The sequence below is a fragment of the Necator americanus genome, chromosome V (assembly GCF_031761385.1).
Source record: "Necator americanus strain Aroian chromosome V, whole genome shotgun sequence".
Taxonomy (NCBI): Eukaryota; Metazoa; Nematoda; class Chromadorea; order Rhabditida; family Ancylostomatidae; genus Necator; species Necator americanus.
Genome location: NC_087375.1, coordinates 1470712 through 1531659, shown reverse-complemented (window position 1 = coordinate 1531659; position 60948 = coordinate 1470712). Strand labels below are relative to the sequence as shown.

General features: G+C 35.9%; 4 protein-coding genes across 5 annotated transcripts in view; 2 read left to right on the top strand and 2 right to left on the bottom strand.

The window, feature by feature from the left end:
- Positions 1–909: 909 nt before the first annotated feature.
- Positions 910–20862, top strand: RB195_012647 (uncharacterized protein; the record flags this gene model as incomplete). The annotated part of the gene is made up of 19 exons (XM_064202112.1): positions 910–1047; positions 1152–1246; positions 1796–1940; positions 4102–4191; positions 4329–4442; positions 11878–12129; positions 13392–13526; positions 13591–13740; positions 13863–13989; positions 15140–15255; positions 16199–16375; positions 17190–17348; positions 18025–18129; positions 18196–18347; positions 19019–19093; positions 19315–19414; positions 19901–20056; positions 20122–20181; positions 20773–20862. The coding sequence occupies 19 exons, from the start codon at positions 910–912 to the stop codon at positions 20860–20862; spliced, it is 2436 nt and encodes an 811-aa protein (XP_064057993.1).
- A 511-nt stretch (positions 20863–21373) lies between these two features.
- RB195_012646 (uncharacterized protein) lies at positions 21374–34847 on the bottom strand (the record flags this gene model as incomplete). The annotated part of the gene is made up of 23 exons (XM_064202111.1): positions 21374–21512; positions 21598–21681; positions 22658–22757; positions 22891–22947; positions 23053–23199; positions 23956–24057; positions 24732–24909; positions 25432–25537; positions 25592–25719; positions 25790–25951; positions 26125–26200; positions 26314–26394; positions 27747–27857; positions 28286–28495; positions 28559–28648; positions 29561–29671; positions 31089–31180; positions 31248–31376; positions 31522–31595; positions 31663–31725; positions 32354–32487; positions 32945–33039; positions 34719–34847. 23 exons carry the CDS (start codon positions 34845–34847, stop codon positions 21374–21376), a joined length of 2598 nt encoding a protein of 865 aa, XP_064057992.1.
- Positions 34848–49449: 14602 nt separating this feature from the next.
- On the top strand, positions 49450–51965 carry RB195_012645 (uncharacterized protein; the record flags this gene model as incomplete). Its single annotated transcript, XM_064202110.1, has 3 exons — positions 49450–49529; positions 49651–49756; positions 51798–51965. The coding sequence occupies 3 exons, from the start codon at positions 49450–49452 to the stop codon at positions 51963–51965; spliced, it is 354 nt and encodes a 117-aa protein (XP_064057991.1).
- A 7479-nt stretch (positions 51966–59444) lies between these two features.
- Positions 59445–60948, bottom strand: part of RB195_012644 (uncharacterized protein) — a gene marked incomplete at both ends in the record, with an annotated part of 13400 nt that continues 11896 nt past the window's right edge. Inside the window, 3 exons of one of the 2 annotated variants that reach the window (XM_064202109.1) lie at positions 59445–59475; positions 60761–60769; positions 60884–60948. The exon at positions 60884–60948 is cut by the window's right edge and continues 15 nt beyond it. In XM_064202109.1, the coding sequence (XP_064057990.1) occupies positions 59445–59475; positions 60761–60769; positions 60884–60948 (105 nt within the window). Of the gene's footprint in view, positions 59476–60760; positions 60770–60834 lie in introns of those variants that run through there. The other variant, XM_064202108.1, reaches the window with a different exon arrangement.

The window sequence follows — 60948 nt, the reverse complement described above, 5'->3', positions numbered from 1 at the left end:
AACAATTTCGGAGACGTGGACGATCTAACTGCTCACAAATCTTTTGCTCGAGATTTAACTCGGTGTGAATGTGCGCTCACCAGCGAGCAAACTCGTCCGAGAAAATCCTTGCACCCCAGCAAAATCCTCTCCTATTTATTGGAAAATTCCATAGAATGAATGACTTATAAGCAGCAACAGTGAATGTTTTCTAAAATTCTGGGAAAATTTCAGAAGAAACTGTTTGGTACGTTGCAAATGATGAGCCCCTGCCGGGGTTCTTGTGCTTCGTGTTCACGTGCCGCGCGCGGTCGTATTCCGCCGCGTTCCGGTCGGACACGTATGCGCGTACTACGTGGTCTTGTCTCTCAGCAAATTTATTTATTTATTTTCTATTCCTCAATTGATCCTGGGTTGTCTTCTGATGAAAGAAAGTGGTCCTCTACTCAGATTCCTAGAATTTCAGGATCTGGTTCTTCAATTCTGCTTTATTTCTCTCATAACTCATTGGAACTGTCGCCGACTTGATCATTTTTTCGTGATTATCTTCACCTTCAGTTGTGTAAAAGTATAGATTCGATGAAATACCTTGAAGGATCTTTCGCTTTGCGACTGTATTCATTTTGGGAGAAATGTAGTTTGAGGAGGCACTCAACTCCGCTCTTATTTCTGGAAGCTCTATTTTCCTTTTTTTTCTGTTTAGTAACTTTGGCTTACACATAGATCCTCTAAGACTAGCGCTTAAATTTTAGGGATTTTAGGGAGTCATAGATTCTCTAAGACTAGCGCTTAGATTTTAGGGATTTTAGGGATTTAATTATTCACTTCCACAAATATGAGCGCAACCGAGTGCCTCCCACCTCCAAACTACATTTTTCCTTTTGTTTTGTTTGTCTGAAAAGTTAAGCGTCACATTTGCTTTGCAGACTTATGGCCACTTGGGAGGAGTATCTGGCGACGCAACAGTCCATTGATGGGGTGCAGTTCACATGGAATTTATGGCCACACAGTCGTGTAGATGCCCAAAGACTTGTTGTTCCTGTGTCGTGCTTCTTTACTCCTTTGAAAGTTAGTTGCCTGTGTTTTTATGTTTGTTCCTTGATTTATGGAACAATTGCAATTCTAGAATTCCTTTTCTTAAACGCTGTGTAGATAAAAGCTTTTTTTTACAGGAGAGACCAACTGACCAACCGCAACAACCTCCATTGGAGTATGATCCTGTTTTGTGTCAAAAAGCAACTTGTAAAGCTATTTTGAATCCATTATGGTAAGAGATTGGAGTTTCTACTGTGAAGTAGTTCTTTCCTTTCCTATCTTGGGGCAAACTGATTCTTCTACACCAATAAACTTTTTAATCTATTAATTATCTATCTATTCATTATTTGAATCCAGTACCACTTTTTTTGTACCAGTAAGCCTGTAGATTCTTTGATTTTCGTAGGTTCTTTTTGGCTTTTTTTCAAGATAAAAGAGATTCGCTATAACGTGTGAACAGGTAGAAACAAAACTAGTGCTCTTCAAATTCACTGAACATTTACAGTCTAAATTGTCAGGAAACTAGTTAATTAACTGTTGAAATGTTTGATGGATGTCCACCTTTTGAAAATGGTTGAGTTAGTTCCATTTGTATTGCCGTACCGTACACATTACTGATTATTTCATTGTCAGTGATGAGGTTTCGATTCCTTATGATACAGAACGTCCCAGCAATACCTATTGATGTCGACTTCCCAAATTTTTCTTTTAAAATGGAAACTTCTAATAATTATCGTACTTGCGATAGCTGTAGAACTTTGGTTATTGTAAATATTTTCAGTTACGTAGATTTTCGAGCGAAAACGTGGGTATGTCCTTTCTGTAATCAAAGGAATCCTTTTCCTGCTCACTATGCTGCAATCGCCGAAGATAATCGTCCGCCGGAGTTGTACCCGCAATTTACCACAATCGAATACACATTGAAGGTACTGTCGCTTCTTGAATCTTACTGAACTATTCCTTTTTAGTTTTGTTCTTGGGTTTGATCGGCTTTCTTATTTTTCGCCGAGACAGTATGCTTTCTTTCTTTTTTGTATACAGCTTTGGATCTTTAGCAGTTTATTTACGGTATTGCTGAGTAGTCAGTTTGCAGTTTTTCAATATAACGCTTAGGAATATATATTCACAATCAGCGTATGCGGTTTTTTAATTTCATATCTTGACAATGATGGATTTCTTATTACTTTACAAAATATAACGCGAGAAATCCCTTGAAATTAGAAATACCGAGGTCCGAACCCAAACTGAACCATTCCGGAACTTTTTCACGACCTACTTCTTTCTTAGGCACATCTCTCGTGAATGAACTTCGAAAAATCTTTTACACATTAAATATATTATTCCTTCAGGTATTATTATTAATTATATTGATTTAGTCTTACTCTTCTTAGGTAAATAACACGTTAAGTAGCCAGACAGCACCAGAAACATTTTCGTATTTCATTGTCTTCATTCCAAAAAGAAAAGTGCGAAAAAAAATCTTCGAAATGATTGTAGTTGCAGTATATTGTCGCATCGATGCACTCCTATGTTTGAAAAAAGCTTGTGTAAACCATTTGGTGTCTTCGTCATGAGTACTATTGATAATGGTATCTTTTACGAGAACACCTCTGTCGGCTCATATATTTGTTCCAAGTAGTACGCGGGTAGTCGATATCTATTACATCGCATTTTTTTTTTCGCGGACGGCCTTCAGCAGTTACAAATCGGGATGGCTAGTCAAAGTTTTCACTTCAATTAGCAGCCCTACTGATGAAATTAGAAGGTGGAGTGTGTTAGGTTGTGGCGAAAACAATCCTTAGTGAATCCTTGGTGAACTACCATTGCTTGCGTGCGTGCGAGTGCACCTATAAGATGTGCCTAAAATTCATTTTGTCAGTTGGTTTGAAGTATTTTTCTCCCTTTTGATATCGTATTCTTCAGAAATTGACTTTAAGTTCTAAATTCTTCTGTACATTCGATTATAGTTTCTTGTAGAAGCCCCAACGAAGATCGATTTTTCTGTAACCTTCTCAGCTTGCACTTCTTGAGGTTACTTTGAGCAAAGTGAGAAGAATGAACAGTAAGATTACCAGTACCAGCATGATACATAAAATGCATTTTTAAAGAAGCAGAGGGATTGTGTTCGAGCTGTAGTGGATCGATGGTTAACTGATACTGAGAATGAGTTTTACTGAACTTATTAGTGGCACCAGCTCGAGCAAATCGGTGAAGAACGGGAGTTAAGGTGACCAAAGTGATTGAGAATGAGTACACGAAATAATTAAGCTCTCCAGATTCAGACTTAATGTTGATGATTGGTCGATTTTTATATAAGCATGGTAAAATGCAGAACTTTGTGTCTCTCTAATTTTGACGCATCCCTATACGACTCCAGTCAGTGCAACCCTTCAACATCAAACCTCATGTTTTACAGATGGCGTTCTCGAAATTGAATAGGTAGAGCTATCCGGTTATCCTTTTTGTTATTTTTGTATTACATTGGAATTGTTATAATTAGTTTTATTATTGTATTACATCTAGCTCATCAGTTGCCACTTTCTTCTTGCAACCGGTCTAAGGTATGCCTTTAAAATAACAAATTAGTTTGTCAGATTAAGCTGCATCCAGGATGCAAGAATTGTTCGCAAGAATTCTTTAAAGAGATGGCATTATATTTTGCTTATTAATACTTTTTGGTTTCGATAATTCGAATATTTAATGTCAAGTTATTCTCACATTAGTCAGTTAATTTTACGGTTACGTCGAATTAATACTGATATTTGTGTGCTAATTTTGATAATGTTTCGATTCTGCTAGCATCTTATGTTTAAAGTAGAAATCAGACAAAACGTTCGTTCATACCACTTTTTTCTATTATCTGTGCATCATATGAAAATTGCAGTTCTTTCTTACAAGAACAAATTCCTCTTTCTCGAGCAAGCAAATATATACTCAACCTCAACCGCAATGCCTGAATTAGTAATGTAATGTCGGTTAGTAATGTCAGTAAGTAATGAGTATTTTGTAAGTAATCATATCTATAATGTTTGTTTTGTTGGTCATGCAATCTCTGGAGTTTTTAATGCTCGTGTCATTTTTTTCCAGAAAGCCACCACAATGCCTCCCATTTTTGTGTTTGTTGTCGACACTTGCATGACTTCTGAAGAACTGAAAGCGCTCAAGGAGAGCTTGCAGGTGACATGCATTTTCCTATAGATTTTCCTCTCATTTTTGATGGATGCCACATTATGAAGCGTCCAGCTGCACGTTTTACAAGCTAGTTTCACCAACTTGTCTTCTGCCACTTTCGTTGGCTACTTCGTAGTGTTTAGACAGCTCTCTCACTACTTCCTGCTGATGCATTGGTTGGAATTATCACATACGGTCGCATGGTTCAGCTACACGAACTTAACGTGCAAGGAATTAGCCGCAGTTTCGTGTTCAAGGTATTTTTTGTTTTTGAGGTGTCGGTTGATTTGCTCAATACATTTCCTCTGGACGGCTTTGTTTGGATATGTATGTGCCGTGAGTATAATATCCAGACATATGGTGTTCTAGGAATTCAGTAGTTTTCTATCACCGAGTGAAAAACTTTGTGTTCCATTCACACACTTTTTGTTACCTACTAAATTGTGGTGTGGCAGTACAACGGATATTTGCAAATGTGCAGTTCCGAAAATAAGCGATCTTCATGAGACCCCTCCCTGAGATTGTTTTTTAGACTACTGGCGACGAAAAAGTGATTTTGAAAACATCCGTTAAGTGTCTAAGCTTCGAAAATCTGGTTCCTACGTGCACGAGTCCTTTTTTCGTGCGAATTTTTGACCTTGAATTTGAATCCTCTTAACTTTTGCATTGGCGTTGTGAGGATTATTCACTTCTCTGATCTCCGTCACTCTATGTGGAATTCTAAATGTCAGTGATATTCTCGGATTTCAGAATTCATATCCTTACTAGTTAGGAGTCTTCATCTAACTCTCTATATTCAACTTTCGAGAGAATCTTGTAGATCCATTCTGGAATTTCTTTTGCTAGGTTTTCTGATCCAACTTACAGTTTTATCAATTTTTCAATTCAATTTTTTCCAGGATCTAAGGGTGTGATTTTCACTGACTTAAATTTTGTGGAGGCTATAGGATTTTTGGGAAGCTGAATCGTATTCTGATTTTCTTAAGAAGATATTCGTTGTAAAATTAGTGCATCTTTTTTCCATGCTTTTATGAGTTTTTGCTTACTATTATTATTTAATTTATTTATTTATTATTATTATTTTTTATTTTTGTCATCTCGTAAAAATAGCGAAGGAATTTGTGTTTATGCGCATTTTAAACATTATTCTCAACAACAACAATCTTAGTGAAACCGTTGACTGAAGGTATTTTTCGCAGGGCAGTATTTTCATCCTTATATTATCACTCAAGAAAACTGCATCGCAAAAAGACATCTACGTCCATTGGTAAATAATTTGTTTATGATGCTGATTAATAACGCTGGTTCTCATGGACACAATTTTGCGAAATTGCTCAATTTCAGCTGAATCAATTCCTCAATTTCTGCAACAGAACGAAAACCGTAATTGCTAAAAGCTAATTTTATTTCTACATAGAAAATGTTTACATCGATGAAGGATTTTGCAGTCTTTTTTTTCGAAAATCTCAGTATCAAAAATTGAAAAAAAAAGAAATTTGATTTCACACCTATTTTCCTTTGATTCAGATTCCTTTGATATCTTCCTTTGATATCATCAGGGATTGGGAACGTTCGAGCTCTGGTGAGGTCCTCGTCTTATTTTTCGGATTGTTCTGACATACATAGAACGAGGTTAACATTACCATTGTGGTAATAAAGAATTAGAATCTTAACATTTCACAGATCAGAATAAGACGTTAAGATCATGTTTGATCTGTTTTGTGTACATGAGAATCCATTTTATTATGAAGTACAAGATTTAATTAAAATAAAAGATCGAAATATAATATCTTTTTGTCGAAAATGATCTCTAGATTTGAAAACATTCTCCGAAGTAACACATTTTTCCTTGCACTAGATATTATATTTCGATCTTTTATTTTAATTCTTGTACTTCTAAATCTTGTACTTTATAATAAAATGGGATCTCATGTAGACAAAACAGATCATTTTCGACCCCGTTCGCTTTTTTCATCTTATCGAGGATTCAAGATCCCCTGAGCTTGTCAGTAGGGAGGTTATAGAGCGAAAATGATTGGAAGTGAAAAGAAGAATGAGTTTTTTTTACACCTGTTCCCACCTTTCACGTGTAAAATAACTCAACGCATAGATTACTGGCTTGACTAGTTAGGTGACTAGTAATGAATGCAAATGTTTTGCTCTGCTTAATTTTTAGAGGATCTTTAGAGATTCCATGAAGGTTTCGCAGCCATTTTGTCCACCTTCTTTTGCCTGTTGATGCCATCCAATCATGTTTCATTCGTCTATGTACGACCATTTTTTAAACGAAATAGCAGTTATCGAGACGGTTGTAAATCTCTCCAGCATAATTAGGGCCGCAGTCATTCTTGAATAGCCAGTTAAGTCAGAGTTTTGAACGTACATGCGATAGTCGGAGCTGGAGCTCCAGCCTCCTTCACTTTTGGACGGCTGGAAAAAGGACCCGCTTCACTTTTGGACGGTTGGCGAAGGGATCCTCATAATTTGAGTTGAATCCCATGAGCTAGATCCTCATCAATTGAGGAAGGTTCGGCTCCTCCTTATCGTAACTCTGGTTTCAGATTAGAAATCGCCAACCAGTCATTATTTACAACATTACTCATCCACAAGGATTTGGATATTCCATGGTCAACAACAGCAGGGAAGAGCGACAGCGTCCTTTTTCATTGAACTTATTCTGGTATAAGTACTGATGTTCGTAGCTGGTGTACGATTGTGACTCGAGTCAGGTGGAATCCTTCTGCCTCCATGAGTCAACATGACCCACCTAATCTAGATAAGCTCCATAAGTCCTGATCCAGCTTCGCTTTTAGATCACTTTGACTCAGAGTTATTATCCATTTCGACGGCAATGCGGAGGTCTTCACATTTGTCATGCAGGGTGCACCCAAGTTAAAAACAAGTAAACAATCAACAAAACTTGTTTTTAGCCTACATATTATCCTTGCGTTTTATTTTTGGATCTCATTTTCTGAAAAAGGTGGACGAATTAGCTTAGCTACGAGATTTTGTGTTTTTTTTTTTAGGAAATTTATATCAGCTCAGATAATGAGAGATCATTGACGAATCGGATCGGAAATAATCCAGGAGTAATGTTCATTTTCTTGGTGCTTAATGGGTTCATTCTACCATCTCATCTTCTTTTAGATTCGAAGTTTCTTGAAACAGTATGTGACGGATGCAGCGATTTGCTAAAAACATCCTGTTTTCGATGTCATCTGTCAACTTTTGCTTACCGGAGACTTCATACCTATCTTGTACGGAAGTTCTCGGATGGAATTTAAATTTATGGTATCTAAATTTAATTGTTTGGAAAATACTGCACCGTTTTTAAGCAAGTGTTCATACTGCAGATTTCATCGCGCTAGCAGAAAAAAAAGAGAAAATATTTGCAAAGCGTTCACTGCACGATCGAACGGAGGTTCGAATCCGCCCTAGTGCTCACCAAGCCTTTCATTACTCCGGGGCTCGATAAATTGGTACCAGACTTGTCTGGGAGGATAAAAACACTGACTTGACACATCGGCTAGCCATCGCAGGTCATTGCACGGACCAGTTACACGTTCGTAAATCTCAAACGATTTTGAATTGAAGTGAACGTGAAAAGGATTGGTTAAGGCCAGAAACTTTATCCGTTATGCGATAAATTCATGGACATCGAACGTAGATCACCCACAAATATATGTCTGCGTGTCTGACTGACGTCTCATCGCTTGAAACGATAAAGGGTCGCATCTTGCTGTGTACTGATGCGGAAGTTGACTCTCTATGGATTCGTTTCTTCAAGAGTCTCATCGCTAGATAATGCATGTGAAATGTTGATTGAGGAAGGTCTTCGCGAAATGTCAGCATCCTCAGTACACATACATACGATTCATATACATTCCAAACGTCTCAAAACTAGTAGTCGTCCTGGAAAGGTAGAGAGCGTTTTGATGTCTGAGTTCATCTTCGGAGGAAGGATTTTCGGAGATGGGATGGATTTATTCCGATACTAGTAACTTTCCTCTAAATTTTCTTTGAATTTTCATTGTGTTTTCTCAACAGTAACATTATTGGATGATCCGTAACATAGCAAATGCTTTAAAAGAGTTATTATAAAACTTTAATTGCAATAAAAATTGAAGGAACCAAAGCCCATAGACATAGTTGCTTGTGAAAGCCAAACATTAGAGCAATGCCCATGGGCCATTTGGTCAATTAGTGTGGCTGCGTAGTTTAGAGCCCGAACCATTTGTTTCGGAAGTTGTTTGTAAATAGGCAACAATGTTTCCGAATTGTAACATTAATGTTTGATCACAATTCCAGTGTACCTAACATGAATCCGCTTCTAATTTCTTATTACGTTAACGGATTGTGGACCCACAGTTGTGGATCCGCAATCCGTTACCGTTTTAAGAATTAAAAGAAATAATACTTTTAAGATAGAATTTTTTGTGGATCTGTCTCATCAGTGGTGCTGACTTCATTTAGCTATCTCTTTTGAGAAATATTAAATAATTGTTAAATTAATATTAAACTTATACTCATACCTTTCGCCGCTTCTTTGTTACTTTGGTGTTTTCCCTCTTTTCTCAAAATTTAAGCATAGATAACTAAGGAATGCTGTAGCTCCAAGAGTGCACATTCTGTCATTTGACGCTCTATTATGTATTAATCACATCTTTAAAACATTGATCGATGTTTTTATTTTTAGTTTACTGTAGCAAGTTTGGAATTTTTCATCAAGAGACCCGGAGAAAATGCATTAGATTTGCATCTGTTTTGTATAGCATCGCTAAATCTTGTTCAAACATTTATAGCTGACTAGATAAGTCTGTACTATCTTATTATGGATGAAAGTAGAATCCATTCATGTAAATTAAACCATGCAGCATAGGGTGTTTTGCTGTCAAAATTTATTCTACGGTAGGAATAAGCCGATTAATGTTACCACTAAGTAAAGATCGATGCTTTTAGCTAACTTATCACACACGCACACACATATATTTACTGAAGAATTTCACTTTGACACCGTTTTAACACCGTTGAAACATTCAATATATCGATCAATATATCGAGTAAAAAAAAAGTACAGATCGAAGAGCTAACGATCTGAAAGCTAAAATCCGTAAAATCCGCCAACATGAAGTGTAATCGTAATAGCACTAGTATTACTTGTAAGATTAGTGGCACGATATTCTTGTCGTAGAATTATTTAATTTTCTTGATTGGGTCTTAATCGGCTCTACGTTAGCTTAGATGGATGAGCAAGAGTGATAAAGCTATGATCAGCGTTCTAGTCTGGAGATCTTCCCTCGAGAATTAGAAGAATTACTGGCATTGATTTCGCGGATAGAGTGTGGAATGTAACTGATATGAATCAGGAAGAGTACAGAAATACGAGATGCTATTATTTCATTTTACCGAATCACTTATTTTTTGTATAAAGGCAGCTATGATGAAAAAAAAAAATTCTTGTGCAACAATTATTCAGGATCATTTCTCGCTAAAACGTTAATTATACAAATCTGGTCTCAACAATAGAGCGTATGGCACCTTTTATTGCCAGGTTTTAGCGAGCAGATGATGTTGGCGGACTTTTTGTGTTAGTCGACTACTACGACGACCTGTTCACTTCTTTCGTCCCATCACAATGTTCCCGCCAATCCTTGTTATCCTCTTGATTGGGATCTCCATGGAATTGATCTGTAAAGTTCATCATTTTTCGTTCAATTATTTATCCATTATATAAATCCAGTATATGAATATTTATGTATTATTATGTATTATATTATATTATTTATATATATTATTGTGTATTATATTACTTATGTATTATATTATTTACTTAATATTATTTATTTTATTTATTTTTATTTATATTTTTATTTATTTTTTTATTATGCTGAACAGCATACCCAAGAAAATGCTTCAAGGACAAATACAAAACAAATGTCGTAAATACACTGCGAAAAAAACAGAAAAAAAGAAAACAACGAGCAGGGATCAGTTTCTTTTTTGTATGATTCCGGTGATTGCAGTAATAAAAGGCGCCATACTACTTTTTTTTCGCATTTCTTTGATTGTATCATTATATTATAATATTATTATTATATTATATTATATGATTCGTAAACCACCTTTTGCTCTACTGCATGGATAAATTACTATCGTTGAAATTTGAAGGCTTTTCAATTTGTTCAAACTGGTACGCCTATGAATCAAATATGGAAAGAAATAATATTTTTAAGATAGAATTTTTCCGTGGATCTGTCTCTTCAGTGATGCACACTTTATTCAACTATCTTTTTTTGAGAAATATTAAATTATTATTAAATTAATATTAAACTTATATTCATACCTTTCGCCGTAATCGTGGCTTCGCTCCTCCGCTGAGTCTTCGATAAATTTCTCGTTCAATCTCATGATTCAGCCGCAAGGTGTCTTCCAGAATTTTATAATCGGCTGGTACAAAAAATTGAACTTCTGTCGATGATCGAGCGACAGCGCTGCAGATTCCTAGCAAGAGAACTAGGAAGACGTGCTGCATCTTGGACAAAATACCCAGCGGCTGAAACGAATAGCATTTATACTTTAAAAATTTAAAAAAAAACTGAAATGAATGACCTGTGAAATGAGCCGTGTATTGATAAAAAAAATGAGAATAAATGTTTAAGACGATTGGATTGAATGTAGATTTTTTTTTCGGGTGTAGGTTCCGTGAGAAGTGCTTCTCCTTAAGTGAGGAGAAAGTTTGGCCATTGTGAATGAAAAATTCCCGCTTACACCCCGTTTCTAGGCACGAGCTAGTAGTTTGTTATTAACTTATGATTTCAAAGGCGTTTCCCCATAAACTGTGACGTATGACTCCATCTGGTATCATGCTTATGTGATTTTTGATGTGTCGACTAATGCAAGATGGAAATTTGCGCATATGATTTTGTATAGAATAGGTTTCCAAAGCGGAAGAATTTTTTTCTTTGTAATTCAGTATTTTTTCCAAAGTTGTCATGAAGTTTCCCTTTTTGTGGTTCTATAGTATGTGAGAAATATGTGAAGCTATTAATCTGAGCGCGTGGGATCTGGATGAATAGAGTTGGTCTGAAAATGACAAGACAATTCATTAGAACACGAGGGACAACTTGACGAAGACGGCCAAGACCCGTAATCAAGCAGATGTGGGTCGGGAGGCGGCCGCTGCCCGCTCCGCCTGTACAAGAAACACTGAAATAATTCAGCACTGAAGCGATAAATAGGGCGGTGCCGATCCGTAAGACTCTCCTACTTCATCGTTTCATTTCTCTAAGTCCTATCTGCTAGAGGATGATCTGTGGGAGGTGCATAATCCTTACAAGGAAATGTAATATCCTAGGCAACAGAGTCGAATGAATATGGGCCACAGAAAATGAAGATGGTGTTGAAATGATCGACAGGCTATGAGGCTTTGTAGATGTATACTTAATGTTTCCGGAATCGGCTTATTTTCCGGGAGTAATAATCAAACTAAGAGTAGGTTTTACTGGACCTCGTAAATCTTCGACGTATTCAGCACATAAATCAGAAGCTGAATAGAGACGTAAATAAGCGTTATGTCTAATTACTCAACATTTCGTCGTTTTAGTGGTAGTTTGATTAAGAAACGCGAATAAATTATGAAGCATTGCTCACGTTTGCGAAAAAAAAACCTCGTTATTTTGTTACTATTTTTAGGGTACGAAAGAAGTCGCTCAAAAACAGTTGAAGGATATTCTGGCGATGAACGTTGGCGGATGTGTGCGATCGGCTCACGCTTCAACTCAACCGAATGCAGTTCCAACACCCGGTGCCGGTCCGATGGGTGCTCCGATTCGGCCAGGGCCAGGTCCCATGCCTGGTCCACAAAATGCATCGTTTCCTGGTGGTGCTGCACCACTTGGTGCTCCAGCCGCTCCTCAACATACAACATTCAACAAATTCTTGCAGGTTCGAATTCTTTACTTTTTTCTTTTTGTAAAACAGTATACACACTCAAATTAGTTTTGTTACAGTATAGTACTTTTGTTACAGTAGCATACTACATATGCATGTATACTGTGGTTTCTTTATAGAACGTTCGTATAATACTATACATATGTACAAACCTCAAGGTGATTTCACTTCCTTACAAAAATCGGAATCTGATTTCCCACTTGTTTCTTTACTCCCGTAACGATTCCCTTAAATGTGATACGACTTCATCCAGTATACAGCTAATCCATCCAAATCTTTTGCTATTGGCCTGCATCGCTTTTGTGGACTCATTTTAAAAATATAGAAAATATTTTTTAAGTTTGCTGATGTACCAAGTATTCCCCTGGGAAAATTTTCTTTATTTTTTGATATAATCTCCATCGAGGGCCGTACTAGGCACTTACTAGGTTTGGTAGCAATGTATAGCCGTACCAAGTTGACAATTTTTTTCTTCCCATCGAAGAAGTAGGCTCGTTCAAATCCTCCAAAATACTCCCTGATGACACGAAGATCTCTCCTCGTTTGTCAAGGATTTCTACTCGCCGAGCCGAAGTTTTGGAAGTAGTCAGTATCCAGAGCAATTGAGCCGTTCGGATAACATCGTTATCCTGACGGTTAAGGAGTGATGCTGTAAAACAAGCCAGGCTATCAAAATTCTCTGTTTATTCAGTTATTCGCATGCGATATGTGCATACTAGAACGTAACAACTCGCTTATGGTCAGCAGTTGCTGGGTTTTTCATAGAAATATTAAAAAAAAACCTTCGGAAAACCATGAGCCGAACTATTTCTGACAGAGATGCTCTGCAATACTTCTCTAGGTCTCTACTGGATTAGCTGCTCAACTTTAAAGCGAGTCAACGAAGAATTAGCTCCTTCGCATATCGCATCGAATTTACTAGGACCTCTAATATACTGTATCTGATGTACCTTCATACGGGTCGCTTCGATTTCTTCCTACGAAGTTCCCATATTTCTTTTGTTGCTTGTTCCTTGAGCGGAAAACTTCGGAAAACTACTATCATCTCCTGACTGTGTCTTAGCTGTAATTCGTAATTTTCCGAACAAACCGTCATTGCTTTTTGCGACTTTTCTGAAAATTATTGAAAACCTGGATGTAGTTGCTATTTAGTGAATCTGATTTTACCATGATTAGTCGTTTGCTTAGGGAATAAGTCAGTCTTCAAAGAATATAAAAAGGGTTATCCGGTAGAAAAAAAAATGCGGATATTTTAGCCAATCAGCGAATGTGACGAATCAATTAACGACATAATTGATCAAATAAGTGTGGATCGTTGGCCGGTACCCCAGGGACATAGGCCTCTTCGTGCCACTGGCGCTGCATTAGCTGTGGCTGTCACATTGCTTGAGGTGGACCCATTTTGACTTATTTTTACGTCAACACAAATCATACTTAAATTCTTCATTATTTAAGCAATGCTTTCCGAATACTGGCGCTCGTATTATGGCATTTGTTGGAGGTGCTTGTACTTATGGACCAGGTGCTGTGGTCGGAGAAGAATTGAAAACACCAATTCGCTCATGGCATACTATCAAGGAAGACAACGCTGTTTTTATGAAGAAGGTTTGTTCTGAAGAAATTGAGCCACGGTCTGAGCAAGAGCATAATTTTGGCGACGATGACGTTGAGCTGGCCTGGATTCGCTAGTTGCTATCCACAAGATCCGCCCGAAAAATCTTGTTCAGGCCACTAAGTTCTACGATTCGCTTGCATCTCGAGCCGTTAAAAATGGACACGCCATTGATATCTACTCTTGCGCTCTTGATCAGACTGGACTCTTGGAAATGAAGAACTGTTTCAACTCAACAGGAGGTAGGTAGCTTGGTTCTACCTCATATTATGAATATCTTCCAGATTTTTTTGGGATTATTTCTCATAGTTCGAAAGAAGCAATAAGAAGTATGGATTTGGGTAGAACTCGTCCAGTTGGTGACACATTTTCAGAATCCACACATTTGAAATCCTTGGATTAAACTCTATTAGTAACAATAACGGGTTTCCCCAGAAGCCGTTCAGCTACAGTTTTTCTTCCGTTATAAGCCTCTTCAATAACAAAAAAAAAATGTTTTCCGTTTCATTGGTTTTTGTCGTTGGGAAGGGGAAGTCCAGAGGAAAAATTTTCAAAGATGGCTGAATAAAGTTTTTTCGAGTGGATTTAATATTTGGTTCGAATATTATTTGGTTTAAAAGATGCCATTCTGCTTTTTGTTTTCGAGAATTAACTGTGATCTATCTATGCAAGGCTTGGATACCTTCATTTACTACTCTTTGACAGATTATTTTTTGATCAATCCTGACTAATTTTTGATGGAGTGCACGGTATTGATTAGTCCCTATGGGGACGCACCTTATAGTGATTTGCGGGGGCGAGGAAATGTGTCAAAGTCAGTGTTTTTATCCTCCTGGTAGGATCGGATAGCTTCCGCAAGTCATTCTGCAGACTAGACTGTATGGGCGTTCGTAAACCTCAAACGATTCTGAATCAAAGTCAATGCAACACGGATCCCAAGCGGATTAATTAAAGCCAGACACTTTATTCTTTGGCCTGACTCATCCAACAGATTGTTATTTGTGAAAAATTCACGTTTTGCGATTAATAAACTTTTATGAGGGAATCATGACGAGATGTCATTACGTAAGCGCTCGCTTTTGTCTCTATTCTTCGGATTGCAGTGCACTGAGAGCGTATGCCGCTGCCGTGGATTAATCCACCAAAGATTTCCGTTTCCTAATCGCATAAAAGTCATATTTGACGTTATTCGTGTTCCTGTTTGGGGTTATATATATATATATGGAAATATGTAAACGGGCATATTTTTCCAGATTTACTACTAACCAAAAATTACTACTGTCCAAATCTCTCAATGTTACAGGTTACCAGGTTACAGGGACCAGATACCCGGTTCTGTCAATTAATTGAGAGCATGAGGGAATTTTCGAACGTTTCACCTGTTTATTTTAGGTCATGTCGTCATGGGTGATTCATTTAACTCATCCCTATTCAAGCAAACTTATCAGAGAGCGTTCGATAAAGATGCTCATGGACAACTGAAAATGGGCTTCAATGCGACTATGGAGGTAAAAATAATTCGATTTACATTTTCATTTACCTCATTTTGAAATTCGAGGAACAAAATCTGAGCTGTCTTGATGTTTTTGATGTGTATACTTCCTAGTCTCATAATCGGATTAACCTAGATTATGTCTCAACCCTTGTCATGTGGTATTTAAGACGGTTTCAAGAGCTAGTGGCGAGTTCATTTTTCCTCTAATGTCCACGATTCTAAAATCTAAAGATTCTTGAATGATTCGAACGAAATATCCAGGAGTTATCTCTTTTCCATCCGCACATAATTTTTTGTAAAGAATAGCCCTGGAGCATTTTTTCTTGTCTTGTTTCCTGTTAGAGCAAAGTATAGCGCAGTCAAAAGCTTCAGTATTAGAAATATGGTTGGAAATTAATATTCTTTAAATATAATAAATTTAAATATAAAATATAAATTTCTCTTGATATTGCATGGTTTGCAATGGATCGAACTTTTATTTCAATGCCATGTTTTGTCCAGAAACGTCCTTCTTAGGATACGTCCGTACGCATGGTTCTTCGAGAAGGACCATTACTGCCTCTGTTTTTTTTTACTCGCATTAGCCGTTCTTCTAGGCATTCGAAATAGGGAGAGACATCACCAATCCGATTTGAGCACTAGCCATAGCCATCGCCTTGTACGCTTTATAGAATTCTAGTCCGAAAAAAGCAAATATTTTTGTACATAATTTTTCATTTTCTCCACTGGTAAGCTCAGATGATATTGAAAAAAAAAAAGATTTACTCTTTTCGTTCTTGACCTAAATATAGAATGGTTCGTGATTGTGTTTCCCCATTTAACCAGTAATGTCATGAAATCGTATTTCTTATCTTTGAAAAATATTATCCTATAAAAGGAACTCCTCTTGGAATTGTTGAAAATTTGTCTTCAACCTCAAACTGGTTACTTTTTTTATATTCTGCTTTCATTTTCAGGTAAAAACTGGTAATGGGATACGCATCGAAGGAGTTCTTGGATGTTGTGCGAGTGGAAATGTGCGTAACGCATGTGTTTCCGACACAGAGATGGGAATTGGTGGGACATGCCAGTGGAAATTCTGTTCACTCACGCCGAGGACCACTCTTTGCGTGTTATTTGAAATTTCTGCACAGGTGTGTATGATTTTCTTCTCCGAAAATGAATATGAAATCGATGTGGAATGACAGAAATTTATTTGAGATTACTAGGTTTGCCATGATTTTACGTAATAGTAATCACCTATTTGCGTGTGCAGCGTTATGCGTGGTCAAAAAAAATTAGCGAAATTCCAAAGCCGACTTGAGACAATTCATTGTCCATGGTAATTCATAGATGTCATGCAAAATTCCACAAAATCTCTTGATTTTTCGTCTTATTGTTGGAATGGTTCATTTGCTTTGAAATGACGAGACCTAAAAAGGGAAAAAAATATTGGGCGTTTAGTACAGTCAGTACGGAAGAACCCCTTAAAATAAAAGTTAAAAAATGAAAAATTAAAAAAATGAGTGAAATCATGTCATTCGTGGTAAGGATTTAAGGATTTTATCCTACAGTAAAGTTATCCTCTATACATGTATGCACTGTTTTTTGTGCTCTTCCAGAAATTTCTCAACTTTTTTTTTTGCTGTGCATGTGATTTGAAAAAGAAGAAGTTTTTTTTTTCAAAAAAAAAAAATATGAGTCATCTAAAGAATAAAAAAGGTAAAATATAAAAATTATGAGTTATAGTGATAAAAAGCTGTTTATATTGATGCACCAATCTTAAGAATTGTTGCTCTTCTTTTTTTGTAGATGTAGTTATTCGTAAAATCTGGTTGTTCTTGAACATTTCGTTTTTTTTTTCTCTTTTTTCACTTCATTCGTTTTTTTTAAACAGGATTTGTAAGTCTAGAGCTCAAATCTAGAATCTAGAGGTTCTAGAGCTAACTTAAATGATTTTTTTTACAGCATGGATCAGCTATTGCTCAAGGTGCTCGTGGAATGGTTCAATTCGTCACACAATACCAACATGCAGATGGTAGAAAGAGAATTCGTGTCACTACAACGTGTAGATCATGGGCTGATATGGCTACGCAACAGCCAAATATCGCTTATGGATTCGATCAGGTGAGATCATCTCAACTCACACTTAATTCGTCAGCTTAATTAGTTCTTACGACTTATTTTACTAATTAGTTTTTTTTTTAAATTCTTTAATGAATGGTTCTATCGTAACATTTACGTTACTTAAATTACTAAAAATAATGTTTTTTTTTATGTATAAGGAATCACCAAAGACATTAAGTGATTATGATGTTACTCTTCACAGCGTGGAATTCTGAAATCTTCTTCCATGTATGCTCTAGAACCATTTGTTCTGGAAATGGTGACATTTACTGGAAGATTGCTGTGTTTTCTGTTTCTCTATGTATAAGTAGTAATTTAGTAATATAATAATAAGTAATAAGTAGTAATAGTAATATATAAATGGGATCGCTTAACAAAAAGAAAAAAGAAAAAAAAAGAAATAGGAAAAGAAATAGAAAGAAATAAGATGTATTGGATTTCATATTTATTTATTTATTTTATTTGATAATTTATTATTTAATTATTTATTTATTTATTATTTATTTTATATTTATTTTATTTATGACATGTAATTTCTAATTTCCTTTACAATAAACTATGGATTACGTAGAAATAGGAACTAAACAGCGATTAACATATAGATTATGAATCATTTTTGTTTATTTCGTTTTGCATACTCTATCCAGAAGCTGTGGCTTATTTCTGCTCATTCCAGGAAGCCGGGGCTGTTGCCATTGCTCGTTTAGCATCATGGCGAGCAACGAATGAGAATGACACTCCTGAAGCACTTAGATGGCTTGATCGAACACTCATTAGGCTGGTTAGTATAGATGCTATGGAATAGCCTTGTCATTAATTCTATAGCGTCCGTTAATTCTTATTTCAGTGTCAAAAGTTTGGTGAATACGCGAAAGACGATCCGAACTCATTCCGATTATCGGATAAATTTTCACTTTTCCCACAATTCATGTTCCACTTAAGGAGATCACAATTCCTGCAAGTTTTCAACAATTCTCCGGATGAAACTGCGTACTACAGGTACTTTTCTATGCATTTAGAATAGAATTATTTAGCCAAATATCACTCAAAAGTAGCGGATCATGAAACTGGAGACGATATGAAGGTCTCTGTGGACAAATATAGAGTCCAGAGAGTATGGGGGTGGTCGCTTTCCCGAAATCAATTCATCCTTCCGTCTATCAATCCTCAATTTCCTAGAATCGTCTTGAAAACGGTGTGAGAAACGGCGTTTGTCTCCTTCTACGAGTTTTACGAGGTGCGGGAGAGCGCGCCACCTCTACTCTAGCGAGCGGTCGGGAATCAACGAGATCTCATCGGTGGGATATTTGAGTGAAACCAACCAGAAAGCTGTAGGAACCGGGGTATGTTCAAGGATGAGACATTCTAAGGTACCTCGTGGGAGCAAACCCCCCGTTTTTCCTCGTCATTCTCAGTTCGTTTAAGGGGAATTGAGGGGGGCCACACTCATACTCCAAATCTACACTCGGAACTCTAAATTTGTCCAGAGAGACAATAAATCGTCAGCTTCGTGATACCACTGGCTTTATTTTTTGAATTTGAAATGCAGACAAATAATCTAAACCACCCCTTTCACTACCTTGATTTTTAAGGATGTTTTAAAATCCAAGATGGCCTATGCATTGTGTTTATAGAATTAACAAACGGTTGCCCAGTTTGTTTATTTCCAGGCATATTCTCTTCTCAGAAAACGTTCTCGAGAGTACAACGATGATTCAACCTGTGCTGTTCAGCTACTCGTTCAGGTCAGATGTGTGACTGTTAAAAAAAAAAGAGAAATGGCATCAAATCCTTAGAACTAGATATTTTTCTGAAGTTTTTGATACATATAGACGTCAGGAATTTGATGGACAACCATGCATGTGGTTTTGAGTTAAATTAGTTTAACGTCTTTTTGCTGTATAGCGTGAATTTTTGTGCTTCTTAACAAATATTATTTATCTACTTTTAAAAATTTTGTTTTAAGTGGTCCACCGGAACCTGTCCTGCTTGATACGTCATCGATTCTTCCAGACAGAATCCTTCTTATGGATGACTATTTCCATGTGTTGATCTATCATGGACAAGTAAGCATTGTTATCCTTATTTTCTATTGAAAACATAACGAATAGGCTACCATTCTGAGTTCGTATCCAATAGAATTTTTCCATTTAGATAAAGGGGCTCCAGCGGGAAAAAAATGTGCTTTGGTTGTATACATTGCTATCCAGTAAGAATTTGTCCGCGGACAAACGCTTCGCACAGCGGAAATACATTTTCACTCGATTTAACACTGGAAATTTTAACATTGGAAATTTTTTTGAAAAAACGGCTGGGTCCCGCGGCGAAGCACCGTTGCACCGAATTTGCGTCAAGGAAATAACCAAATAATAGTATACGGCACGATTGAAAAATAAAAGTCATTAGCGATTTCCTACCCATCATGTTTATCTTCCCAAAGGCAAATATACTGGATACGGGGTCTAGTAACGTGGAAGATGATTGACCGCTTGGATATCCACTTCATTTTCTATTTTATAACGCTAAATTAAACTGACTACCAATTTTCGTAGACGATAGCCGCATGGCGAAAGATGAACTATCATGAAGATCCACAGTACGCGACATTTAAACAGTTGCTGGAAGCTCCTGTTAGTGATGCGACCGCAATCCTCCAAGAACGATGGCCGATGCCACGATATATCGTTACAGAGTATGAAGGATCTCAAGTAAGTCATAGAGTTTAGAAAATTGTTCTCAAATACAACTCACTTGCAATTTATTTTTTTTACAGGCCCGTTTTTTGCTGTCGAAGGTTAACCCGTCACTGACTCATAACAATCCGTATGCATCGGTAAGTGATGTTTTCTTGTTGGTCTGTTCATTGAGTTAATAGTAATAGTTAAATGTTCCATACACATACAAGCAATGTAGTTTCACGATCTATTTGAAATTCTTTTTTTTTTTCTTCTTGGAAACTACCTTAAATATCGATTGGCAATGCTAAAGATCGTTCAAGGTCGACTGCGATAAGTTCGCGCACTGGGAAGTGTCACCAAAGTCTAAGCTTACGCTTGAGTATAAACGTATGCTTTGGAGTTTTCTCAATGCGAGCAGTTACAACTGGCTAAAAAAAAATAAAGAAATCATTCCTACTTGCCCAAAAAAAAATCAGTTAAAAATTATAAGAAATTCAGAAGTTAAGAAAGTTCTCTGTGCTTTGTTAGCGTTGATTCATAGAAAACTTTGAAATGCATCATCTATTTCATATATTCTCATCCAAAACAATCTTTTTTCCCGAACATTCTTTTTGCATGAAAGAGGAAGAGAAAGTGCATCAACGTTTTTTTTTTTAATTAATGGTCTAAGAGCTGCTTTTTCTGATATTGCATGAATTGTATATGTTGTGGATCTGAAGACGTCGCTGAAATTATTTTCTTTTCAGGAAGGTGGTGCTCCAGTGTTTACAGACGACGTATCGTTGCAAGTATTCATGGAACATCTGAAGAAACTTGCATCATCGTCCTCCACGTAGCTCTCGGAGGGAAATTTATCAGCTAGCACCATCCTTAAAATTCTTATCACAAAGAAATGTGGACGTAGCTGTTCTCAACAGCTACAGTATCCCTACAGAGATTCTATTCGCTCTTTGTGAATTGTTGTCAATCCAGCGTTTTTTCTTTTTTTTTTTTAGCTTTTCTTCAGTTTGACATCAATAAGCTGGAGTGTTATTGTGATATGAAAACTATTGCATGAACGATTATTTGTTTTTTTTTTTCCTGGAGTTGTTATAGGGGTCAAAATGAGTAACTTATTGAACATATGCCTTTGTTAGTCTCGTTTTTTTTTTCCTGTAATGAAACAATGTCCAATATTTATTCATTTCATTAGTATTATAAAACTTATTATGCATTTGGTAACAATGAACTGAGGGTTGAAAGGAGATAGCAATAGAAAATGAAACAATCATTAGTTGATTTTTTTTTGCGTGTGGTGCGTGTGTGTTCCATGAAAAGACGATTATTTTAATCACGTAATGATAAAATCTAAAATCCGGGAATAATACAGTATGCCTCCAATGTGCTAAGTGTAAGATATGAAATCCATACGAGCAGGAATATCGCTGAGCAGAGGTATTTTGTGGATAGTGGACCACCTAACTCTCCAGCGATCTTTTTATTATATCTAAAAAAAATGTGAAAATTATGAGAACATTTCGTCTTGAGAGTGAATGGACCACATTTTTTTTTCAAGAAAAAAAAAAACAAACCTTCGGAATTGCATAACAGCAATACAGATTACCGATCCTATTATGAACATTGTAACAGAAAATGCCAATGAACCGGCATTAACTCTGAAAAATTAGGTTATTTTTGCGTTTGTTCCTCAAAATCAGGATACTAGTTTTAATTGTAGTTAGTTTAGTTAATTTTTCAATTTTTTCTTAAATTTTTAAATTGTTTTTAGTGAAAAAAGAACCTCTGCAGAGAACTCCAAAGTTGCTGTAGGGAGTATTATTCGAGATGTAATTTGGAAATATTGCAGTATTAAATGATTGCAATATTAAACGTAATTAAATTAATTTAATTATTAATTGCCCTACATATATATTAAAAATAAATTATTTATATCCGATATTAAATGTATTATATATACATACATATGTATGTTAAATTAATTAAATCACAATTCTAAATGCGATGCACTTCTTAGAATTCCAGAAATGCTAGGGAGTATAAGTACCAAACTGATCAATTATCACAACGAAGTAACTCTTTACACCCATTTAAGTGATGAAATATATTTTATGTGTTTTTATTCCATCACTCGTACAGATATGACGTGAGTTGCCCCGAAGAGTCAACTGACCAGTAAGGTACTTCTAGTTCAAATGTCTTCCGGCTTTGTAAAGGCTTTTTGGATTTGAAATGTAATTTTCCTAAAAAATATGCTTGCGAATAAAATTTCTCAAAATATTAATAGTCGCATAATGAATACTCGAACACCATAGGAAATTTCCTCAAACGATAAATTTAAGCTTTTTCTGAAGTCGCGGTCAGAGCGCAATACTATGCCGTTAGAGAAGAAATCTAAGACATTAGGGTTAAAACGAAATCAATCACCGTACAGTTGCGTAGGCGGTTGCGCTCGAAGCGGCGCGGTTTAGCGTCGTGGTTAGGATCAAGGTAGGACCTTGGCTAGCGCCATTCATCGCTGCAGTCCCCGATGGTCCCTCCGCGATTCCAACCGCTAGGCTCCACCGCGCTACTTCGAACGCAGTCGCTTACGCAACGGCACCGTGCTTCATGTCTTTTCTATCCGACCCATACCTGAATTCTGTTCCATTCCATGCATGGTAACATGCTGCAATCGCCCACGCAATACCAATACCCAAAAAGACATTCACTGCATTCGATCCGGTTACGTTACCTGAATTTTATTCTGAATTAACTAAAAATTAATTAACTAAACTGAACTAATTAAAATTAATTACTTTAACCTGAATTTCTGCTGAAAGAACGAAAGACTTTAATCTAACGAGATCAGCCGAATCTACACCTACCTATGGAACTATCAGCCCATTTATCCTGAATGGCAGCCGTTTTCGAAGCAAATGTATCTGTAAAACGTTAGAAATTAAGCGACTGACCATATTAATAAATCTAATTCATAAATCCTTGAAAATAATTTATAATAAATTCATAGGAAGATGATTTCAACACACCTGGTACACTAGTTCCCATTGCAACAAGTGAGATTGCAGTTACTGTATCCTTCATTCCTACCGTACAACCAAAATGTGATGCCAAATCACCAATGATTGCAGTTAGTAAACCAATCATAAAGATTGCAACTACGAAACAAAGCCATCCTGAAAGTAAAAGTATTCAAGACATGCTGCACAGGACACAGTTCAGACGCACCGTATACGTTTTGAAAAAGGATCTTCTCTGGCGGGAAGTGAATGCTTATTGATTGATTGTTTGATATTGACAGGACCAAAGTTCAGATTTAAAAGTACATAAGTTGGTTCGCCACTGACAAACCAACTCAGGTTTATAAAAACATGGAGGAGATACGAACAGTTTTTTTTTTTTGTTTTTGGATGAAACCGAAATTTGCATAAGTCGACCAAATTCTCCGAATCTGAGGACATTTAGGTAGGGAGGTTTTTTCATGTATTGCACAAAAATATACAAAATATACATTATTGACACACGTACTTCACGTTCCCCTCCCCTCCCCTCCCCCTTCCCCGATCGAAAAATACATGTATGGTGGACCGAAATTTCCAAAACCTAACCGGAAAGGTGGAGGACAATAACTTCCACTTAGGCAAACTGTATGTTTATTTCAACTATTGCTTGGGACTTTTATTATATACACTTTATATACATATATATTTTATAAGACAAGGCTTATGAGCTAAGGTTTTTCTAAATAAGGTTTCCATAAGGCACGCAACGGAAAATGAACTAAAGTAGAGTAAAATAGAATTTAAAAAATAAGTTCTCAAAAAAGCAAAATATAAAAAATGCCATTCTCAAAAGCTCGGCTACTCTGAGCGTTTAGTAAATGCAGCGTCGAAATTCTACCGGTAAAAATATGACTCGTTCACAAAACTCACCATTGTAGTAATCCGTTGGAGGGATTAGGGCGAATAGTAACTTCCAAGGTAACGAGACGTAATGCATAATTTTCTCCTTAGTGGTGATGTTACCGTCCTCATCTGAAACGAAAAAATGACGTGGTGGGATAATTTATATAATTTATTGGTGAAAAGATAATTTATATTCGTAACAGCAAGAGAAATTCAGGGGATCATGCCTTGTTGTTTGTTGTCTGTTTTTCTTTCTTTTTTCCTTTTTTTTTTCTTTTTCTTGCTTGTGTGTCTGTTTTATTACTAATTTTATCGAGATTTTTGATCAAATCTGTTACTTTTGGATTGAATTTTTCGACTGTTTAGAATGATTTCATTGATTTTTGATTATTTGGAGCAGAAAAATTAAAGAGCTGGGATCGATTATGGGGGTTTATTTTGTATTTCTGTATTATCCGTAATATCCTGTAATTTACTCATTAAAATACTGCAGACATGATGCGATTGCATGATGCCAAATGCAAAATTTTCGATAAGGTATCGTTCACTCATACATAGGGAGTTCGAACGAGTAGGCGCTTCGATTGCTCAATGGCGCAGTGCGTGTGCGCTACGTCCCAGCGCAAGCCCCCACAAGTTCGATTCCCGTCCGCGGTCGTGTGATGAACAAAGTTATCCCTGTCTGATAAATGTTGAAGACAATCCATGTAACAACTGACGACTGTTTTCTTGACATCTCTAGCCAGTGCTCTTAGAATTCAGCTCACAGGTTTTCGTTTCGGGACCACTCTGCCCGTACTAACCTTCTTCTATGGTGATAGCTTCGTTGAATTGTTGTTTCCAGCTACTCGTACCAACCATAATCGATGTGTTTGCGTTCGTGAGCATACGATCCACGAAACTTTTGAATTCTTTATCCTCGGTGATTACCACCTTACAACGACTAAGCGATAGAACCGGCTTGCCCTCGATTCCCTCGTCCTGAAATCCAAAAAATCCATAAAATGTGTAGGTATATATTCGGAAAAAACGGAAAATGATATCTAAAGTGAAATTTATTCCTAAAAATTTGAATGAATTATTTTATTAAAAGCATATTTTATTCCTTAGTAAATAACCTCCTAAAATTTGTTGATCAATTTTCAGCTCTACAACTTTATAAGACAAGATCTAAAAGTTCTAATTTTGACTTAAAAATTTAAGTAATTTAAAATTAAATGAAATTCATCCAATTTAAAAGCCTAATTTTTTAATCTTCTATTTAATTTAACTAAATAGATTAATTTTAAGTAATTTAATAGTTTAAAAGTTCATTCAATCCAAAACCCTGGGTTTTCTAACATTGTTTTTATTATTTTTATTGTTTTATTAATATTCTATTTTCTACTAAATTTCCTGTAAAATTGAATGTGGATTTCAAAATGAATAAATAAATAAATAAATAAATAAAATCAACGATAGTGGAGATTGTTTCTGATTACTGGTAATACTCTTTGCTCCTACCGTAGCCGAAATTTCTCGATGCCAAATCGGTTCGCCTAATTCGATGTAGAAATCCTCGTTTTTTTCATATTCATCATCGTTTACGATAGGAATTCGAATTTCAGCCCTGAAATGGTTGCATGTGGGATCATAAAAGATGGAAATCCGGACAAATACTCACTTGATTTGCTCATCCGAGAATCGTAGTAGGCCTTCGCAATGCTCGTAATCATCACCGGCTTTCGCTTGTCCGTCCACAGTTTTGTATGGGATTGAGACTTCACCACGAGCACCTCGAGTTCGAACCACCTGAATCCGGGAATCAGCTGAGTTTCATTAATCCAGAATCCAAACCACCGACGAACTGACTCAAACAAACCTCGGCAACGAATTCTCCGGCGCTTTCAACCACTTTGAATTTTTCTGAGGTGAAGCCAAACGCTCCGGCGTGATCGTCGTCAACGATTAGTACGGTAGCTGTGGAAGCGGCTCCAAGACGTACAGGGACCGGTGTGAACTGTGATGGTGAATGGGCACGGACCTGAGGAAGAGAATTCCATTAATCGATGATTAACCTTGGTCGTTATACCCGTTTCATTGGTATTTTCGTTGGAAAAAAGAAAGAAGAAAAGAAAAGGAAAGAGTTCCAGTGATGTTTTCGTTGGAAAAAATGAAAAAAAGAAAAAGAGAAAAAAAGAAATGAAGCTCCCCAACCTGTGACAACCGAACCATAAATTGTTCATCGTCTTCGTATATATCATTGTCAACAATTGCTATTTCTATTTCCTGCCTGCAATATATCCACGTTCCACTCTGTGTACACTATGAACAACAAGAATTGATAAACAACAACAGTTAAATGGTAAATAAATAATAAAAAGAACCGGTCACTACAGTACTCACTCTTCCACTCCTGGTGTGAACGTTAACATTCCATCGACGGGTATGAAATCTGAATGCTCCTGAGCTGTGTCGGCTACCGTCCTGAAACGATATGGTCTTGGACAAAATGTACTTTTCCAGGAACTTTTGTATTTGTTTTTCTTTTAGTATTTTTCTTAGAATAGAAGAAAAATTTTCTAGAAAGGTATGAAACCCGAATGCTCCTGTACTATATCGGCAACCTTATCTTGAAACGATACGGTCTTGAACAAGATGTACTTTTCCAGGAAATTTTATATTTTATTTTTGTATTTTTTTTAGAATAGAAAAAAATTAGAAAGAAATGGAGAAAAAAATGAGAAATGAGAAATCCTTAATGGAAATGAAACAGTCAATGTACAATTTTTCCAATTATGCTAACCAATATAAATTGTTTTTTCGAAAAAAAAAACAACACAGCGTTACTCCTGCACTTTAATCCACTGAATTTATTGTTACAATTAATTCCTCGATCGTTGCAACTATCTGTATAAATATCAAAACTTCTCTGACGTATTTCTTTTTATTTTTTTATATTTTGAATGAGACAGAGAGGACCAAATAAAACAGAATTTCTCTTCATATAGAGATATTCATTTTTTCAATCTACGAAATCATGCAAAGACTTTAGATTGAGCCGTGAATGATGGACTTTTTATTTTGATAATTGGAGTAAAGATTCTCTTGCAGCTCAATTCCAATTGAGACCATAATTGATTTATTGATTTATTGAAAACACCTGTAGGTGTGCTATAAAACAAAAAAAAAACATCAAGATGGAACACGGCTCACACTAGAATTTCGCCTGAATTTTAAAGCATAGCAGTTTAATACAGTAGAATAATAGAAAATAGATTAGTATAAAAGTATATATATAGTGAAAATAGATTAAAAAGATCCAGTAAAGTCATGGTAGCGGATCAAGATCAAATAAGCTGGAAGTGGCCCTCGATACGGTATTGCTCAGTGGTATTTGATGGAGAAAACACTTGCACCCAAGGCCCAGGCTCGCCTCTCATTACCGAGGATAAGCTGGATAAGGCGCCTGGCATTAATCAATCCGCTTGGGATCTGGGAATGCGTTCAGTTCAATCCAGGATCGTTTGGGGTTTCCGAGCGCGTGGCTAGCCTATACAATGATTTGCGGGGGTAGGCGATGTGTTAGGTCTTTATTATTTTATTTAATAATATTCTTTTATCTTTTTATCCTTCCAGAGAAGCCTGGTATGAATTTAACGACTCAACGGGGATAAAACTATTGGTTGCCATTAGGGCGGTTTCGAACCAACTATCGATCGTGCAGTCACAGTGGAACCACTTACCGACTGCGCTATACCCGCTCGTTACTGAGCGACGTTATAGAAAAGAAGTCATCATGAAGGTTATGAAGCAATTGTGAAAATTCTCGACGTTACCTGTAATGAACAGTGACGGTACAGTTCGGATCAGCAGCTCCTCGATCGCAGTGAACTTTCACCTTAATGGTGCCCACATTTTCAAGACACATGTAGTGAGCTGGATCGAACCTGAACATTTTCTACGACGCGATCTAATCTTTCAGTGTCTAGAACAGTTCAATTTGGGTTTAGTACGCTACGGTACGGTACAGTAGGACAAGAGAAAGAAAACTTCATTTTTAAGTCGCCAACATAGCTTTTGAAAGGAAGTGACATTCATCGGAGATTACCGTATTTCCACTCTATTTACCGAGAAATGATTAGTTCACAGAGGTACGGTAATCTTCTTGACTACACCTCATTACCGTACCGTTTCCATAATATTAATACCGTACCATTTCCATGATATTTGCCCTCATTTTTTATTTCTAGAGACCTTGTTGGGATGCTGAAATCTTTAAAATTTCTCAGAAAAAGTAGCTGAAACAAAAAGAAAGCTCAATATACCATTGGATAGGAGTTTTTTTTTGTTGAGAAAAAAAAGAAATGGAACTCACTGAACGACGACCATGTTAAGCTTTTGAACAAGCGGTTGAATCAGCTCTTCTGCTTTCTTCTTCAATTTTTTCTTTGTAATATCTCCTTGGCCGACCAATTGACGTGTGGCTTGTATTCGATAAAAAGCTCGACTCTTTTTCTGTCGGCTAACCACTCGCTCTGTTGCCAACTTTTCCAACTCTTCCACAGGTTCATCCGGATGCTGTGCTCTGTAAAATTTCAATGGAAAAAGAGTTTTTGACTGCTAAATAATGTGTTCAGCTAGGACGTACCGAAGATTCTTGAAAATTTCCAGGTATTGCTTACGGTGCTCCTCGAATGCTATAGCATCGGCGTCCGAGTTTGAGTGAATAAGTGACAGTCTGTGTGTATGGAAATGAATACGATTATGTCAGATCCAGAAAGAAATCATTGTTTCAATCAATACTCAATGTAATAGTTAGCTATTTTCTGCATGAATTACCGTAATCCTGATGAAAATTGGTCCACAGGGTCCACATGAAGACCATGAAATTTTCATTTGATTGAATTTTGCAATACATTACGATATGAGGATAATGCAAAATCTCTAACAATCAATTTTTCCAAAACAGTAGATTTTTGCGTGTTCTTCGATATAGTGTCATTGGGTCATTGGACAAATTTCAAAGACTACATAGATCCTAAGTGAAAATTGTTTGAAAATAAAAATTATTCGGGATTTTTTTCCTTGAGTTTAACCCAATTCTGAAGATTCCGGTGGAAATAAATGACTGTTAAATTAGAACTCAAAAATTGAACTATTTAGCAATTAATAAATTCTCAAAAATTAGTTCAGAACTTCGAAACGCAGAGATAGTACATACGAAAGCCCGACACAGGAGAAAGAAACTTGCAGCTCAGGACTTTAAACTAAAAAAAAAGCGTATTAGAATTTTTTCCTGGAAAAGTCATACATTTCTTAGACGGGAGTTTTCTTCTTAGGCGAAAATACCAGTATAGAGGACATTTCCACAAAACAAAAGTTCTCTTCGCAAAGATTTCACTGATTGGGATAAACTCTGGATTTGAAAAAAAAAACTATTTTCTTCAATAGCAATATCGTTAGAAATAATTCGTAGACTCGAAATATTTTGAGTAGATGACATAATCATACTGTGACATTTTCATCATCAGCACCACCACGCTATGGATTCTAGCAGTGCATCGATATTTTCAAACAATAAAAAAACAATAAAAATTGGGAATAAGCAAAAATTAGGTTCTGTCGAATGAACGAGCTTCGAATTTATCACCTGTGATCCTCCTTCCCATTCTCAACGGTTGCTGCCGCTTTCTCTTTCGTTGGACTTCGTCGAGGGGTTCGACGTCGTGCAAAGAATATCTGCATTGGATTGTCAAGGATCCTAAAAAAAACGGACAACTGATGCATATAAATTTGGAGAACACTGTGGTTCTTTCAGTTCTGTCAAAACTTGATACGGAAGGATTTTTCTCCTTAATTGTAAAATTTTCCGTTGTACTTCCGAACCAGTGAACAACTAATGCAGAATTTCTCCTCCCCGAATCATCATTTATGTCCTCCCTGTCTACTAAGTCTTAATCTCTTTGGAAATTTGAAATTTTCTTCGAATTTTTTTTCTTCGAAAACAGAATTTCTGATTCCTCAGGGAGGAGAGTTTAAGAAATGAAATCAAGACAAAGCAGAGGAATTACTGGTAATCGATCAAGGTTTTTCCCAATTTTCGTTACACTGCTGATAATAAATAACTCAAAACAAACTATAATGGTGCTTTGTTTTCCTCAAACCACATCTTTTTACAGTTTCTGAAAAGATTTCAAGGACATTCGATAGTTATTTTTCTCTTTAAAACTCCAGAGACTGCAGTTTTGACAGCAAAAGTGCTCTAAGATCTAAGAACTACGCTGACCTACTTAGAAATGACTTCACTTAAACAATGGATGCTACTCCCTAACGTCTAACGAGATGTTTCAAAGATCCGAAAATGTGTTTTAAGAATTTTCTGGGATACTGCTAATAATCCAGAGTCTCATCTAACTAGTCCCATTGTTTCTCGAAGGAATATGAGGATGAAAAAGGAACACAAATATTCGTACGGTACATCTAGTTTAAAAATGAATACAAAGAAATCAAAAATAACCAGGAATGAATCAAGTTTGTTAATGAAAAATTTAGAAAAAAAAACTAACCAACAAGTAAAACTAAAAACAAGTAATTAGAGATTTTTTTGCTTGTATTGAATAACGTATGAATTTACAACTCTTGGTTAATTGTGGGAAATTTGTGTAATTTGTTCCTTGCAAAAACAATTTATACAAGTATGGATAACTATGCAATAAATAAATAAGTAAATAAACAAATAAATTCTGCTAAAAATGCAATGTGTTCTAATGATAAGAAAGAATTTATGAAAGGAAATGCATTGAAATCGCCTCAGCCGAAGTTTTTTAGTTTTTGTTTACTATTTACGTGCTCTTTGAAAACCCATAGTGCTTCTAGGCCTCTAAAGTTAGACTAATAAAATCAATTTTTAAATTTTCTACTAAGAAATATCCTTCATGTTTCTTTTTTTGGTTTCTAATACAAATATTTTTATTACAAATTATATAATAATGTGATAATGAGAAGAGGTAGAGTACTTCTAGTTCTATTATTATATCTATTTCTATTATTTCTATTATTGGTAGTTCTTTTTCTTCATATTACTTAATTTATTATAAATTTAATTATAAATATATTTCTAGAAATAATAATTATGGAAAAGATGGACGATTTAGTAGAATAAGAAGCAAAAAACGTACCTATGACCAAAGATCCCCGTGTAGTTATCGGCCACGTATGCAGAGAGGACAGTAAGAGGAAAAAAGATAAATGTGAGAACACCTTCCCACACCTAAACTGATGGGACCCTTTTCAACTTCTCCGAAAAAAATTGTGAAATGTTGGAAAACCTCACTAACCTCTACGACGTTCGGACTAAAAACACAAAGAATGAGATAGAGCCAAATATAGGCGAAAGTCGACCACAATACGGTAACCCAAAACACATGCACATGTTGAACTCGTCGAATCTCACCAGAAGGAATCACCTGAAATTCAGGGTGTTATGAAGTTTAGGTTTTTTTTTCGAAGATTTACACGCTAAAAATCCACTTTTCTTCGAAGTGGAAAAACATGTACTTTTCTCGATAAAAACGACGTGGGGTTTTTTTTTCAAAATTCTACAAAACTTACAAAAATACATATTGCTATAATAATAAACAAATTGAATGCAGCTGATCCAACTATTGTACTTGGGCCGAGGTCACCTAGAAAAATACAGTATTAAGGTTATTTTAACTTAAACGTGAAGCTCGTTGATATAAACTCGCCCACCTGCTTCAAAATTATTTCCAAATATCTCGATCACGGACAGAAGGATTTCCGGAGCTGATGATCCTAAAATTCATTAAAGGATTAGTTTTCTCTGTGTTTTTCGTTTTTTTTTTCTGAATTTTTACTCGAAATTGAAGCAGTTTAGAGAATAAAATTTAATTATTGTTTATATTTAATGTTTACGTTTATGCGAAAGACATTTTTTACAATTATTTCTTGTTAGGTCCTTTATCTTACTTAATTTCAGCTTAAAGATTCCTCTCCGTCACTGACAATTAATACGAGAAACGCCGCAATATGGTAACCCATGGTCTATTTTATATTTCATTTAATTTACTATTTCCTTCTAATTATCCCACTATTTTTTTTATTTACTCTTTTTTTGTCGTGATAGCTTATCTTATTTATTATTCATTTTTCTTATTTATTTTATCATTCCACTTCTTTCATTTATTTTACTATTTTTATTATTTACAATTTGCTCCACTATTTTTCTGATTTACTGTTGATTTTTTGTAAAATTTATGTGGTTTGTTATATGAAAGACAAAGAGTAAGTAAAAAGGCGAATAGTATTTCTTACCTATGGTATTGATAATTAAAATTAATTATTAATTCGATAATAATTAATAATAACTAATAATACAACCCAGTAAGAAATTTTTTGATAACAATAAGCTGGTGGAACGTACCTAGCGCCATCAACGTCAAGTTGCTCACAGTTTCATTCCATACACGAATGAGAATCGTGTACGGTTCGCCTGTAATCTTCTTCATTTTCATCTCACGTTCCTGTGAGGTGATCACTTCAATGGCGGCCATAAATCTGGAATTTTATGATTATACAAAAGCGTGTCAAATCGATAATTTCCAGTAATGTGTTCGGAATTCGGAAGAAGTGAGGCCTTAACTGTTGTTGGTAGGAAAAAGCTTGGTAATTACGAGAGTTTGCGGTAAATCTCTAAAGAAAATATCAGAGATGATTTGGCGGTTTTTTTCGCGATTTTTTTTTTCTAGGATTTTCATGAATACATGAGCGGCATAACGCGTTTCACGATTTTCTGGATTTTTGAAAAAAAAGAAGAAAAAATGTCATCTAGTTAGGAAAGTTTTCGCGTGTATTTATACGAACTTTATTTATTTTGTTTATGTACCCCTCATGTGTATTTCGTTCACAGAGAGGACAGAATCTTCTGAGTGATTGAGTGAGTAATAAGAACTCCATAGCAACAAGAAAACTGGAAAATACACAATTCATAAAATAACAAAAAAGAAACACTCACCGATCGGCAACGATAGAAACGCCGAAAAACATGTAGAAGAGAGCGATGAGGTAGATAATGGCACGGAAAATGATTGTGCATTCTTGGAGATCAGTCTGAAAGAAAATAAGTAGGAAAAAATTTGGAAAAATTCTATCTGAGGAGTTATTTTTCATATTTTCTAACAAGTCAATGGTGAAGCAACTGTCACCAACCAGACCCGAAAAAGAGGAACGATGAAACAATTATTTTTGACGATTCTATCCCATGATTTTAAATTGTGAGAATTTGAACAAAATTCTTTTCGACATTCTTCTTCTCCTCCTACATTAATTTACTTCTTCTGCCCTAGTTTTCGCTCATTTTTCTTCTAATTTATGTCAAATTTTGCAAACATCCTCTCGAAATCTCCCCGATTTTTATAGAAATCCATTAATGAACTTCCAGAGAATATCTGAGACCATGCCTTGAGAGTTTGGTCGTACTTTCCGAACTCTTTTCCACTCGATTAAACCCGGCTTTAACATAAAAGGCCACAATTCAAACTAAAAAAGGTGAATTTGTTAGAATTTCGTTTTGCGACCAACACATGAGAAAATGAAATTTAAAAAAAAAAACTTGACTTGATAAAAGTTACGGCGGCGGCGAATCTTTCTAGGGTGCACAAATGCTCTCGACATAAACTCAAAAACTTTTTAGGTTAGGAACGCGATAAATACATATAACATCTCTTTCGGGACAATGTATGCGTTCATATCCGTGTTTTTATCTACATAGGCAAATACGATACATCCCGACGGGATCAATAAAACCGTATCGAATTTGCGTTAAATTGCGTGAAACCCTTGGTTGGCCTTGGGCGCTGATGAACCATTGACCGTGGTGTAAACGTTGTCAAGTCTTTTCTCCCTTGTGCTACACTCTTCCACAAACACGTGAAGTGCAGCAACGTCCAGTAGCGACCAAAAAAATGTTGCAACCTTTAAATTTTTTGCTTTAAACTATCCTTATACCTTTTAAAGGATATTTAATGGATAATGGATAAAGCGCCTGGCGTTAATCAATCCGCTTCGGATGCGCCCCCACGTTCACTTCAATTCAGAATCGGTCGAGGTTTACGAACGTATAACTGACCCACACAATGACCTGCGGGGGCTAACTGATGTGTCAAGTCAGTGTTTTTATCCTTCCAGGCAAGTCTGGCACCAATTTATCGACACCGGAGGGATAAATGGCTTGGTGAGCACTAGAGCGGACTCGAACTGCCGATCGATTGTGCAGCCGGCGGAACCTCTAACCGACTGCGCTATATCCGCCTCTTTTGTATCTTCTATTTCTAGAGTTCTTACATTTCTCAAGGTTTATATGTAAAACAAGGTTAAGCTGGTGATCAGCAAAAAATAAAGACGGGCATAGAAAAAGACCTGGGATCCGGGAAATATTGATAAGGATAAAATGTTTTTATTTATCCATTCATTTTTTTATTTGATAGATTTGTAGATTCATTTGCACCTGCGTGTACAACAACGCTCACGATTGAGTTCTGAAAGTAGTAGTAAATAAAGTTGGAGGTAGGATCGTTCACTGCCTTACTTCACAGCGGTTCTTTGGAATTGAACGTGTTGGCACGTTCCAAAGAGATTGATCAATTTAATTTTCTTGATTTCAGTTTTTAATTAGTTTAATTTTTTAGTTCTAGATTTTTTCTTGGAATTTTAATCCTTTTTTTACCCGTTTAGTGAACTAAGTAACCAAAAAATAATATGGTTCCCTGACCAAAGTGATTTTGACTCACTTGTGGTTGCCATACAGAGAGAATTACTCCCGGTGCGCATGGTTTCGCTTTCGAGCACGTCTGCTCCACTTCCGCCCCATCAACGGTGACCAAAATCACCAAAATGGCGAGCAGCGATAGATCGCTCATTGTCACGTTGACTGCATTATGTCGTGCACGTTCTGTAATTACACGAAAAAAAATTACCGTAAGCTTTTGAAAAATACTAGGTTAGGACGAGTTCAGTGGTTTGTCGGTAAGGAATAAATGAGGCGTAGGTTGTCATTTCTGGGAAGAAATGACCAGCGTCACTCGCTGAATGAGATCCTATGGAGCCACTTCAGAGATTCTCCAATGGTTTCTGCGTGGAAAACGCTGCAATAAAACGAAATTGGGAAGAGGAGAGGAAAGCGGAGGAGGCAATGAGGGATACTAGAGAAAAAAAATGAACTGGAGGACATGTAGCTGTTGCTCGATCAAGCATACATTGAGTTGAGTTTTATTTCTAGACTTAAAAATGAGTCACTAGACTTTTCCGAAGGATTTAACTTACAAAAATTTGTTACCTCTGCTTTTTTAATCAGCTAGAACAGCCCCCATAAATGTGATTTTTTTCCGATTTCTTTTCCTAGTGGAAAAAAATGTTCCCATCCGGAAAAATGTCAATTTTTTCCGTTTACAAAAGAAAAAGATATTTATTTGTGGATAAAGTGAAGAGTTTATTAATTTGAAAGAAAATCTGTCTGGATGATCTGGATGAGAACACAATCAACATTGGTTTTCCCAGTTGTGAAGAGGCAAAAATATTTGATGGAGGAAAACACTCTATGATCATGGAGCTAAGAGTTTACATGGATAAACATATACAGTAATGAACAGAAAATCGATAATTTCCTTTTCTTCTCTTTTTACGTCATGTTATCTGTTATTTTTGCTTCGATTTTTCTTTTTTTTTTTTTGATAAATCTAGCAAATACAATCAAAAAATAAGTAATACATCATTTTCTCCATGTACATGTACGAGATTCATCCAAAAGAAAGCAAGCTCTGAGAAAAGTTTGAAAAAAAAACTTCGAATTTTTTTTTCTGAAATATTTTCAAAAATTTTCCATTCTGAAAAAAAAAAACTGAAAAAGTTGAAAAAAAATTAATATACACCTTTAAATATAGTAGGAGGATGCAGATAATAAGCGTAATTACATCATTGGCTGAGAATGAAAGCATATAGGATACTTTTTGTTCCAATTTCAACGAATAAAAAACGGGTCCTAAAACGAAAACACCTCCAGTATTGACCGATAATGGCTTAGATGTGTGTTTTGTTTTCGCAGCTGTTGTGGTGCAATTCAGGCAGGTATGCGAATGCAAATCAATTACAGTAATATGTAGGTGGCGTAAATGGATTTTCTTCGTTCCGTGACCACCTGCGCGCTGCTGCTGTTTGCATGAAGAAGCAAAGAATTGAAAGAATGGATGAAGAAATGAATGAAAAAAAAAGAAAAGATACAGATACAGATACCGGCAGCACAGGGAAAACGATCGAGAAGGCTGGACGTTGGCAAAGAGAGGAAGATAAATTATCTCTTTTTGATGAGATTCGAATCTGCTTTCAGAGACATGAGCGGCTGAAGAATAGTGATAAAATTTTAATTTAAAAAAAATCAGCAAAAATTAAAAAAAACTCTTTAAAAGAAAAAACTAAAAAAAAACTCTTAAAAAATTTGTGTAGAAAGAAATACTCTTTTAAATGATGTTTTGCATAGCGCCAAACTCTACTTTGTCTATGGGGGAGCAAAAATTTTAAAAAAATGTAATTATTCATGAAATAACAAAAAGATTTTATTGTTATGTACTTGACTTATCATAGCAAATATTCAGCGGACTTAAGTGCCCAACAATCAAAAATTGCTTTTAGAGTTCGAGTTATTTTTCGCTCTTTGTTCTGTACCGCTAAAATGTCCAAGAAAATATTTTTATTTTTGTTGGTGCCCGAAGAACATTTTTTCTTTTTCAAACCAGATACAGATAAAACCTATAGAGCAAATAAAATTCTCTAGAACAAACCTAAAGATCCTTTAGAAAATTGAACAAATACAAAAAAAGTCTATTTTGATTTAAGACAGAGGTAGAGAGATTGGAAACGTTTCTACTTTATGAAATAGCTAGGGATTTTTCATAATTCAAGATTTGAAAATACTGACACATATCAGAAGGAAATAAAATTTTATCTTAAGCCATTCTTGTGATATTTTACTTGTTTACTCTGTTTGTTATTGTTTTGTTAGCACCAGCCTAGTAATTTTTGAATCATATTCATTGTATTGCTTATACACATTGTATTTTACGCATGGTAATTCCATTCCTTTGAGGGATTAGAACTATTTCCATCCAAAAACTTAAATTTAAGAAAAAGCAGAATAATATAAAAAACAGAAAATAAAGTAGATAAAGAATAGAAGAAAATAAATGAGCAGAAATTGGCTATAAAAGATCTCAAAATGGAAATTTCTCTATTAAATGGGAGAAGATAGTGAGAAATGTAGGACCACAATCACTGATTTTAAGGATAGGAATAAGAGGAAAAGGATAGGACATAATTCAATGAGAATAAAATTATATTTAAAGAAATTTTCTGTTTTGATTTAATTAGAGAGAGAACAAGGACACTTGTGTACTTCTGACAACTAAAGCGGAAAAAAAACTGCTTTAAAATCATATTAAATCAATAAAAATCATATTTATATCATTAATTTATGATCAATTAAAAGAAAATAAGTGAAAAATAAGGTGAGGATGCGTCGAAAAGAATATCCATAGAATTCGTGGACGTATTGGTGAATCGTGAAGAGAGGACGGTGGAGGACAGGAAAGAGAAAAGGGCAGGGAACACATTGCTTGAGCAATTTTCTTCCCTTCTGTCCACACAAAGCCGAACGAGCGTCATTTGAAGCGTCGAGAAATGAGCCGAATGTCGAATAAGACGAGGACCGATGTATGACGTACTGCCACCCGCTCCCTCCCCCCTCCCCTCAGTGGGAACGTCTCACGTTCGAGGCAGCGAGGGTCTACGGTCTATAATTTTTTTTTCTTCCATGGTGGCAGCTCAATGACAAGCCTCTGACATGTGGTCCAATGTTTATTCGATGCCGGTGGCGCGGCGATAAATTCTTCGCGGTCCCAAGGCAACCAGGTGAGTAGAGAGTTGCTCAATCCGGTTGCTAATAGGGAAACGAAGCGAACTGCCGCTGTAGTGACACATATGATCGGCGACGTTAATTATAAACAGAAAAATAAACATTTCATGGTTTTATTTCTAGACTTAAAAATGAATAACTAGACTTTTCCCTGGAGATACATTGTTTTGTTATTTTTGCTCTTTTAACCAGAAAAGCAACTAACCAACAGCTCTATGTGTGGGATTTCTTCCCGATTTTTCTTTGAAGCACTGAATTTTCTTTGCATCTATTTTTTAGTATTTAAAAAATCCGTATCGAATTTCGACTACTTTTTGCTTTTTTCACTTAGAGAATTGCCATACTTGGGTTTTTTTTTCAAGAAGAAAAAGAAATTTTCCACTAATTAACATAAAATCATTTACGTATCAAGAAAACAGAAACGAAACAGAAAAATTTTCTCCGTATGTTTCTAGGTGTCTTTACGTTCATAAAAAAGGTATTTGACGCATTAAATTCATACGCTGTTGAATATTTCTTGAATATGTAGTTTTGATTAATTTTCTTGAGGTATAAGCTATTTCTCAAGATTTCTCAAAGATCTCAAGGCGCTACAGATAGCTCAACGGGAAATAATAAGAGGAATGCTCGGTGTAACTCTTCTTATGCATTGTACGAAGTTGTGGCTGGAAAATACTGCAAAACTCCCAGATATCAGGGCAAGAGCGATTGAAAGAAAGTGGACGTGGGCCAGAAAAATGTGTACTGCAAAGGACAACCGATGGACGAAGATGGTCACCGAATGGAGGCCATGGATTCGGAAACGACAGGACGGCCGACCAAAAACAAGATGGAGAGATTCGTGAGCAGATGGAGACAAAGCATGTAACGACACATTGTAACATTGTGATATCGTTCAATAAATAAAATAAGCTATTTCTTAAATAGCCTGTCAACAAAATTCGAATTTATTTGAATAAGGAGTTTTATGAGTATCAAGGTATGATTCTGCGAGGTTCTACGGAATCCATAGAAGAGAACCAACACTGTGAAAACTCTGGGAACTTACTATGTTTGGATACTTTCGATCTTCCAAAGAAAAGAGCAATAGAGCAGCATAAGCAAACGGAAAACCCAGTAGGAAAACTTTAAGAAAAAAAAAACTTAATTTAAGGAAGTTCTTTGGAAATAATGAAAAAAATTTTAAATAATCAAAGCGATAACTAAAGAATTCAGTCAGTATGTGATTTAAGACACGAGTTTCCTTCCACATAATTCTCTTTTCAATCGCAAAAACGCAAAAAAGAATCTCTTCAAACGTTATTAAACGAACGAAAGGAACATTGATTTTTGAGAGAATTAAAATTAGGCACTAGTTTAAAATTACTTTAATCCTTTAGTTTCGTTTTCTAGTTTAAGATCTGGCTTATGTCTAGATGTCCCAATAAAATCTATTCATTGGTAGTTTTGCCCCTAAGATCACATTTTGCTTCATTTATAACTATTAACTATAATAATATAATAACTATAACTTTATTCATTTATAACTTCAATTTACAGTCTACAGTATTTTTTTTCGTCACAAAACTCTACGAATGGTATAGAAAAACAGTTAGGTGTAGTGTGGTTCCAGGAAATGAAATCTTGACAATAAGCGAACGAACTAATGGACAGGAATTTTTGGTCATTCACCCAAAAACCTCCAAAGCATTCCAAAAAAGGTTGTACACTTCTAAAAAAAAACTTCTAAAAAAAACTGAGCACTTTAAAAAAAATTATAACATGAATTCTGTCATTTTTCATACACTTATTCACGTACTTTGCATTTGTAGAAGAGCAGATGATTCCTATAATTAGAAAAAAAAACAAAATATTTTGGTCAAAAGAGTCAAAAAATTATTGGAAGACTTAGAACAGAATGAGTCTGATCAATCGATAAACAATACTGTACTCTACATTTTCTTCATTTTCTCCCAAGGAAGGCAACAAAAGATTTAGAATCAAAGAGATGCTCTTCTTCATTTTTTTCTACAGCTTAAATCTATCTTTCTGGAAGAATTTCATCGCTCCTCTTTCAGAATTCGTTCCCAGAAATTACTTAATGCAGTCAAATAAAAATTTTTATAGAATGACCCGATATGACGAGAAGAAAAAGCAATTTTTATGCATGTTAATTTTGAATTTCCCACGAAATTCTGGAAAAAAACTGCCTTCATCTTTCCGTTTTGTACTTGAATGTTAGAAATCAGTCCAGACTGATGTCACTGTTGATGTGGGTGACCGCAAAAATGATTGAGAACAAAATTAGGAGGAGAAAATTCTTATATTTCAATTCAAAGAAAACAACGGGACCCCTAAGCGACATCAATGCAGCACGCTCTGTTTGATAAAAAAAAATTACATTGTTTAAACACAATAACAAGCACATTAACATTAAATTGTTTAATAAAAACACATACATTTAAAAAAATGATTAAAACTGATTAATATCTGAAATATGGAAAAAATAATGTAATGTTTGAGTAAAGGCTATTGGAAAGACCTTTGCGCATGCAACTGGGTTACTTTATGAATCTTCCTGCGCTATACTCAGGTAAAAAAACAATTGACCATCTAAGAGGAGTTTTCAAGTTGTAAAAGAAACAGTAAAACTTCCCAGTAAAAAAAAAATGTTTGTGATTGAAGAAATCGTGAACTACGCATAAAAACATTCAGTTCTAATCGAATCAACCGGGGAAAAGAAACGATTGAGAGCGTCGGTTGAGAAGTCAAGGTTACCTTCCCCCATTCATTCATTCCCTAATGGTTCGGTTCGGCCAAAGAGAACAGCAGCAGCCCAGCCCAGCCGAGCCGATGATGAAGACGCGACGAAAGTGATAAGCGGTCCCGGAGGGGGCGATGAAGGGTGGATGGGAGGGATGTCGTGTAGCTGTGTAGCTTCCGCTACCACTAAGCTCGCATCCAGCGTAATCGGTCCTGCTGGATAAAAGCTTTCGCTCGAATCTTTGGGCGTGGATCGAAAATTTGTTTATTTATTTGTTTACTTAATACCCTCATTGGTGTGTTTTTTCTGTAGAATCACTAACCTCAAGAAGGGGATGGATCGAACTTCTTTGTGTATGTACTCAATAACTTGGTTCACCGCCTCTTTTCCAAGCATATAAAAAAGATAAAAGCGTTCACGGATCAGTGGGTGTGGTTCGAATATTTATTTATTTATTTGTTTATTTAATACGCCCATTGGTGTGCCAAAAGGGATCGGAGAAGGACAAAATAACAATAAAATAAAAAAAAAAATAAAATAGAAGGACAATAACCATAGTAAGTATATAAGATAAATTTACTTTGCTGTATAGAACTTAGCGTGAAATTCTAGTAAGTTCTAATCCTTTTTCTGCCTATTTTATGGTACACCTATCAGAGTTTTCAAACTAAGAAATAAAAAAAAATAGAAATAAATGGTTAAAAAACAGAAGAAAAAAACCATTACAACAAACAAGGATTGATGATACTGGATGAGCTACTGTTCCCTAAAGATCTGACTGTAAATAAAAGCATCAACCGGTGCATATAAATACCAAACAATTTCACCCCGGAATTTTAGTTGAATTAAAAAATTCTGAACGTTTTTTTTCGATTTATTTCATCAATGTAATTATGAAACAAAAGAAAAAAATAAAAAAAAATAAAACTAATAAAAAGAAAGAAAATTCAAATAAAAAGAAAAGTTAAGACGAACCGATTTAAATCAAATATGCGCCGTTTTGTTCGATAACTTTTGTCTAATTTGATGAGAAATTCATAATTTGTTTCTCAACTGCGCGTCCCATTAATGGGAAAAACGCCTCATTTCCATAAGTCGCCTCATTTTCATAAGTCAGCCTTTCCTACCGCCAGTTTTGTACCACCATCAAGAAAATTTGCTGATTTCATTTGCTTGAAAAGGTGATAGTGGCTTGGGGCCAGGTCTGGGGCCCTATATGGTGGATTCGGTACTATCATCACCCATCCAAGCTCTCGAAACTTCTGACGCGTCTTAGAAGATTTCTGCGGCCTGGCGTTAACTTGATGGAACACAACACCTTTTCTATTGGTGAGTTATTTATTTATTTATTTATTTATTTATTGAGAACACCTGCAGGTGTATTTGTGGCCGCTTCTCGTCGATCGCCTGATTCAATCTAGTCAGTTTTTGACGGTGGAGGTCTGAATTGAGAGCCTGGCTCGATGGGAAGAGCTCATAGTGGATGATTCCCTTGTAATACCAGCAAACCCACAGCAAAACCTACTTGGCCCCTAATCCTTGGCCACCTTACCGCGATTGGACTACGATCTTTTTCGGTTTTTTTAAAGCATAATGTCACCTTGAAATTAACGTCTTTCTTCTTCTCTTGTCTATTTTTTGACCTGATATGATGTTTACACGGTCAGATACGGCTCACTAAAGATATCTACGCGAAAACGCTCACAGAACTTTTCACTTCACTTAATATCTTAAGTTAAATCACGCCTTTGGGAGTGGATTGTGGTGAAATTGCGCCAATTTTACGTCAGAAAATGTTCAAGAAGTACTGAATCCCTAGGCGAGAACAATGAATCGCAGATGGTTTTATTTCCATCCTGATTATTCATTCAAGAACGCCGCGTACAGACAGGACAGAGGCATTAAACTGCCGATTAATTTGTAATCGACTGAGATCCAATGAAATTAGGCTAATCTGATGGAGACAACACGGAAAACTCTTCAAATGAGCATTCAGAAATTTATAAAATTATGCCGTAAAACTGGAAAAAACATAGTTTATAGATAAAATCTTTTATTTATTCTCCGTGTGGAAAAGAAGGTCATCCTTTGTCCTCGCTTTGAGAAGAATACTCGTCCTTTATCCTCATTTTGGAAGCAAAGGTCGTCAGTAACCGGAGAGGAACATCCATTTTTCATAAATATATTACAAAATATTAAAAAAAAAGAATCGCAGAAAAAAAATAAAAGAATACAAATGAACAGAAAAGAATTCTTCAGTTTTTTTTTTCGAAAATAATTGATGTCGAATGATGGGAAAAATCTTCGATTTTTTTCTAGAAAGGCATTTTCTGGAATGAAAAAGAAAAAGTAGTTTGTGTAGTGTAATAGTGTTTTCAAAGAAATAAAAGTTATTCTAAAATTCTCTTTTTGTTTTCTGCTCAGAGACCAGTCACCACGGCTAAATATTCATTAAAATTCCCAGATCCGTTCGTTCACTGGTCGGACGCAATAAAAATCCACGAAAAATAGTTACTATGAATTACAGCGGCCAAATGTGATAATTTGTGCCGAAAAGTGTGCTCGTTGAAGGACGGAAAAACAATTTATGGTATTACTGACGCCGTTGAGGTCCACTTTTCAGCACTGAGTCGATTTCGTAAAGATTCAACGCCACGAAAGTCGGGAAAGGAACGCTTATGTAAGGGATGCTGGAGAATAACGTAATTTTTGATGCACGCAAACAATTTTAATTTTTCTTTCAAATAATTGTGAGCTGATTCCGTTATCGAAGATATTTTTGGAAGCGAGAACGATTTATTTAATATCATTCTGGAGGTAAATTTCATTTTTGAAATAACTCTATTTGAAATTTGAAGCACAAAACCGGAAGAGATGCGTGGTGGACGGAAAACGCAATAGAAAATACTAGAGAATAACATTCGTGAAATTAATTTGGTGGTATTAAATTTCTTGAAGAATAAAATTTCTTTTTTATTTATTAGTCGAAAAATATTTAATTTCTACTGAAAAGTCTACGTAGTCCCAAATTTTTTTCCTTATTCATTTTTGTTTCGGTCCTTTATTTTTCTTCAATTTCTTCATTTTTTTATTTCTTCATTCATTTCGTTTTTGGATTGGTGCTCCTATAATCTTCTAAAACCTCCTACAATTCCCCCCCCCCCCCCCCTACCACAACTTTCTCCAATACAAAATTGTTTGAATTTGAAAAGTTTTTTATGATAAAGGGAAGTAAAGATTTTCAATCCGGGTGCAAAAATCTACTGCGTCTCTCATGAATGCTTCAAAGGTCCCTAAAAATGGATTGTTCGCTTTCCAATTACTCGTAGGAATAGAAGTAGTGATTTTATCCAACTACATAGCACGATTTTGTCAGATTTGCAGAAAGTACTTCTTAATCAAATATTGCGGGGAAAAAGAAGTGAGATGTGAGGGAAAATGTGATTTTGTCTCATGAAAGAATAGAATGACCATTCATGCGTCTGCACCCGTTGGAATGTCGGATTTTTTTTTCTTTGTTGCAAAATTTGTTGGCAATACAGAGAAGATGTTAGGAGAAAAGGATCAATCTGGGAGGAGAACGATAAGCCATTTTGGGAGAACCGAAAGGTGATGTCATTTTTAATTTCTTTTATTTTAATCCCAATTCTTTCCTTCAATTCCTTTTGATTTTTAAAATTTTACTGTCGAGTCAATTTCAATTTCAAATTTTCTTTTCGAGGAAAAACTTTTTTCGGATCTGAAATTGGGGATTTTCCCCTAGATATCAGAGAGTCGGTGATAATGAGGGTAAATACACGGCTAATGAAAATGAAATATGAAATATGAAAACGTTATCTGAACGTCGAAAAAATCATTTCTTCTGGATTTTCGGTTAAAAAATGACAGTACTTCGTGACAATTATCAAAATTACGTTACTAGATTAAAAAAATAAGGTGAGGACTAGGCAATTTTTTCCTCTGAGTTTGCTTATCGCTTGAATGCTTTCTGTAGGATGATGGGGTGCTAGAGAGGATAATTGACTGATAGCTTTGGTTTTTCCAGGCTCTGACAAAGTCATAAACGAAAATAAAATGTAATATATAAACGTAAATGTTAGCTATTAGTTAATAAGGAAGGATCAATACAATTTTTTTCTGCAGCTCAAGCAAATCAATAAAAGAATTATCATATGTTTTTAGTCAAAAACGACTCAAATCGTGTCCACGAAAAGAAAAATCCACGAAAATTCCAGATATCTCATTTTTATTCGGTAAAAACGAACTTTATCTCCATGTACATCTCGTGGTTACTTTAAAAATGGCTCTACTGTAGGAGAACGCGGCGAACCGCATAGAAGTCATAGTCATAAAGAAATGAACGATCTCCGAGATATGCGCCGAAGAGAAAGTGGCAGCAGGAGAGAAATGGGCCATTATCAACGAATGGGGCACCTCTTTAAATCGATTTGAAATCAATTTCGATACAGTTTGGCCGAAATTTTCCAGGTGTACATTTATTTATTCAATTATTATTTCATAATTTTATATATCTTATATATTTTACATATTTTTATTTTATATTTTATATTTTAAAATTTTAATTACTATTTGTTCAAGAATTACTGCCACATGTATTTATTTATTCACTACATACGTGTTCATTAAAATTTTGCAAGTGTATATTTATTTATTCATTGATGGAAGAATTACTGCCATGTTTATTTATTTATTTACTTATTACATATGTATTCACTGAAAGAAACCAAAAATCCCCCTCTATTTGCGAAAGAAATCAAAAATCCCTGAGATATCCCTCAACAAATCCTTCATTTTTACTCCACTTTCCATCTTACCGTGCGAGAAACACATAAACTTATGGTTAAGCATCCTAAAACTGCACTTTTGTAAAAAATACGGCTGTAATACCAGATGCGAAGCCAACATTACTAAACAAAAAATTTGTTTATGGTAATGAGAACAAGACACAAACAAATGTGGGAAGAAAACAATGAGAATGTGTGAGAAAACAGTTAAGGCAGGGAGTTGCTGTCGCAGAATCCACAATCCAGAATCGGAAGCAATGGGGATCAGAAATGTGAGAGATTTTTTTTAGAAAAGAAAAACGACACGAGAAGACACACGGAAGACCAGAGCGTTAAAAATATCGAAAAAAAATAATTTTATCGTTAGAACAAGAGAAAAGAATTTTGAAATTGATTTTCATCCGCACTAATTGATTCAATCACCCTTATTATCTTCTAATCTTACCAATTGTGGTATTTATATTTTTCAATTATTTTATTTTTTTTAACCAATATTAATATTAATTCATTGTTTATCTTTTTTTTGTCATCTTTCTTTTGTCCTTCAATCTAAAGAGCAATTATAAATTTTGAATAAGCAGAATGGAGGTCTTTTTTTAGATTTAGAAAAAAATTAGATCGCTTAAATAAAATAAATATGTAAAATAATAGATAAAAGTTGAATTAAAAAATTAAATTTTAAAAATTTCCAAAGGATTCGTAAGAACAAGAGCGCAGATAACAGGAAGAAATTACTTTGTGGTAACATCAATAACAATCATGGAACCTGATCCTGCACTGGTAAACAGAACTTTAAACATAGATCTCAAAAGAAAATACATTTTAAAAGAAACTCAACCGATGAATAGCAGAAAAAAAGAAAGAAAAGTGAAGAAAGCGAGAGAGAAAGAAAGAGAAAGTGATATCGAATGTAAAATAGAGTGCTACTTTAGTTGAGTCTGGAAAAGAATCGAGCAGAAAATAATGGGGCACGTCGAAGGCGAAATTACTCCAAGAAGATTACGATACTATGCTTAGAATCGAACCATTTTTCTCCTATTTTACGGTGATTTCACGGCATCACAAAAATTTTTGACCTTTAATTCAACGATTGTGGGGAAATTTTACAGAGAATATTCTAGGGGACAATATTCAAGCGGATTTTTTTCCGCAGCAAAAACATAAGCGATTTTTTTAAACGAAAAGAACACTAGGTAACAAAAAAATCGTTACCGCCTCCCCTCCCTCTTCCAAGTTCTCTTCGAGAAATTTCCCCTAGTGGTTCGTGTAAAGGCCTACCTACTCAAAGTCCCGTTATACGCATGTTTAGGGAGCGGATTTTATTTTATGGAAATTCTGGTTGGTTTTAAACGACAAAAAATATGGCTTATAACGTGAAATTCACGTGATTCCAACCGTAAACGTAAGTGATTGTGGATCGTGAATGTTCGAATGCTGGGCGCCGATAGGAGGGAGAACCACACCCATCCATCCATCCATCCACCCGACATCATATGTATGTTGCGGTGACGAGCGGAGCGCGAAGCGAAAAAAAAAAATTACGTCGGCTGCCATGGTTTCGGCCAACATTCCAACAAAGGAAGACCAAAAATCAGTTAAGCATAGAGCGCAGTTCGACATAGAATCGTGGATATAACCCCGTGGAAAACGGAGAACTACAGGCTCTCATAGAGGGAGTAACCAGTAGATGAGTAGGGTGTATTGTTTTCGTCTTCGCTATATTAGGAGGATTGATGTTTGGTGGAAGAGGAGGAGCACATGCTGCTGTTGCTGCTGCTGACACAAAAAACATGCTCATCCACCTCGAAATGACTCTGGATACCACGGGTTGAGGTCGGGAATGGCATCGGAGACATCTCTATTATTAGGGCTCTTTTTTCTTTTTCTGGATTCTTAGGTTCGGGAACGAAAATGTGTTTTACATCGTTGGACAACTACTCCAAGGAGATTTTATTACTGCCCCTGAAATCGCGCTAAAACTTCGTGATTTCGTGATAAACGATAAAAAGATAAAGTATCCGGTGCTAATTAATCCGCTTGGGACCTGCCACCAGGTTCCCGTCAATTCAGAATCGTTTGAGGTTTACGAACGTGTAACTTGCCTATACAATGACTCGCGGAGGCTAGCCGACATATCAAGCCAGTGTTTTTATCCTCCCAGACAAGTCTGGTACCAATTTATCGACCCCGGAGGAATGAAGGGCTTGGTAAGCAGCAGGGCGGATTCGAACCCCTGATCGATCGTGCCGGCAGCGGAACCTCTAACCGACTGCGCTAAACCTGCCCCGTATTGTCGTGAAGTACTGTAAAATAGAAATCTGCTAAGGAAAACTGTTTTTTTTTATCATGACTCTCAAAGTGGACCTAAGATGTGCGATTCCCAACACAGCAGTATAATCTCCTTTGTGTTGTCCAACAATGTAAATCACATTTCCGTTAAGGAATACCTAAGGATAGTGTACAAGGTGTAGATCTCATTCGCCTCAAGTCTATCTGTAAGAACGCGGCGGGTTACCAACCCAGCGGGTCCTTACAGATAGACCTGAGGCGGGTAAGACTAGCCAATTTGTTTTCTTGTTTGCGGTTCTTGCGTGCTGTACTTATAACGACATCGAGGCTTGGGAATTAGGGAAGAGGAGTTTGATCTATATTATCATCATCAAATTACCCAATCCCTGATATCCGTTTATCTACTGTATCGTTCTGGGTCTAAGGAATAGAATCTCGCGTTAGGATTTTTCACCTCCTGCAGAACGGGAATCACCCGCCTATCCACCACACATTATGCTGTGCAGGGCCAGCTTTCCTGTGTAAAACTTATGCGAAATTCCACTGGGCTCTGTTCCATCTTGTTTTTTTTTTGTTTTGTGACACACCTATGGGTGTTTTCGAATAAATAAATAAATAAATATGCATAGGATCAAACCATTAAACCATTTCCAAATACCATTGAAAAAGACAACGTTGTCGAAGCGTCAGATCACCACTAAAGTTTTACCAAAACCTCGTTGAACCGCACAACAAAAAAAAAAACATAAATCCAATTCAAAATGTGATTTTTATCAGTTACAAAATATTCAGACCGGTAACCATAAAGGGGTAGAAAAAAAACATAAATTCAGTTCAAAATGTGAATTTCATCTGAAACAAAATGTTCAAAACGGTAACCATAAATGGGTGTCACAATGATCGGGCGGAATACATTCACGAATGATGCAATGGAGTGTATTTTTGGCGATTTTCCGCCCCTTAAAAACTCAACAAATCGATCTCTGTCCGGAACAAATGATTTTCCTCAGTGACTCATAACTCTGACAACCATAACTCATAAATATATTCAATCGCATCCCCTAAAAATGGCTCCTGAAATGCGTTCATCCTCCGAACTTCGTCATCGTGAGCGGCTTATGCAGTTTATTTTATGTACGTACGTACGTAAATACGCGTCTACTGCGTCATTCGTAAATCAGTTTTACGCAGGTTGGATTAGATTACCACAGAAAATGATTGCCTATGGTTTTAAAGTGAATATCGTCATCCTATATCACAGAATCACGCAAACAATGACTCCCGGTAAATACGAGGAAACCTCAGGATTTTTTCCTAGAGAAATATTTGACAGTTGGACAAATAATGGGGTATAGTCTGTTTTCTTTATCCTTGAAAACTAAGCTGAACAGAACTTTTGCGGGAACTCGCACTATATCTCAGATGACTCCTCTGATTTAAATCATTAGAATTAATCGCACATTAGAATTATTCGCACTCATGATCGATCAATCAGCTTTGCTTTGCTTTGCTAGGTTCCTGAAGATACGGCTTCGAGGGTTCCGGCGTGCTATTTTCTACAACGAGTCCGATTGGAGCGCGCCAGCCCTGCGCGGCGCCGCATCTTCGGGCCGTTTTTTACGGTAATTAGGAAGGAATGGACGGAATCACCCCCTCTCCACAATCTACCGTGCCGTATACGAATACTCCACCTGAAGCCTGCATCACTTCAGATTCGTGGGATGATGCCTTTAAAGGATCGCCGTGTTATGTTCGCCACTGAAAGGATTACCGTCAGTAAGGACTTTGGATCAAAGAATTGGTATTTCTAAAGAAAACACCCCCCCCCCCTTCCAGTCAGATAAAGATCCAGAACATGTTGTATTGCATATTTTCCCCAGTATAGAGTTTATTCAATCAAATAAATGGCGTCGAATATGTAGGTATGGTGTGGAAATATTGGTATCCAACGAGGATTTCTACATGGATCAAGGTCCTCTCATATATCCAATCGTTTTATCGCTAGGAATGTTCATTCGAAGAAGGACGGTAGGCCCAACGAAGAACCACCGTACTTAATTGGCGCCGGGAGAACAATTGGATTACATTAGATACATTAGATAACGCAATTGAGAAAAGCATGGATGGTTCCATCCATTGTATTTGCACTCTTATAACCAAACCAACCGAATACACCTGCTCTTCCCAACCGTGAACACTCAGCCCGAATATTCTGACATCAGACGAAGTGATGGTACCAGCAAACTACTCTTTAACTGTAACCTTAAAGAATTACCATTTATTAACGAGAAGTGGTCAAAATGAAACAATTTCGGCAAAACTGTGTTCGAAACCCGCAGAGAGAAAAGCCTGAACAGTTCCGAGAATAGCCTGAACAGTTTAGCTTAGGCTTAGGTTTGGGCTCGGGCTTGGGCTACGGCTTAGGCTTACGCTTAGCTTCCCCTCTAAGCCCTATCGGCCTATTTTATCGATCTGATCTCGAGATAATAGCATTTTTTCAAAATGAGAAGTCAAAATGAAATAATTTTGACCATACAGCTCAAATTTAGTCCAATTTTGCTGACTGAGAACTGAAAATTTTGTTCTTTCCGCAAACTTTCTTTTCTTTTTCTCAATAATGTCAACGTAGGATGGAATTATTGTCGCTACTATAGCGATAAAGATATGTGTCCTACATCAGATCATGTTACTGCCCGCTACTATTCAAGCAGCTGTTTCAGACATACGCAGGAGTAGGATTAGGATTAGGATGCAGTCGCTAGTCCCAGGACCACCAATCTGACACTGTTGGACCCGTCTCCTCTCATGTCCTCGCTTACTGGCACCAACCCATCAATCCAACTCCATCGGACCCGTCTCACTGCTTTCTTTGCCTTGACGCATCATTCTGCCATTCTGGGACCTATTTCACCTCTTTCAACTCCTTTTTCGTGTCGACACATTATTCTGACGCTATGGGACCCGTTTCACCTCTTCGTAGCGCTTACTGACGCTTGTGCTCTAATTTGACCCTGTGGGACGCGTCTCAGCCTCGTTTTATCGCTTTCTAGCGCCTGGGCACCAATCCGAAGCCATTGTATCCGTCTTACTGTTTCCTGGAATTTCTTCTCACATACAAATACACAAGTGGCAGACTAAGCTCGTTATTATATAGCATGATAGATGGTTTATGGGCCCTAAACGCTGACTGAATGATGTCTAGAAAGTCACTTAAATGCATCCCGCCACGAAATTGGCTACGACGTTGGGGTCTCTCCAGGAAAAGAGTTTTAGGAGTGTAGATAAAAAGTTTCCCTTTTACGATCGCAACCTGATGGTGTGTTGCTTTTAAGGTGTGGATAGCTCTAGCGAAAACATCAAATGTTTGACGCATGGATCACAAACAGACTTGTCATAAGCTCATCAAATATAATCTCTCCGCGAACGATGCAACACTCTTCACAGCTGAAAATGCCAGGAAAAATAAGGAGCTACACAATTACATTGAAGAATTTTTATTTCACTTCGAAAAACATGGAAATTTATGAAATGATGACAAGAATTGCTATGTCATGAATAATGATTTAAATGAATTTAAATGGTTACGATTTATGAAATTTATGAAATTTTGGCACTCATTAGAATTTTTCATTTCGTCTTAACACTTTCGTAGCTTAAACGAAACAGATTGCCCTTTTGTTTCAAAAAAAAAACATAAACAATTATTTGCGAGAAACTTCCACTGCTCTCTGCTGAACGATTTAGGTTCAGAACGAAAGAATAAAGACAGAATAAAGGAAGAAATTTTAAAAAGTTAAAGAATAAAAGTCCAAATAATCGTTATGGAGGGATGCACATCTTTATTGCTCAGCGAATGTTTTTTTCTCATATCCATAGAACAATATATAACGGTAACAAATGTAATATTAAAATTATATTAAAATTATTATAAAAATAAATAGAAGCAATGATAGATGTACTATTTCCTGGAGAACGATCGTTCAGAGGCAATAGCGTCGGGAAGAATATCGGTACAGAAATACTTTCGGTAGAATTATCATTGATTTATTAATAAATAGATTCTTTTCAGATGCAGATCAAAAGACTCGCATTTTCAGATGATGGACCGCGATTGGAAGGAACGGAATTGAATCAGAAACAATCTTTCAAAGATAGCAGCATCGGAGAAGGAGTGAAATGCTGGAAGAGAATACTGGAAAAACTCAACGCCATAGTTAGTCGATTCCGACAAGTTTGAAAGGAGAATCATCGCCGACAAAAGCACTTCATTCAATTAAGAGAAAAGGTAGGAAAAGATATTATGGATGAGAAAAGATAAAACTCGGTATGAGTCGGGAAATTTTTGTCACTTCGACGACTTGAAATATTTGATTGATAACTTTTTTTTTCAAAAGTTTCTGCATGAAACTTAATAACAAATTAAATTGCCATAGTCATAAACGTTAACTACTTTTTTATTGGCACAAATAGCGCCATTATCGAACGAGTTGAAAGAGCGCGAGTAGTAGTTAGTTGCCTTAAATTTACAACAATCGCAGCGATGCGCGCGCGCGCTCCCATCGCTTTCGATGGAACGCGAAGGTCAAGAGGTTACCGCCACCCCCTCATGAAAACTTCACTCCTCTTAAGAGTTTGTCCTCAGTTCAATCGAAAACTAACAGCAAAACATAAAGTGGAAGTAATGGTGGAAGAAAAAAAATAAGAGTTAGAAAAGTTGAGCACATTCTGCTCATCTCTTCTCACTTGACTCATCCTTGAAAAAAAAAGAAGAAAAAATCCAACAAGTGAAAAGTGAACGAGATGGATGAGCAGCGTCTAGACGGCGAGCGAAGTCGGCGGGCGGACGGAGACAGACAGAACTTTAGTTGCGACTAATTCTGGATGTTTATGCAGTTGTGATCAAGACACACATCCACCACGGCACCGAGTGAACGAACGAACGAACGACAGCAACAAAAAATTCCCGCGCCGCCATTCCCGACCGAAAACAAAATCAGCCACAGCCAACAACGACGCTACAATCAACCGAAACGGAAACGGACACAGCCGATCCTTGCCGATTCCATCCGAATTTCGAGAAAGAAGAACGCTGAAAAAAAAACCGGATTCGGAAAAAGAAAATCCGAGAGAGGTGGACTGAAAATCGACTGACACAACTAGTATGTTAGCTAGGCTGGATTTATAGTTGGTGTAGCGCGTTGTTTGTCGAAAAAAGCGAGGTTAGTTGACATAAATACGAGAAAACTAAGGAAAAATCCACAAAACAGCAGATGCGCGTACTGTTTCAACGATAAAATTCTGTAATTTCACCAAAAAAAAAAAGAATTTTCGCATTTGTAAAGTGTAAAACAATTCTCTAACGACGAAAACGAGGATTAGAGAAGAATTAAATGTTAAATTAGGAATTAGAGGCAAATTTAAAAAAAAAAGAATTAAAAAAAAACAGAAATTTAGCAAATTAAAAGCAGAAACAAGAGATTAGAACATTAAAGCACTGTCACAGAACTGGACTTGGAACTAATTGGACTCGATCTATAAATTTATTTTTTTTTAGCAAAATTTTTAATGGGACCGTATTGTTGTAATACGTATTAGTGAGGTCTACCACCTCTCAGTAAAGAGAACGGTACGTGCGGTAGTGAACTCTACTCGATTTCTATCAATAGATCAAAGTTTATCACAGTAATTACGGTAAGTGCTGCTTCAAATTTACATTTTCATACTAATTTTTTCCCTCGAATTGCATTTCTTTAACAGGTAATTATTTTTTCACTATTACTGAATCTTTGTCATGCTCAAATTTATCGAAAATTATGAGTGGATACCGATGTGCGGCTCAGATCAGATCATTATTGACAAACCTATATCGATTTGTTATCAGCTCAGCTAACCACTGCGTCACCTTCTTACTCTCCTCTCTTTTCCTCAAAGACCCTACTATAATATATTATAATATGTGTATTATAATAAATATACATCATATTATACTATATTAATGTTATTTTTTATTATTTCTCTGTATTAATGATAAAATCTTGAGTAGTTAAGTCAATGAAAACTTCTCAAGATTTCACTTTACTACTTTACTTCATTTTATTTTACTTTATTTTATTTTTTACTTCACTAACGCACTAAAGTTATAAACTTTGAGTAGTTATGCGAGTTTTTAAGTGAATTTTAGGAGAATTTTCATGGGAATATTAACGAAAAATAAGTTAAACTTAGACGAAGAGTAGGCAAAGTACAAGAATAGGAATTGTCAGAAAAAAAAAAACAAGAATTCCCATTAAAAAATAATATGACGAGTTTCCTCCTCGATGTATCTGAAACGGATTGTTCAGCATATAAATTAAGACACATTTGTAGTCTGAATGACAAATAGCCGGGGATCAAATGTGTCATTTTTGGTGCTCAGAAAAAGAGCGTATTGCGTGAAGTTGAAAAAAAGGCATATTATGTGAAGATAAAAAAAAGATTATATTAAATGAACATGACGACGACCGTAAGCTCTTACATCAGTTTAGTCCAATATTACCTAGTAATTTATATTATTATATCACATTTGTTATTTTTATATTTATGTTATTATTATTATTAATATTATTATTATATTTATGTTTATTCTCAAGGATATTTATTAAAATTTGAAAAGTTGACGATTGTAAACTGTGAGTGCCACGAGTCCTCAAAACATAACTTCTTCCCGTAGGCGCCAAGAATTCCTTATCCTCTGATTCTTTCGAATAAAAATTAGATGTTAATGTGAATAAGTAAATAATTACTTTATTAAATATAAGTATGAATTGAGGCATAGATTTCGTGTGCTCTTATCCTCCCGTTATCGTAAGAGACCCGGATGTATGTGGGTAGTCCCATAGACAACAAGAATTCCCTATTTCCTGATTTTTTCAAATAAAATAAATTTTAAAAAATAAATTGGAACATAGATTTCGTATGTTCTTCGTCTGCCGTTATTTAAAAAAAAACCCGTAGATGAGCGGGTGGTTAGGTGGTGAGCAAAAGAAAAAAAAAAAGAAAAGTTTATTGTCCCCAACAGCTTTAATACCTCTTGGCTTCACATAGTTGGGAGACTGTTGTTATTTCCTGACCGCATACGCCGACTATGATTTATTATCTCAAGCTAGCCAGCATGAACGCGTCCTGCTTCTGACTTATCGCGATGCGCTATCCTGACAACATCGGGAAATTTTCGTTGTTTCTCTTTGACGCCAACGCTTTAAACTAAAAATTCTAAACTTGTCTGAACTGATATCCGATTATAATACTATTATTTTATATTATATATTATTGTATACAAGGGTACTGTCATTTTTTTCTTTGCATGCAAACTTTATTTTGTACTTCAGACGGCAAGATGGGTCATGAATAATAAAAGCGATTAGGCCGTTAATTGGTAACAATTTTTTTTTTAAATTAAATGTAAATGATAGTATAGATAGAATGCGAAAAAATGTGAGAAATTACTGTTCTAATTTTAGAAAAATACGTGCAATTCTGATCTGTTTAATTAATGATCATAATGCAACATTATATTATCACTGTGTTGCCTGATCATGCCACATCGGATTTCCACTTCAAAAATCAGCACTTTATTCGATTTTCAAAAAATAAAGTTAGATCCTAGACAAAAATATCAATAAACATAAAAGCAGATTCTAAGAAAAAAGGTAGTATACCGTCATTGATTATCGTTCTTCTTTGTTTGAATAAATAAACTATGAACTATGAAAAAACATAGGAAAAAATACATTATGATTTTTCGACAATTTTCCCAATGCTATTTGTTATTGTTAATTGCTATTATTATTGCTAATTACAGTTAAAATTTTGGAAGTATTTTTTCTCTCCCTTAGAAATATTCCCAGTGATTTCAAAATAATAAGAATGCTTTAAACCATTAAATAAATGCTCGGGGAAAATAAAATCAATTTGAAAGTATTGGGAAAATAATTTTCCCTTGTGAAAGCTTAAGGGCAAATTTAACTTGGAATGTGTATGAGAGAAAGGTGTGATGGCGCAAACTCACCAACAAGAATGAACAATTAATACAAATTATGATAATAAATAGTTTATCAGATAATAAAAATAACGACAATAAATTTATCAAAACTCACCGCTTCATTGTAGATCCTGGAAGGAGGGAATATCACATTTTTGTTCGAAGTTCTTTACTGGAAAATATGTTCCATAACTGCCTTCCTCGCGTTTTGAATGGAAGAGAGAAGAATGAGGAGTGATTGTGTGAGATTATCTACGGTTTATCTTATTTCCTGCTGCAAGAAATGCGATTACGAATTCATCGGACACGGAGAAATCAATCAATATCACCATCAAAATCCGTGGAATCAATAATCACCTCGTTGAAAAAGGGACAAATCACTGTGACTTAGTGGAATTAAGTGGCCAATATGAGGATCGCCGTAGAAAAATCAATTCCCACGTTAAGATCATTATGATCTTGGCGCATGAAAATGCCGGATTGCTGAGGGAAAACCTCCGGATCCAAGCGAAAAACTCAGAAAAAGGCCGTAACGAGGTCTTTACGTTGGGAACTCCCTTTATATTTGATGTTTTTTCGAAAATTCTGGACAATTTTCGCACTCCCCAGTAGACGAGCAACGGGTGATCCGCACCATTGATCTCCTTTACACGACTAAAATCGATCCAGTTGATCCAGCGCTCGTTTTCTGAGCTCGTCATTGATTTTAAGGATCGAAAGAGGTCTGCATTTATGGCCACGTTCGGGGTCGTTCATTTTCTTTTCACGAAATATTTAGTGTTTATGTTAATGTTGTTGTTTATGTCTATGTTCGTTCTTACGTTTGTTTACGTTTAATTAACGCTAATTGTTTGTTTTAATTGTTGACGAAGTTCACGAGAAACAACTCAAGGAATCATCCGCAAATCCAGTTATCGAGAGGATTTCAACTGATTCCTGGATTTGTTGAAGTGTTTCGTTTATTCAATGCTATTCCTGAAAATTTTTCCAATCTCAGATAGAGAGAATTCAGCGGGGAAAATTTTTAATGTTGCCTGGAAAGGAAAGGAAAATGATTTCTACTTGCATTGTTGAAGTTTTTCCACTAAAAAAAAATTACAAGGACCTTATCTTCGGAACGATAAGGACGCGATGGTTTGAAGTAAAATCTAAGCGTAAGCCTAAGTCTATGCTTCAGCTAATCTCAAAATTACGTTTTTTTTTAATAGAATTTACCCTAAATTGTTCATTTCTATTACTTCTCTTTATTATTTATTCTTTTATTTATTCTACAACTTCGTATTTGAACTGCTGAGACTTTAAATTCACCTCGATAAGGACTGAAAAAGTAAGGGATAAATGTACGATTTGCCAGAACGTCAAATTCTCTGTTGATTGCTGCTATCTGCTTCACTTGTTATTCTGCTCCCTTAGTCTAGGGTGGGAAATGAAGGTCCCATTTTTTTGTTTGAAGCTTAACCAGGCTGAAAATCTTCGGGAAACCTGATTCCAGTAGCTGGTATACTGTATCGATTATTTTTTCCACTCATTTGAAAGTGTGCTCGGTACGTGAATGTGCAAAGAACCTGGTTGTAACCGTAAAACAGAATAGATGTGAAATTATTCACTATTTCTTATTGCAAAATTGTGATACCTAGCAAATTTTCATTCTTTAGTTTTATTTCTTTTTCTTTCATTATCTCACTTTCTTTTTTCTTCCCTGACTAGGTTTTAAAGTGAAGAAATCTCCCTTTCCTAATGCTACTAGGCACTAAACAAAGACAAATAAGACTGGCAGCGATGAAGAATGAGGGTAAATAAATAAATTAATTAATAGAATACTGAATAAATTGAATAATAATGATACAACAAATAAAATAAATATTAATGCAATATTAAAGAAATAAATTACACTCTAAACAAAGGCAAATAATTCCGCTGCGATGAATAATTAGAATAAATGCTGGTTAAATAAAATAATAATAATAACACAATAAAGAAATCGAAAACAGAAATTGATACAATACTAAATAAATTAAATTATTTTTGTTTCTTCTCTTGAAATCCTTGAAAATTGTTTTTGTCGAAGATAACCAAAAGTTTGTTCTAAGCTATGGAGGGTGAAGGAGTTAATGGTGTTAAGGGTGTTCAAAGCTGAAGTAAACTCAAAGTTTCTTGTGCACTGGATACTAGTAGGCTGTTAATCTGTGGATATCGTAAGTGTGGGCGATGTGAATGATTTGAGAACCCATCTTGGATGAGAAGAGCCGGTGAGGCTGTCCCGTCCACCTCGAAATATTCCCAACGATTTAAAAACGCTAATAATAATAAGTCACTAATAAAGCATGGAAAATTTGACCACTACTACGGCAACCGTTAAAGGTTCCTGATAACGGACCAAAAAAAAAAGACCGAAAATAACCGGGTCAACGGCGCTGACACGGCGTTGTAATATGAAACCTTAAAGGCAGCGTACCACTAAACTGACGTAGACGCTGGGAAACCTGTGGGAAAATATAGAGTTCGGGGTGTAGATTACGAATATGGGCGTGGCTACGCTCAATTCTCCCTAATCGCCCTAAAAATGACGTGGGAAACGACGTTTACTCCTACGAGCTACCTTTGAACGCTCCACTTTTATCCAGTAACGATGGGTCCATGAGCGAGCGGCTGAAGATCAATGAGGTTTTCTCACCAGCCTATTCAGGTAAAAAAACCAATGCATAGGTTTGTGAGGGGATCGGATCGCGCGAAAGGAAGAGTGTTCTAACGTGCCACGTTGGGACTAAAGCGTTTCCCACGCCGTTTTTCGAGACGATTAGAAGGAATAGAGCGGTGCAACGCTCGTAGTCCTAATGAAAGCCCCGAACTCGCCATATTTTCTCGGGAGTTTCCCAACTACATCAGTTTCGTGATTCTTCTAATGTTAAAGTAAGATTTTCCAGATTTTTTTTTACCTTCGAATTTCACAAAATCTTATTTGAATTGTGGGTTTCTTTGTGGATTTTCCATTATTTTTAGTACCGCAGGTGGATCTGGTTTCATCCTGCAACTTTTTTTTCTGCAGAAATTACAAGAGCCTGATTGAGATCGAAAATGTTAGAGTAATCGCAGCTGTGGTATACATAGTAGAGTGGTTCAACTCATATGAGCACGAAATTTAAAAAAAATACTTGAGAAATTTTCTTAATTAGGTCTCTAAATCCGAGGATTGAGAAATGAGAACTCCAAGAAATGACGAGAGAACAAATTTTAACACCTTTTATTCAGAATAAGGGCAAATTTAATGTTTATTGCAAGAATTACAGTACAATTAAAGTAATGATGATGTGTATTTATCGGATTCGTGCTAAAAGATATGCAAATGTAAGAGCTTTTATGATCGATGAAATAAGGAGAAGAAAATAAGGAGAAATTATCATGTAGAAAGAAGCTGTACATTACCAGTAAATAAAAATAAGGTAATAAAGGTGGAAGTATCGAAACCTTATTGGGACCTTATAGAATAACATAGGAAAAGACGATAAGGAGGCTAGATTCCCTCACATTCGAGGAGGAATAATCTTAGATACACTAAGAATAGAAAAATAGAACTCTAGAAATAAAATGAAATGAAATATTTTAAAAATATATCGACATCGATTGATCGATTCGCTTAAAAACGAAACATAAAAAAAAATACAAAAGTAGTGAGGAGGTCCTGGAAAAATTCGTTGCTCATCGAGGAAACGTGGAACCTGGACGATACCTAAACGATTGGGGGTTAGAGGATGAGATATTTATAAAGTGACTCCAAAAAGTTTTTTTTTTTCAGTTTGAATTTTTCATCAGTTGCAATTCTCAACTGATGCTCTGCTGCTTTTGATCCATATATTTTCCGGATTTTCTGGATGGCGAGTGTTTTGCGTTTTTACGGCAAGACTTGGCTATTGCGTTACGAGTAATTACCTACTAATAGAGAGAAGGTAACCGTATCAAGAATCTCCACCATTGCTTCCTTTAAAGATGTGAAAAATAGAGATAATGGTAGGAAATAATGTAAATAAAACAACAATAATATAAATACAATATAATAATATAATGGTATGAAATAATAGTAAAAATAATGAAAAACATTTACGCTTGAGTTACAGTACACGGTTACATTGGCGCGAATCATATTAATGCGCTTCACGCTCGATATCCTGTAACTACAGGATGCTAGGGGAAATAACTCAATTACGTCCAGTTATGTTAGTGCAGGAAATTTACTTGAAACGAGACAATGCACTAAATGAAAGCGAGCACCACAAAGGGATCCACACAAAGGGACCATGAAAAAAATACTTCAAATCTATATTTCGTCTGGAAGGCAGCAGGGTGAATTTGGGGGAAAATTTTCAGTGTAGTTGAGTTTTCTCCAATAATAAATGGGGTTCGATGAGTTTTTTTTTGCAAAAATAACAGCAAAAACTCGAACAAAACTCTCACAAATCCACGAATTAAGGGTCCCAGGAGCAAGAATGGTTTCAATTCACCCAACGATGCAATTTTTACACCCAGAGAAGAGAAGGAGTGAATGAAATTTATTGTGTTTCGTCTTAAGATGGGAAATTTGGAGAAATTTTCAATGCAGTAGAGTTTCCTCCAATAATAATAAATATTCGATAAGTTCTTTGCACGTATCGCAGCAAAAACGTAAAAAAAGTCCATGAATCCACGAATTAAAGGTCCTAAGAACGGTTTCTATTCACCTAACGATGCAATTCTTTACACCTAAAGAAGTGGGGATGAAAGCCCCACTCGCAAATATGAAAGAAAAAAACGTTTGTCATATAGTTTCGAAGCTAATCTTTTCCGTTCGATTTCATTTCGTCACTCTCATTGCTGTAAAGAGTTGCTTCGTTGGGTAGATTGAGCATTTGAGAGCTTCTACAGTCTTCGATTCTTGGATTTAAAAGGATTTTTTCTCATATTCTGGCAGCCATTTTTGAAACATTTTACTGGAGAGATTCCCGAAAATTCCTTCGGGTGATATTTTTCAATAAAGTTACCTTAATCTCCTAAAACACGACAGTCGTACTCGTATTGATTACTCCAAGGCTACAGAGTAAGCCGAGGCTGATCACTATTCTCCTGTATTGTAGATGTAGAGCCTTTTGGTGGCTATTCGAGACTTTGTTGGAATCTCTTCCTCTTCTTCCGGGGCGAAATTAACCAAATCCTGATATTTATCCGTAGT